Source organism: Hibiscus syriacus, unplaced genomic scaffold (assembly GCF_006381635.1).
Source record: "Hibiscus syriacus cultivar Baekdansim isolate YM2019G1 unplaced genomic scaffold, ASM638163v2 tig00110761_pilon, whole genome shotgun sequence".
Classification (NCBI taxonomy): domain Eukaryota; kingdom Viridiplantae; phylum Streptophyta; class Magnoliopsida; order Malvales; family Malvaceae; genus Hibiscus; species Hibiscus syriacus.
Window position 1 is genome coordinate 174161 of NW_024062849.1, and position 72089 is coordinate 246249.

Consider the following 72089-nt stretch of genomic DNA (forward strand, 5'->3'; position numbering starts at 1 on the left):
AATTCTCTTCAGAACCCCCTAATGCACTCAATTTTTCACTATTGTCGTTTATCTGTCCACCTTCAGTATCCAACTGCTTCTCATCCTTCTTAGACTCGTCCAATTTACTCTCTTCAGTGATCTTGTTTTCTTGTGTATTTAAGTTGCCAGTGCCATCATCTTTAGCTAGACTCACATTTGAGTCCCCTTTCCTGTCTTCCTTGGATAAATTCTCGCCACTGTTGTTTGTCTGTCCACCTTCAGAATCCAATTGCTTCTTATCTTTCTTGGACTCATCCGACTTACTCCCTTCAGTGTTCCCCTTGTTTTCTTGTGTGTTTGAGTTGTCAGTGCCACCATCTTTAGTCACACTCACGTTCGAATCCCCTATCCTTGCATCCTTGAGTAAATTCTCATCACCATTGTTGTTTGTCTGTCCACCTTCAGAATCCAATTGCTTCTTATCTTTCTTGGACTCATCCGACTTACTCTCTTCAGTGTTTCCCTTGTTTTCTTGTGTGAAGTTGCCAGTGCCACCATCTTTAGCCCTATTCACATTTGAGTCCCCTATCCTCTCGGCTAAATTCTCACCATCACTGTTGTTTGTCTGTCCAGCTTCAGAATCCAATTGCTTCTTATCCTTCTTGGACTCAACCAACTGACTGTCTTCAGTATTCCCCCTGTTTTCTTGCGTACTTAAGTTGCCAGTGCCCTTGCCATCATCTTTAGCCCGACTCACATTTGAATCCCCTTTCCTGGCATCCTCAGGTAAATCCCCGGGGTTATCTTCGAATTGAACGTTGTTGCTCTTGTCATTGCTATTATCGATTACCGGTGTAACCTGATCATCGAGTTGGTTTTTCTTTTCGTTGCTCCTGTCATTGCTATTATCAATTACCGGTGTAACCTGATCATCGAGTTGGTTTTTCTTTTCGTGAGCCACATCATACTCGTTCTGATCGGGGATAACCGAGGACGAAGTCATCATCCAAATTCCAACTAAACATAATCCCACGAAAACCACAATGGTGACAGTGGAACCATAACTAGAAGACGATGACCTCCTATTATCTACTCTACCATATCTTCCTAATGCCATGATCACTATTCCCTTCTTTTACTAATCAAATCATCAAAATTTCACACCTGAAATTGAAAAGAAAAAAGAAACTAAATCCGAACTACACTTAAATACGTATAAGCTAATGCATATCAAATGAGATCCAAAATTGCTTTTAAAAATTCTAAAAAATAGTTGAATAAAATGCTTTATTATTCTTTTATTACTACTATTCATATGCACGTGTTTACAGTTGCATTCATCCAATTATTAATGGAGCAATAATAATAAATCAGCCGCATTAAGTTGTATTCTTCATTTGATCCTTCAAATTTTATCTTCTATCATTTCTTATATCAATAAACCATATATTTCTTCCTATATTATATATCATGCAATAGAAACACTAAGAGATATATATATATAAACAGAGTAAAGAAGCATATAATCGAGAATTTCAAAATTGTAGTTCGGAACAACGAGATCTAGTGAAACAGTGCCAATTAAAAAAGAAAGTACAGAAAACGCCGTCGGCATTGCATTAGATAGGTAACAAACAGAGAAATCTGTGAGGAAAACAGGAAAAGAAAAAAAGAATATACCTGAAAACAGAAAAGAAAATGAACCGGTCTGATAAGAGAAGAAAATTCCAGCTTTTAGCAGTTACCGGAAATTTAAAAGGAATTGTTCATGAGTTTTGTTCGTATGTTTGATTAATGCAGGGGTCTTAAAACTTCCTGAAAATGGTAATATAAAAAGGAAATGAGAGGGAAAGGACTCGTATAGAAAACAACAGGGAGCAACTACGGGAAGGGAAAGGCCGCGAAATCAGCGAGAGTAGTTTTATGTTTTATTTAAGTAAATTATACTATTAGTCACTTTACTTTTAATTGTGTATTAATTTTGTCATTACATTTTAAAACATTTTAATTTTAACACTAAATTTTACTTTATATTATAATTAGATCACTGGACTGCTAAATTTAAAACAGAACGATGACACGGATGATCATTTTTGTTATTATGATGATATAGAGGTTGAAATATATTATTTAAATCAATTATAAAGTACACAATTGATCCTCCGATTATAGAGTATTACTTTGTTGAGTCACCTATTATTAAAAGTTACAAGATGGCCCTTCAACTATAGGGTGTTACTTTGTGGGGTCATCAACTATTAAAAGCTACAAGATGGTCCTTCGACTATTAAGTGTTACATTATAACGTCGAGCTAGTGCTTTGAACATTATGTTATCGAGCCAGTACTTGAAATCAATAGTGGTGCCAACGCTTGAAAGCAAAGACGTTACCGACAAACATCATTAAATATATGATTTTATCATTACCCAGTCAATTGAGAAATTTTATCTGAACAATTCAAATCGAATTGAAGGCGATCGAAGACCAATTTAAAGTTGTCCATATGTCAATGAACATTAATAGCACAAGGAAAAATAAATTGTGAAACTTTACAAAGCTGTTGAGAAATTTTGACCGTAAATGATGGATTGGGGTTTTAAGCCACTACTTAATTGGATTCAATGACCATGCAAGTTCATTATGGAATTTAAAGTCGAAATTCAAGTTCAAATTAAAACCTATTTTTTTAAGATTAAAAGCCCAAATTAAATATCAAAGTCCATTTACATACCCAAAAATACCTCAAAATCAACGTCTTTTTTACAAGACCAATCATAATACCCAAACCTTTACCCATTTATATACCCAAGTACACAAATCCAAACCAGGTTGAAGTCCAGCAAAGAAAACCAGCAATAGAGACCCTCGGATAAGCCACCAACAATGACCACGTTAACGAGAGAGGACACGCGGCAGTTCCCTATTCGCGTGACCACGTTATTTGTGTTCACACCAAGAAGCCCACTCTCGAAGCAAAAGGATTGAGGTTGCCTCCAGTCGAAGAAAAGAATCAAAGCTTAGGAAGCAAGGCATCCCCATCAGTCTTTAAGAGGACTTGCAAAAATTAAAACAGAGATGGGGGAGCATTATCATCACACACCAAAAAAAAAAGCAAGCAACATTCGAATAAAAAAGAGAGAGATTTCATGTAAAAGAAAAACAAGGAGAGAGCCCATAAGGAAACCAAGAGGTTTTCTTGGAAGGAAACGAAGAGATTTCGTGAATTGGAATATTAGGTGACCGAAGTACACATTGATAATAATTGAATCAGAGACGAAGAAATTTTTGGAGATTTTTAAATCTGGAAACGAAGAGCAGAAAAACAGATTGCAAAAGAGAAAATTGAAGTATTTCCTCCATCGATGGTAGACGTGCATATGGAAAAACACACTTCTGAGTCAGATCTAAAACAATGAGGAACACAACATACATATTGACGACGACAGAACCATGACAGAACCATATGAGAACCCTAAATCAAAATGGTAAGAAAAAAATATATAGAAATTAATTGAGTCACTTTCGTAGTAAAACAGAATGTTGCCCCCCTATAGGACTCGAATTAAAGTAATTGTGTCTACATGAATTGGATATATTGTCATAGACTAATTTTTTTTAAACAAATATTATATTGTAATCACTTCAAATTATTTAAAAAAATAGAAAAATATTATACATGTAAAGGATTCACAACCGTCAAAATCAAAATGATAAAGAAAAAGAACTTAGTAATGGAGAATGACGAAGAAAACAAGAGTTAGTGAGAGAGAAAGTCTACCAGCTAACATCAAGATCACCAACAAAGAGCCATCATAGCTCTAATATAATGTGAGAATTCCAGTATGATGCAATAACGATGACTGATTATGTGATCAAAAGAAGATGAAAGTGAAAAGAGGGGCTAGAAGCTTTAGAGTTTTGATTTTTGTTGTATTGAAAGAAACTGAATTTAAAGTACATTATCTCAAATAAAATTACAATGGGTCAAAAGATATTCCATAGCTCAAATGTAACAACCCAAACAGACTCTAACTGATTCTAATGGCCCAACTTTTACTATTCTCTAACAAATATGAAGCAATGGTGAATAAGGATTACAAGTAGGGATATCAATGAACCAATGGTGACTAAGGATCACTCAACTTTAACAACGGATAATGAGGGAAGCAACAAAACAGTTAGTCTGAAGCAGTTTAAGAGAGCAACTCTAAGGATGAAGCTTGGATTTCTCGTCCAGGGATGCTCTAACTGCATTCAACACTAATGGCATCAACTTGTGATTCGAAACGATGATTCCAGTATCGAGATCGAGATACTTTCCCCTCGAGAAATCCAATGGGTTCCCCGCAGCATCCGTGACCACTCCCCCAGCTTCTGCAAACGATTAATGGCAAATGGATGTCATCATAAAGCAGTAAACAAGGATTGGCTGCAGGTCAAATATTAACATTTTCATACCAGTTACAACAATGGACCCAGCTGCATGATCCCATATTTTCTCTCGATATCCATTTCGAGGAAAACGTAGATATATGGGCTCCATCTCCCCTGGAAAGTGCCCCATACTTTACTTGGCTATCCATTCTAACTGGTGCTGCTTTCACCCCAAGTTTCTGTTTTGATCTCAATCTTTTCACTACCATGGCCAAATACAAAACCGAATATGCATATCTGAAGAGTGAAACATGGAGAGAGTACCTGGGCAATTAAACTGGATAGATCATGCATGGAATGTGCCGCTTCATACGACTCGAAAAATGATGCTTCTTCAGGATTTTCAACACCACTTACTTGCACCTGAATACCATATAAATATATCGGATCAATAGCGGGTTTAACTATCTGGATCTGCAATTTAAATCCCAGATTATGATAAATCGTTTATGACCTTGACCGTTGAAGAACCGTCAAGTGGCTGCATGTAAGTTCCTCCACCAACTTCAGCAAAGAAAAGGCAACCAGCTTCATTACTCCGACGACATGGATCGTCAACACCGGTGGAAGTTAATGGAAGATTTGGACAAGCCAGCACACCTAAGACGACCTTTCCTCTGTCTAGCAAAGCCAACGCCACTGCATATTGATCTCCTCTTACAAATCTAATGTCAAATACCAGAAAAAATATACTAGTTCATCAACAAATATGTCTAATACGAATTATGTTCGATTTAAAGATGAATATAAGTCGAAGAAACATAAATGTCAGATACTAAGTTATGAAGCTGACTCACCCTTTAGTACCATCTACAGGATCCAAAACCCAGTGTCGACCTTGGGAACCACCTTCAGATTTGCCACTGTCAATGATTCTAAGAACATCGTCTGGAGATAAGGTAACATTGTATGATCCATCTCTGGTTAGAGATTCATTCACAAGTTCCGTAATTCGCTCCACCATTTCCCCTGCACCGTCTTTCCTAAGATCGTTCGAATCCTAAACATAATCAAACATCATTTAGAAGGAAAAAAAAAAATTCTATGGTTTAAGGTGAAAAAAGAGCATGGCTTATGAAGGCTCCTAAACACCTCTAGATGAAAATGAACGAGGCAATCTCTAACTTCGTCTTGTTCCATTACCATCCCTAACTGCAACCATTTTTCAAAAGAGCATAGAATTTTACCTCTTCGGCCACTAATGAGAATTCACCAGGAAATTCCTGCTGCAGCACAAAACTGACTAGTGCTTGTGAGCCTGACGAAAGTTTTAAAATTTATAATCAAGGTTAAAACATAAGGGTTAAAACATGCTGAGGTCAATAATATATAATTGTCAGATATTTATGTTAAAACCCTAGTTTTTCTCTTTTTTCTTAATCGTTGTTAATCTTTTTTTTCTTTATCTTTGTGATCGACGACGACATCAGTCTTGGTGCTGGTCTCCGGTCGCTGGTATTCATTATTTTTCTTTTACTTTATTATATCATATTTTTATTTTTTTAATAATTATATCTTTATGACATGTTTTCTTCTGTTTTTATGCATGTTTTTAGTCATTTGGCTGTAATTTTCATTTATCCTTTTTTCTCATTGTTGAATTTGATATCGCCACGACTGATCAAGATGAAGCTTATTTGTTATTATGATGATCTTCTCTGCTTTGGACCATCGGATTGGATTTGGATACACTATTTGAATTCGTTGATAGTTTTTTCACGTTGATTGACTATGATTTATGATTTATCAGTAGTCTTTCAATAGTTTGATCCTCTTTTGTAGTTCATTAATTTGTCAATGCAATCAGATATATTCAAATTTATTTGATTAAATTTTTTAACATTTTCCTAGTATGGTTCTTATATAATCTTAATCGGCTAGTTTCTTGTATTATCGTAAGTTAAATATTTTCATTTATAATAAAAATAGTAATTTTTATAAAAAGTTAAGAATAAAACGTAACTTTTCTTATGGTTTTAAAAAAATTTAATTGAGTAACCAAACGAAATAGGTAGAGTAATTTACCCTTATTTTTTAAACAATATAAAAAGGAATGTGAGAAGAGGATGCGCAAGAAACGTACCATAATCAGCAACAGTTACGGGACTTCGATGCCTACCATTTTTGGATCGGACATCTGATTGAAGCAAACCTTTTTGCACTTTCTGAACATAAAAAGAAGAAGAAGAAATATCCAAATTCAGGTTCCATATATAGGCAGCTTTACATATCAAAACTTGCACAAGCATCACCGTATATATATATCTTTTGATATAAAGTATGGTAATTCTTAAGAAAACCCCAAAAATTCAACTGAAAAACGAGATACAATTCCGTGAATTCTATACCCATAAGTAAAGCAAAACTATAATGAAAAATTACCCGACAGAGACTAGCAGCGAGAGAAGCAGCTTTAACGGCGGTAGCCAGCTCTTTATCGTAAGCCATTGCAACGAGATGAAAAAGAAGAGAGGGGAACCACTAATAACAACTCTCAACCAATCAAAAGGCGTTTCGAAACAATTACAGTACAATAATTGAAAAGTAGGACACCTTGCTCCATCAGCCGATTGGATGTTAAATACCTGCAAAATTCACGTGTTTGAATTATTGAATACATCCGAACAAAGAAAAATATAGTGAAATATTGCAAATTCTATGGCCTGTGATGCTTGGTGCTTCCTCCATCATAACCTAACTCTTTGTTTAATCATTTGACAAACATTTATTTATCATGTTCCCACAACTTGGATAGTTATTCAATGACTATTTACACTCGTTGCAAACTTACCAAGTATTTTCAGTAACGAAAAAGAATATTACTTTTTAAGAAGTTTAGGTTCGAACAATTGTATCTTCCTAACAGGTCAATTAATTAAGAAAATTCTGGATAATCATCTTATTATTCTCTCTCTATTTATATATATATATATATCTTCACTGCAGAATAGAGATATATTGTTTTTCCTCTCATTCTCAATCTCATTCTCGATCGTAACGGTTTTTAAAAAATTTCGTTAAGTGGCACATTTCAATTATGGTAATTTAGAAAAAAATTTATTTAAAATAAAAAACTTAAAAATATAATTTTTAAAAAATAAACTCAAAATTTTTGAAAATCTTAAAAAAAAATCAAAATTTTAAATTTTTGTATTCTAATCCCTATACCCACGCCTGATTCTCTAGTTTTGGTAGATTTTCCCCAACGTAATCCATAAAATTTCCACGAATCTTCTTGGTGGATAAGCTCAGTGACTTAGCAGCAGTGAGTCAGTTGTTTTTCATCATGATCTTGATCCGATTGGCTTCAACACTACTTACCGGTGATAGTTTCAGCAGCACCTCGTTTGGTTTCAAGGGACTTTCAGTCGCACGTAGGTTCATTTGGTTTCGGCAGCACCAGGGGAGGGAAGGGAATTTGTTTGGGGGAATTTGTTTTTAAAAATTATTTTTTAAATATAATAATTTGTTTTTAAGTTTTTATTAATATAAAATCTTTAAAATTATAAAAATATGACACACGTCATTTAACGAATTTTTTTTACTGTTGTTACAGTCCGGACATTTAAAGTGATAATATTTATAACATTAAATACATATACTGACCAAAAAAATAGTTTAAACACCTAAATAAATATATATAATTTATACTTTTTTTATATATTAAGCTACATATATATAAAAGACTCGTTTTAGTAATGGGTTTAGGGTTTCTTAAGCTTTACATGATTGAAGCCCAATAATGATTTTGGGTTTGTTATACCATTTTTTAAATAATGGTTTATACATAACACATTTTTATGAGTTATTTTATTAACACAATTTATCACATAAATATAAGCCTTTTTTTTAAAATAAAAAGTTGTCAATAAGAATGTGATATGTGCTATATTCTTATTAGACGTCAATAATTTTAAAATAAAATACGGAGAAAAAATATAATTTAGATATCAAAGTCAAATAAAAAAGTTTAGGTACTAGGATAGAAAATTAATTGAATTAAAATTCAAAGGTCTTAAAAAGCAATTAAATAAAAAAAATTGGGGTCAAGATTTAATTCTATTAATTTTAAAACTAATATTATCCTAAAAAATAATTATACCAAAAAGTTTTAGGAGGAATAAATACTTAATTGTAATAGTTTTAAAATTATCAGTGACTTAAAAATAATTAAACCATAGAAGTTTTCTTTGGTGGTTGTGGGGGCGGAGGGATATAACGGGCGATTTTCCCGGTATATCACCGGTGATCGGTATTATTACCGATCTAACACCGGTCAGACTATATTTCTCGATCTAACACCCTTAGCAAGAAAGCGCGCCCCCTGAACCGCGCTATATGCTGATTTGGCTCCACGTGGATATAGCGTGCCCCCTGCCTCGCGATATACGGTGATCTGACGCCACGTGGGTATAGCGCACCCCCTGATCCGCGCTATACCTGGATATCTGACACGTGGGGTATAGCGCGGTGCAGGGCGCGCGCTATACCCCTAAATACCCAACCCTTCATGTCCCCATCTCCCTATAAATACCCTATCCTCAATCACTTTTATCACACCAAATTCTCTCAAATTCTCTAAATTTCTCTCAAATACTCTCTTTTTAAGGTATATTTTATAATATTTTTATTATTATGTTTTTACTTTATTTAATATTTTATTAATATAATTATTGTGCAGATATATAATGGAAGGCAGTCTACTTCGCTCGGATGGAAATCATATATCTCTACACTTTGCTGATACGGTAACATTTTAACGTTTTAATTTAATTTAAATTATTAGTAATATTTAGTTGATTGATTTAATGCATGATTATTAGATTAAGAATTAAATATCTCGACACTTTACTGATACGGTAACATTTTAACGTTTTAATTTAATTTAAATTATTAGTAATAATTAGTTGATTCATTTAATGCATGATTATTAGATTAAGAATTAATTTTTATAATTATTTATTTTTAGGAGAAGGATCGTGTATTAGACCTTTTATTAGGAATCTTAAGTTAGTGATACCCAGCTGTGTCTTGCCGTATTTAGTAGAGGCTGGATTCGGTTACATAGGTAGATATCAGGGTCACTGTAAGATAGAGTCAGACCTAATTTCTGCCTTAGTAGAGCGGTGGAGGCCGGAGACCCACGCATTCCATCTTCCGTGCGGAGAGTGCACGATCACGCTTGAGGATATTTCTATGCACCTGGGGCTTCCGGTGGATGGAGATGTGATATAGGGATAGCTTCTGGTTCTTGGACTACTTTGTGTCGGGATAGTCTAGGACGTGTCTCGGAAAATTTTATCAGAGGTAGGATACCGTTAAATTGGTTAGATGCCAATTTTCAGGAGTTGAGCGCAGACGCCTCTGAGGATGAGGTTAAGATGTATGCACGGGCATGCATACTGCAGTTGATAGGAGGGTTGTTGATGTCAGACAAATCGCGCAACCTAGTTCACTGCATGTGGTTGCGACATCTTAGCGACTTTCATCTCGCCGGATCATTCAGTCGGGGCTCGGCAGTTTTGGCTTTGCTGTATAGGGAGATGTGTGGAGCCACTGACTATAGGCGTAATGCTATCGGCGGATGGCTCCTGCTGCTGCAGTCTTGGGCATGGTATCGATTGCCCTTTTTATGTCCCGTTGTGAATAACCCATTCGTATTTCCACTACTTCTGAGGTAATTATAAACCTGATTTTGTATATTAATAATTTTATACAGCGTATAACAATTGTTTTTCCTTGAATAGGTGGTCTACTGATAGGAAAAATCATCAGGAGCTACCTGATGATTAAGAAAAAATTAGGGTGTTAATCGATCAGAAGGCTGGCACACATGTATGAATTTTAATGTTTAAAAATCGATTTTAGATTATAGTTATATAATTAGATTATTATTTTGATAAAAATATATTATTGTTTTAGTTGAATGAGTGCCATATTCTACTGATGATGTGAGGGCGGTGATCCTACCTGAGTTGAGGGGTCCATAAGATGTTTGGATGGCGATGGTCCCTCTGATCTGTTATGCGACCGTTGAGTGGCACTCCACTGATCGCGTGCTCCGGCAGTTTGGTTGTTTTCAACCAATTCCGGAAGCACCTCGCAATATGGACGGTTGCATAGCTTAGATAGACGCAAGACAGATACAGATTGGCTGGTGAGGCATCATGGGTGGGTCGTGTTGTGGGAGGATCGACATCGGCGCCTTCCCCGTAGAGAGCCCATTTTTTATGACCTCTTAATGTATGCTGAGGATTATTATGAGTGGTTCAACAGTAACGAGAAACCGTTTCTACTTCCCGAGGATGTACGAGGGCAGACCTTTCCACAACGTCGACAGAGACGTTCACCGACACAGCACCATCGTCCCCCGACTCGTGAACGGAGAGCAGGTGCTTCCGGTTCATCCTCAGCTGCACCAGCAGGACCTTCCCAGCAGCCATCGCAGGCATATATGATGCCGCCATCGCCTTTCCATTACCAGATGCCGCCGCCGCCGCCTTCACCTGGTTTTATGACCCCGCCACCGCCACCGTCACAGATGACTCCTCCTGGAGGCTATTATGGGTCTATGTTTGCAGATCTGACTTGGGGTTTATATGCTAGATATTTAGCGGGTTCATCCTCATCACCCATGGCCGCAACACAGACACCTCCTGTATAGTTTTCACACTCAGCGATGTCTGGGTTTTCCAGTTTCGTATGCCGTGGGATAGTCATCATACACCTCCAGGGTCCTTATTCTATGGAGGTGATTCATCGTCATCAGCTCCTCATCAACCTGATGTACCTGCTCAGGATGACGACGATGACGACGATGACGATGGTGACGACGACGATGACGATGATGATGACAGCGAGGAGTCAGAACCAGTGATACGAAGAAATCCTCCTCGAGATCGACAACCACCGCCATGCGGAACACATTCGCGACGTAGGCATCGATAGATTTTTGTTTAATTGAAAATTTTTATTATTCTCATTACTTACTTATTTTGTTAATTTGTTGGATTTTTTTAATATATTTTAGTTAATTTTGTTTATTACCATTTAATCAGTTATTGTAATTTGGTTATCATTTACCATTTTATTCTTATTGTAAGTTTGTTGTATTTAAATATCAAATGTTATTAGTTTGATAAAATTTAATTGTGTTCATTTTTTTAATCTTCATGAGCGATTATCGAATGACATTAACTTGAAGTAAATGCAAATTAAAATACAAGAATTATTATTTGATAAACAAATACATCATTTCCTCATCAACTGTTACTTGATGACAACATAAGTGGACATGTTTTTCTAGTGTGTCCTGGGTTTCTACAATGGCCACATCTTCTGTCTTGTCTAGATCTTTCTCGAATATCCATATCGCAATGAATTCGATTGGATTTTGGACGACCACGCTCCCTCAATAAACTCAGATTTGGTACAATCGGAAGCCAATCTTGAACCTCATCAGGGTCTTTATCATTACCTATGGGGGGAAACTCAAATTCGTATACCTTAAAAACTTCAGATAGTAGGTATATGTGATCCACAAAATGGTTATAGTCTTAACGTGTATGCGAGCAAACTGCTATCACATGAGAGCATGGATACTTCAGAGCTTTAGAAAACCCGCAGTCGCACGCTTTGTCCCATAGATTTACTCTTAGCGACACAACTTCAATCCCTTGAAGAGGTCGGGGCAACTCTGTGACACGAAACATTTCATGCCTTCTAGAGAAGCTTGTTACAGACATTCCATTTGATACAACAATTTTTTTTATGTAGATCTGCAACTAATTTAGGGTGATAGACATGACCGCCTTGCATCCAGGTTTGAGCTTGTCCCCCGAGCTTCGCAAAAAGCTCCCCCAAACGAAAATATGTAGTTTTTACCAAAGCCGCTACAGGTAAGTGACGTGCACCCTTTAAGGTTGAATTGATTGCCTCAGCCAAGTTGGTCGTCATGTGTCCATATCGATATCCACCATCATATGCCTTGAACTGGAAGGCATATCGACATTGAGATCGAAAAAGCTCGCAGTCGAATGCCTCCCCCTAGAGCTTGAAGCCATCGTGTCAAATGGAAACTGCACAGATGGTTGTGTCGATGTCATCTCCATATTAAGGTCAAATGGATTTGCAGATGAATGCCTTCCCCTTAAACTGGACGCGGTGTTGCTATACGTATTGTTCATGGACCTACCTCGGCACATATCGTAAGGAGTTGCGGATGAATGTCTCCCCATTATGGCATTAAAATCATTGCACATTATTGTAGTGGGGCTGCCAACTTGATCAACTTGTTCAGCCAGCCCATAGTGTGAGCTTAAATATTGACCCCGAACAGCACGCACTTGAACAAAATGTGCATACATCTCAATAGCGGCGTCTGAATAATTACTTTGAGCTTCAACCATCATTTGAACATCATCATTGTTCGAAAGTTCGAACGCTGTATAAGTTAATGGCAAATGATGTTGGAAATCTGTACTGCAACGACGACATTCTTCTGTTACTTCCAACATGAATCTTCCTCGAAATCTTCGTTATTAGCTCCTCAAGAGTTATGTTTCTCTTGAATGATATTTTAACACGCTCATTTGATACGAAAACAACGTCGGTTTCATCTTCTCGAATTTCACCATCATAATAAACAATAGCTGAAAGTTGCGTCATTCTTTGAGTTTAAAAGTGCGACAATATTATATCTGCAAAAAAATAACCTAAACAAACCTGATTAAATAAATTATATATGAACGAAAATATAACACAATAAATTTTTTACACATCAACGTAAATAATTTAAATAATATAATTTTATAAAATCACCTATAACGAAAAATCACACGAGCTTGTAAATCAAATTTGAGAATTACGAGAATTATTACTCGTTGACGGAATTGTTGTATTAATTTATAAGAGAGAGAGATGCGAGGAGATGAGCCGGATGAGTGTATGTATAAGCATTATAAAAGATATAGCGCGGATCAGGGACCGCGTTAAATATAATTTTGGTACGGCTTATAGCACGGCCCCTGATTCGCGCTATACCCCTACGTGGCGTATAACGCGTATCAGAGGGCGCTATACCCCACGTGGCATATAGCGCGGTTCAGGGGGCGCGCTTTCCTCCACGTGACGCCAAATCAACATATAGTGCGGTTCAGAGGACGCGCTTTCCTGCTAAGGGTGTTAGATCAAAAAATATAATCTGACCGGTGTTAGATCGATAATAATACCGATCACCGATGATATACCGGGAAAATCACCGATATAACGTGTGTCCGGCCCTGATAACAGTGTCGTTAAAATATCTAAAAGCAAAAGTAGTGGAAAATTGAAGGGTTGGAATGGGAGGCAAGATAGTGTTCAAAGTATATAAGCATAGTTTCGTGGTATTATTATTTCCTTTGTCTCTGTCTCTTGTCTTGCATTATGGGGTTTTCGGTTTTACTTACCTATTTTTAGGGGAACTTTTAATGGTTTCCCCTTGTCTAGTTATTTATATATATTACGAGAAATTGATTTATATAATTTCATAATTTATAAAATTAACTTGAATTATATTTGACTCTTAAGTAGTTAGATCCGGAATGTGACATAACCACGTGTCATATATTAAAGGTTATTGGATTTTATTAAATTTATTAAACGTGTACGAAAATTATTTATATATTTGTTATTATTTACTCATGCGATTTCTATACCAGTGAATTTCTGTGATGTTCCATAATTGCGAATATATCACTAGTACAAACTTTAAGGGACGCAATGTAAGATCATACGAATTTTTAGACTTACATAGAGTATCTTGCAAGCAGTCACGCGTCGATCATTTATTATTTCTACAAACACACCCTTGTTATATCATTTACCACCTTATGTCGTTATTCGTGGTCTCTTAGTCGGAATCCTTAACCTGTCGGGATCAAAGACATGATAACTCCTAACTGATTAATATCCTTGGCAATATAAATACATGCTCCATAAAAAGGAAGAGGTAAGTCGAATCTTTCATCATAAGACCATCTATATCTCTAAGGTTATCAGAACCATCACCGGAGTCACTTTCTTTTATCTCAGATCATCCTCCATGATTGTTGATCATTCCATTCATCAACAATATTAGATGGTAAACTAATGAATTTTAATTAATTAATTTTGAGAAATATATAAAATAAAAGTATTAAAAAGAAAAATGTCTATAATAATAATAAGAGAAAATCGCCTCAGTGACCAAAAATGCCTTATAATATACGATTTTAACCAACTTTTTTTGGATTTGCCAAAATGACCAACAAAATCGCAACGCGAAATAAAAATCGCAACGCGATCCCCAGAATCGCAAACCAGTTTCCAAAATCGCAACGCGATTCTTGACAATCGCAATGCGATAGTACAAATTCGCATTGCGATTTTACAGAATCGCAACGCGATATGAAAATCGCAACGTGAACATAATCGCAACGCGAACACATAATCGCAACGCGTATCCGTAAATCGCAACGTGTATCCGTAAATCGCAACGCGTATCCGTAAATCGCAATGCGTATCCGTATATCGCAACGCGTATCCGTAAATCGCAACGATAATCAGTAAATCGCAACGAGAATCTGTAAATCGCAACGATAATCCGTAAATCGCAACGAGAATCTGTAAATCACAACACTGAAATTTTGGGTATATAACTACGCAACAGCAGCAAATCATAAACTAAATCCCTAAATCGCAACTCATTCCATCTCCATCTATCACTCTCTCCGGCGACATCCGTTCCTATATCCAACGACATCCTTCCCAATCCGGCAACAGGTTTTAGTTTCGCAGCTCGTCTGTTTAGTAAATTAATTTACAACCATGAAATCATCTAATGTTGATCATGTTTGGATAGATTTGTGTTTTGGAGGGTCAGGGATAATGTCATGGTGTTTTCAATATATGCCTTTACCCATGAATCTTTAACTAAAATTGTCTTTACAAAAGTTAACTTATGAAACTCTAATGCTACGTGTTTCAAATAAATTGAATTTAGAGCCCCTAAGTGGATTTAGGCTATAATTTAGAGCCCCTAAGTGGATTTAGGCTATCTTATCAGAGAAATGGTAAAGTTTATTTGTTAACCGACAATGAAGATGTTGAACGATTCATTGCTACTTAGTGTTTCACGATGATGTACATTGTATGTTGTTGAACCTAGAAGTAGTATGTTAGGTCAGTAGCGGGTAGTAATCAACTAAGTTTTTTCAAAACCCACAACCTTTCTCTAATCCAAATCCCAATCAACTTTCAGCACCAAATTCGGTTTTCGTATTGACCAGTTAGACGATTATGAGCCAACAGAAAAAATTGTGAGTACTAGTCAGTATTCAAAATTTGGTCTTGGTCATATCCGGACTTGATATTGGTCAACACGGATTTTGATGATGTTTCAGAAGAAGAAACAGACCCTGCGTGTAATGATTTTGATATTGGTCAATACCCGAATTTTGATGATGAAACAGCCGTTGTCGAAGAATGTATTGTTGATGATAATGAGGAGGAAGTTACGACTGTGATGAACATGTTGAACATCCATTCTGTAATTCATATAATCCTGAAGAAGAAAAAGAAGAAGAAAAAGTCCCCGAAGAAAAGAAAATGCCACAGCGTATAACTGGAATATGCCAGAATTACTTCAGATACCGGAAGAAGATACGAAATGTGTGGAAGATGGCTATCAACTAAAAGTTAACAAATCAAGCAAAGATCGTTTCGAAACAAGGTGTATGATTGACAAAAACTGTACGTGGCGTATGATTGCAAAGAGAATAAAGATTGCGAAGTGTTTCAAGTTAGGACTTTTATTGATAAACATACATGTTCAAGAACCCAAGTTTTCCTCACCATAGACAGGTAAAACAAAAAGGTGTTGGGTGGTTTTCTGGCTGAGTTAATGTTTTTGAATGGCAGGGTATATCGGGGACATGAAATTATGACTGACATGAATGCTCAATTCAAGATTAGTATATCATATTCTCAAGCTTGGAGAGCCAAATGTTATGCCTTGGAATTGTTGAGGGGGTCGCCAGAAGCATCGTTTGCCCACTGCCGGCTTATGTCACAATTTAAAGCTGAAAAATCCTGGTCGGTAACGCCAGAAGCATCGTTTGCCCAACTGCCGGCTTATTGTCACAATTTAAAGCTGAAAAATCCTGGGTCGGTAACTCATATCAAAACAGATAGAGATGGACACTTTGAGTTGCTGTTTATCGCCATTGGTGCTACGGTTAGTAAATAAATATAATTTTGTTGACTCATTTTTGTTAGTTACATGCATTTCACATTTAAATGATTATATTTCTTGTGTATATTATTTTCTAGATTCGTTCGTTTATTACTTGCATGCGCCCAGTTATTATAGTTGACGGAGCACATTTGAAAGGTCGATACCTTGGAGTAAACTTATTAGCAGTAGCCATGGATGCTAACAATGGGATATTGCCAATAGCTTACGGGGTTGGCAAATCTGAAACCTCTGATTCATGGACATGGTTTATGGGGCATCTTAGGGATTGCATAGGTCCTATTAGCAATCTGACAATCATATCCGATAGGGCAAACTCAATTGACAACGCTGTTAGAAGGTGTTTCCCAGATGTTTTTCATGGACTTTGTGGTGTTCATTTGTATAGAAATCTAAAATCAAGGTCTGCTGGATAAAAAAGCACAAATGGACATACTGGAAGGCTGTAAAAGCTTATCGGGAAGTGGATTTCAATAAGCATATAAATTGTTTAAGACGTGTTTTGCCTCAGTGTGCTCAAACACTAGATGATGTCGGGTTTGAAAGATGGTCAAGAGTACATCAACTTGGAGCAAGATATGGTTTCATGACGTCTAATAGTGCAGAATCAATCAACGCTCAAGTCGTCATTCCCGGAAATTACCCATTACTATGTTAATGGAGTTTTTTCGAGCCTCTATTCAACAGTGGTACTACAAGAAAAGAAACCATGCAGGTATTATTCTTTGAATTCGTAACTTATCATATTTATATATTTTACTAAGTATTGTTTATTTAAATTTACAGGAACATTGGAACATCGTGTTATACCATGGACTGAAAAAAAAGATAACGAAACGTGTGTGAAGTCAACGTCATGGAGAGTTGAACCATGTTCAAACACTTTGTTTCAAGTACTGGATAATAACTTAAATGGGCTAGTCGATCTAAATGCAAAGACGTGTAGTTGTATGAAATGGCAAACATCTGGTTATCCGTGTGGCCATGTTATAAAAGTTGCTCTTCATCTAAACCAAGATGATTCAAGCGCATACGCTATGGATTGCTACACTACAGAAGTTTATCGACAGACTTATGCCGAGATTGTCTACCCTATTCCACATCCTTCTGAGTGGGACATACCAGATGACTTACAAACAGTTTGCCACCAGCCATGGACAGAAGGCTACCTGGCCGACCAAAAAGTCACGATCGTATACCGTCTAAGGGTGAAGAAGAAGAGATCGATATGTAGTCGGTGCAAGGAAAGTGGTCATACAAGGTTGACATGTGGATCACCAGTGCCATCAAAATCATCTTTTCCTCTACCAAAATATGGATCCTCATCAAAATCCAAAGTCATATGGTGTCAAGCAAAAGGCAATCATCTTTAAAATCCCAATCACAATTGGCTTCACCTTTTGGGACTGTTAACTTAGGTGATTTTTAAATGCAAACGTTATATTATGTGGATTTTATGTGTGAACTTTAACATTTTCAGTTGAATTAATGACTCAGGCCAACCATTTGACTAAACCAACTCTGTTATTCAGTTGTTATCACTTATTAGGCATGCATTTGACTATCGCAACACGGAAATTACAATCGCAACGAGAGAATCGCAATGCGAAATGAAAATCCCAACAAGAAAATCGCAATGCGGAAATGAAAATCGCAATGCGAAATGAAAATCGCAACGAGAGAATCGCAATGCGGAAATGAAAATCGCAATGCGAAATGAAAATCGCAACGAGAGAATCGCAATGCGAAATGAAAATCGCAATGCGAAATGAAAATCACAACGAGAGAATCGCAATGCGGAAATGAAATCGCAATGCGAAATGAAAATCGCATTGCGATTCTCTCGTTGCGATTTCATTTCCGCATTGCGATTTCATTTCGCATTGCGATTCTCTCGTTGCGATTTTCATTTCGCATTGCGATTTTCATTTCAACATAATGCAGATTGAAATCAACAAAATCAACCATTACATTTCAATCAATTAAACAAGCACAAATAAGAATTATGTTCGCATCAATTACACAAATCAACTTTTACAATCATCTTTACAAATCAATTAAACAATCAAAAAATAAGCAATAATTCTTATTTCCAATCATCTACTATTGAATCAACTTTTACAAATCAATTAAACAATCAAAAAACAATCAATTAAACTATTGAATCAACTTTTGCAGCCATACATCATTTTCACGCAGTTCACTTCTGAGATTAACCTGCAGAAACCAAACATTTGCTAAAACAACACTTTATACACATCTAAAACCTACAAACAGCAAATTATTCTATTCTAGGTACTTAACCAAACATTTTCAAACCAAAAGTCTATAAACTTACCAATTGTTTATGGGCATTTTTATAACGCGGATGCAGGTAGGCAGCGTCTCGTATATATCGATTTAGCCATATAATGCCGAAACCACAAGCCTACTGCAGCTCTATCTCTATCGGTGGGAGGTAGATACTTGATGCTTCCCGTCGTCAAACGCTCTAACGCCAAGCATACGAGAGGACCACAATTGGGGTGTACGGAGACTTAATAGCACGTGCACGGAGACTTCGCACTATTGGGGTGTACGGAGACTTAATAGCACGTGCACGCTGTCTGATGCGTGAACTCCGTCGTGCAAGCATAACCCGACGTAAAGCATCCACTCTATCGGGCCGCTAAATAATTAAATACAAAAATCAGTAAATAAACAGACATGATATTTAAACAGTGAAAACAAAGACAAATATGTTTCAAACTTGCATTGTATTCACCAAGTCATTTCTATCATAGTTCACAAAATGAATCAGATAACAAAGAAAAATATGTTTCAAACTAATACCCTGAAGTTAGTATTTGTCTTTGTTTTGTCTATTGGTTGAAGTAATGCAATCCATTCAAGTTTCAATTTGCAGAAGAAGAAATAGTTTACTTTCGCAACACGAAACTTAAAATCGCAACGAGAGAATCGCAACGCGAAATGAAAATCGCAACGCGAAAACAAAATCGTAACGCGAAATGAAAATCGCAATGCGATTTTGGTTTCGCGTTGCGATTTTGTCGTTGCGATTTTGTTTTCGCGTTGCGATTCTGTCGTTACGATTTTCATTTCGCGTTGCGATTCTCTCGTTGCGATTTTAAGTTTCGTGTTGCGAAAGTAAACTATTTCTTCTTCTGCAAATTGAAACTTGAATGGATTGCATTACTTCAACCAATAGACAAAACAAAGACAAATACTGACTTCAGGGTATTAGTTTAGCAGAATTGGCAGCAACCGAACAAATTTACTTTCAACCAAAAGACAAAACAAAGACAAATACTATTTCACAGTGTTAAAGAATACATAGTTTAGCAGAATTGGCAGCAACCGAACAAATTTACTTTCAACCAAAAGACAAAACAAAGACAAATACTATTTCACAGTGTAAAGAATACACAGTTTAGCAGAATTGGCAGCAACCGAACAAATTTACTTTCAACCAAAAGACAAAACAAAGACAAAGACTATTTCACAGTGTTAAAGAATACACAGTTTAGCAGAATTGGCAGCAACCGAATAAATTTACTAAGCAATCTAAGTGAAATGGCTAATCTAAGTGAAATTACGAGTAAATTTATCATTAAGTTAAATATGGAAAATCTTAAACTTACCTCGTTGCGTAGAGTATGAACCTCATTCTGCAACGATACTATCATCTCACGTAGAGCGGCAACCTCACCACGTAAAGTTGACACCTCCACACGCCATGCACAATCGTTATCGCGTAGAGTACCGATCTCCTCACGCAAGGCATTGACCTCATCACGTAACTCATCCCGTGGAGTGGAGAACAAGGAGATAAATGTCGTGGCCTCTTTACCGGTCGCCTATCATGAGGTGATGGTGGAGAAGAGGCTCGATGATGTGACGGGATAGGTGATGGCTCTCGTTCTAGAGGTGTATAGTCGGGTCGATCGGGGTGATGGCTCTGGGTGAGGTGATGGCTCTCGAATTGGAGGAAGTGGATGATGCTCATCATCCGTGCCATCAAAAAAAACTCTGACTAGCTTGCCACCAATCAGTAGCAAGCTCTTCCTCCGTGGGTGTCAGTCTTTGTAATGGAATGTTGGCCTCCTAACAATATAAAAACTCAAACAAAGTTAAACGTCTACTATTAATAACTTGTTTATATATTATATGAAAGTATTTGTGTTAACTTACATTATTTATTGTCGCATATGGTATTAAGTCTTCCCAATCCAACAGATTTTTCCTCTTCCAGGAAATAGCCCTGGGAATATCATTTGACGTTTTTATTGCATATGTACGCATGCTGGGGAAAGCCTCGAATATCCAAATCTACAAACAATATAATAACAAATTAGTAATTGTTAAATAATTAATTATAATTTTAGAAACATTATATAGAAATTCTTACCTTAAAGGCCCAAACAAAGCCTGACAAAGTGTATTTCGACCCATCGCCACGCAAACTTTTGCGGTCATCAAAGGCAGTAGACAACTTAGTCCAGGTAGCTTTCCATATATACGAACCCCACGGAAACAGATTCCATGCATTCAGGTCCTCTACCAATATTATTAGCTCCCGAGGAATAGGTTGTCTGGCCTCTCTGCCTAAAAAGCCGGCATACACAAGTAGTAGAAGGCATACTCGGACAACATCGACGTCATCCATCCGAGTGAAACCAGCTTCTTATTAAACAATTTCTTCAGGTCGTCGACGTGTAGGTTCGGCTTCTCCATTGACTCATCCGGAAACACCCGGGATAACCATGATGGGCGGGCGATATGACGAGTGTACCGGCCTACATCATCGTGTCCGAATCGTAGACCAGTGATTAAGCAGAACTCCTTCCGCCCAAAACAAGTATACGCTGGTGGAAAATGAAACCATATCTCTTCCTCACCACGTTGTATACTGTCGGGTAGATTTGATGTCATGGTCTGAAGCCACAAATGGGTCAAATAAGCATCTCCACCCGGATGCTGTACTCTCAGCCATGGCCCGAAGCAGGTTTCCTCAAACAATTGTCTTTGTGCAGGTGAAAGCTTCGAAGCAATTGTAGTGGCTAGGCTAACTTTATTCCTTAATGTCAATGAAGCCGAAAAAAATTTCTACAAAAACAATAAATACCAAGTTAGATATACCAAAAACTACACTGTGAAGATATACCAAAAACAATAAACATAAAAAGTAGTAGTTTATTCTTGAAACTAAAATTTGCAACACTGTTTTGTCTTTTGGTTGAAATGAAAATCGCAACGAGAGAATGACTGTCGCAACGAGAGAAATGAAAATCGCAACGAGAGAATCGCAACGAGAGAAATGAAAATCGCAACGAGAGAATCGCAACGCGAAACCAAAATCGCATTGCGATTTTCATTTCGCGTTGCGATTCTCTCGTTGCGATTTTCATTTCTCTCGTTGCGACAGTCATTCTCTCGTTGCGATTTTCATTTATCTCGTTGCGACTCTTCTGCAAATTGAAACTTGAATGGATTGCATTACTTCAACCAAAAGACAGAACAAAGACAAAGACAAATACTAACTTGAAAATCGCAACGAGAGAATAGCAACGCGAAATGAAAATCGCAACGAGAGAATCGTAACGCGAAATGAAATCTAAGTGAAATGGTTAATCTATTATTGAAATGACCAGTAAACATATCATCAGTTTCAATATAAAAAACCTACAATAATGCAAAAATTTCAAAATAAAAATAATTAAAAAAACTAACCCTCGGAGGTTGATTTTCCATTTCTGAATATTGTGAGGGATTTCTGACCGTGAATGGTTGTGAGGGATTTCGCCGGAGATGGGGACGGAAATCTTCGGAGATGGGGACGGATTTCGCCGTAGAGAGTGAGAGATGGAGATGGGACTGAGTTGTGATTTTAGGTTTTAGGTTATGAGTTGCGATTACGGGATTTTGTCTTAATATTCGTTTTTGTAATTTGAAAATAAAATACGCGTAGCGATTATAATGACGCTTTAAAAATCGCGTTGCGATTTACGGATACGCGTTGCGATTTACTGATTATCGTTGCGATTTACGGATACGCGTTGCGATATACGGATACGCATTGCGATTTATGGATACGCGTTGCGATTTACGGATACACGTTGCGATTTACGGATACGCGTTGCGATTTATGTGTTCGCGTTGCGATTTTAATATTCGCGTTGCGATTTTGGAAACTGATTTGCGATTCTGGGGATCGCGTTGCGATTTTTATTTCGCGTTGCGATTTTGTTGGTCATTTTGGCAAATCCAAAAAAAGTTGGTTAAAATCTTATATTATAAGGCATTTTTGGTCACTGAGGCGATTTTCTCTAATAATAATTATCAAACACTTTATTCATTAAAGGTTTAATGGTTTATATCCAATATTTTAAACTTTGTTTTAAAAAAAATTAAATCCTAATCACTTAAATTAAATTAAGGGTAAACTTAGGATTATTGGTTCAATATTTTAAGCCTTAATTCGTTACCTTCTATTTTTTATATCATACATAAATATATATAATTATTAACAAATAAATTAATAAAATATATCTGACTATTTAATTAATATGAAAACACAATTAAGCACGTAAGAAAAATATAGGTTTATAAAAAAAATATCAAATTTACTACAATAATGATTGATGAAGTTTTGATTGCGTTAGATAATACGGAGATTATGATATCTTAAGTATTTAGAGGAATGTCAGTTATAGAGATTGTTACTCTTCTTAAAAATTTCTAATTCAAATAGTTGCGTTTCAAAAGCATATGTTGTCGATATTTAAAAAAATTAAATAAATATTACCTTATACTTATCCAAAAAAAATCAAATCATATGTATTTTCTCGATCCAAATTTATATTATCAATAGCTATAGAGACATATCGTATTTTATTTTATTTTATTATTGAAATCAGTGAAATTTGTAAACCTTTGCTTCTATAATGCTCGTCAAAGACATGGAATTTTTATATGTTTAGTTAAATCAAATTTTGTTTTATTTTTCTGGCTTCTTTAAAAAGGAAAAGGAAAAGAAAGTTTTGTCCTTACTATCGTTTTATATGAATTGGGTTGTTGTTTTTCCTTTTTTTTTTGCTATTTTGATTTCTATAAAAATATTTATTTCATATTCTAAAAGGTATTTAAATTTTGGCACCATTTGGGTGATAGTTCGGTATATGCCAAAAGCCGATAGAGCTTCTAAAAATGCTAGAAATTAAAGGAGTAATTCCTATTTGACCCCTATTTGTTAATATGATACATATTTATTTGAAAATACTTAATTATGAATAATAACGTAATAGTTCGGTATTATGGTTTTAAGCTTAAAAAATAAAAAACTTCATCCAATTTTAACCAAGCCATTTCAAATAATTATTAATAATAACGTATTATTTTAAAATATTACAAAATAAATAATAAAAAATCAAGTCTGTTCAATGATGAGCTAGATTGAGGTTGAATAAACCAAATATATCATTGTTTTCTTTTCTTTTCCGGTCAATATTTTGGAATATTTCAAAACTACATAAACATATAATATAATTGGACGACAGAACCGTAGTCATTAGTGTATCCTAATGTCTAATATAATAGGATGTTGACTGAGTCAACAATTTGATTTTCAGACGTTCAAAGACCTTACACAACTAATCAATTTGTTTTGTTTACTGACGATGGGTCAGTTTGACCGTATATAATATGACATTCAGCAAAGAGGCGTGCGAGTTTGTGGTGGGATCATCTCCCTCAAATAAATTTATGTTTAGGGTAAATTACACATTTAGTACCTAAACTATTATTGTTGTTCCACTTTGATACTTAAACTTTATTTATTTTTAAAACATACCTAATGTTTAGTTTATGTTTCATTTTCATACCCGCAGTTTAAAATTTAACGGTGATGTTGACGTATCACCATAAGCTACTACCACATCATCATTGAAAAATAATAAAAATGTCACGTCAATAATTCTGATAATTTTTTTAATATTGGGGTACTCAATTGGAACCTAAACTAAATGTTAAGTATGCTTTAAAAAAATAAAGTTAAAATATTGAAACGAAACAAAAATAATTGTTTAGATACTAAATGTGTAATTTACCCCTCTCCTCTCATCGTTTCCCTTTCACCCTAAACTTCGGTTTTCCCTCTGTCTACCCAATTCTGTTGTTTTAAATTAGTACTTAAATTTTAAAAGAGATTTTAAATAAGTATTTAAATTCATAAAAAATTAAATTAATACATAATATTAATATGATATTTCAATAATCATTCTGAACGTGATATGACATTTAATAATGTTATTATTTTAGTGATTAATATCACATCGAAAATATAATCTATTATTTAGATATCAAATTAATATAAATATTAATTTAATAAATTATTTTTCAAATTCAAATGTCAATTTATATAATACTAGATCATTTGGTAAACTAGCTATTTGAACATTTATCTATTAATTAGTTTTTGTTTGGTCACTCAATTATTAATTTTCTAAAATCATACTTAACATTATGTTTTAGTTGTATTTTGGTCACCATTCGTTAAAAAATTAATAATGATGTTAACGTGACATTTTTTTTATTATTGTTCATTGCAGATGATGACATTTCAATATCACTGTTATTTTTTTAACAATGAGTGACCAAAACAGAATCAAAATGTAACGTTATGAATGATTTTGAAAAAATAATAGTTGGATTACCGAAACATAAGCTAAATAATAGGCAGGTGACCAATAAGTAGTTTACCCTAAGTCTTTTTCTATTTTGTAAGTTATTTTATTTGGTAAACTATATATCTAGTCATTCAACCATCAATTTGATTATGTTTTTGACACTCAACTATTTATTTTCAAAATCATACCTAAAATTAGTTTTTTTTTCAAAAGGTAAAAGAGTTGATACATCAACATTTCTGTTTAGTTTTTTACGGCAGGTGACCAAAATATATGTTGGGAATGATTTTGGAAGAAAGAAAAGGTTAAGTGACCAAAACAGAACTAAAGTGATAACGGATGACCAAATGGGTTGTGTACCCTATTTTATTTTGATTCAAAGTTCTTTGTGGTATTTGTCTTTTTAATACCATTCCATCTGCAAAAATAAATCCAATGCTCACACATTTGCTTCCAAATTCTTAATTCCCATTTTCCCCAGTAATCAGCTTTCTCAAGATTCTCAATTTAACAAATTTCATCGTTTCATTCTTTCCAAAATTATTGTTCCATTTCTGGTTTTTTTCCCCTTCCATGAAAGAAGCTCAAATGGCAATTCCCGACTTATTTAGATGCCCAATCAGCCTGGATTTGTTCTCCGATCCCGTCACTCTATCAACAGGCCAAACATACGACCGATCCAGCATCCAAAAATGGTTCGCCTACGGTAATCTCACCTGTCCCGTATCAATGCAAAAGCTCCACGATCCATCTCTCGTTCCCAATCATAATCTTCGTCATTTGATTCAACAATGGCTTCAAATGAGTCACCGATTCGACCCGGATTACTCGACCACCATCGACCCTTTACTCGACATGAAACGCTGCCTCGAATCTCCTCAAGCTAGTTTACTAGAGAAGCTCCAAATACTGGAAAATATCAGAGTTTCAATGGATGAAACGCCCTCTAAAATTCCCCTTCTGCTTCAAATAGGTCTCTTGCCTTTAGTTGTACAATTGCTTCTCGGGAATTCAGACCCTGGATTCTCGGAGAAATTGCTTTCTTGTATTCTAAAGTTGATGTCTTTCGGCGAATTCGGGTCTTTGAATATGCTTAAAGAAGAGTCCATGATGGAATCTTTCGTGGTTTTGTTTGAAAACGGGACCGCCATGATCAAGCAAAGTTTGTGTCAATTCGTCGGAGCAATATCGGCATCTTCGGAAACCAGAGAACTTTGCTCGATGATAGGTAAAAACCACCGTTTTTTACATCGACTCGTTGGTCTAATTCTTCATAATTCGGAGATGACGGAGGCCGGAATCGAAGCCGTTTCGGCATTGTGTCGCTTGGAATCAAACAGGGAAGAATTGGTCCAACAAGGCCTAATCAACGGCCTCGTAACATATATTTTGAACTCGGAAACGAAGGAAAGAAGCTCGGCGGCGAGGGCGATGGCGACGATGGAACAAGTATTGGGGATGGAGAGGGGGAAAGAGGAACTGATAAAGGATCCCGGAGGTGTTAAAGCGGCGGTAAAGATGGTATTCAGGGTGTCGGATCATGAAGGGAGTGAGAGTGCATTGAACTCGTTGATAATGGTGTTATGAATCGTTGGAGGCGAGGGAAAAGGCCATAGCTGCTGGGGTTTTGACACAGTTGCTGTTGCTGCTACAAAGCCAGTGTAGCTGTGGTGTAAAAACCAAGGCGACCACATTGCTGAAACTGTTGAGGTCCAAGTGGGACGATGAGCAATAACATTATCCCTTTTTTAGGATTAATGGATTCACTTCCCTCTTTCACTTAGTTTATGTACAAAAAAATATAGTATCAATTTTAAACCAAATTTAGCTAAATTAATATATTCACGTTGCATCAATCAATCAATTTCAGTAATTAAAAGAGTAGTTGTTATCTTTAAAAGTTTCAGGTTCGAACATGACATTTGCAGAGGTTGTTGAACGTTCATTATTAAATGATTGAGAATTTTTTTAATATATATTATCTTTTAATCATCACAGACTAATAAAAAAAATTAGTATAGTCACACTCGAGTTGAGATGTATTATTTTCTCAATCAAAACAACAAAATATTCGAACGAATCAATTGATCATACATGTTAAAGGAATGCTTATTATCTCAAGAGATTTTAGGTTCACACAACATCTTTAGGAATTTTTTAATGTTCATTATTAAATGGTTAAGAAATTTATGGACAAATACTATATTATAATTACCTTAGACTAATTTAAAAAAATGTCTTTGAGGGTTACGACTCACCCTTTAAAATTTTAAATTCTCATGTAATTCAAATATTTTTTATTGATCGTCTAATTTCGCGCCTTCTGAAATTTTATAATTTCAGATCTCTTAAAATTTTAATATAATTTTCTAAGTTTACATCCTGATATATGTTTATGTATTCCTTTTTTATAGGGCAAACTACACGTTTAGTATGTAAACTATCTATAAGTTTTGTTTTATTTCAGTACGTAAACTTTCATTTGTTTTAAAATCATACCTAAAGTTTATTTTTTGTTTCGTTTTGATACCTCACTCTTAAAAATTTAGTAGAACTGTTACAACATGACACTTTTTAGGGGTAAATTACATCATTCATCACTCAAATATCTTCTCACTCCTATTTTGGTCATTGAAGTTTAATTTTTTTAATTTAATTACTTAACTTTCAAATTACTCCTAATTTAATCACTCTAACTTTCAAATATAATTTTTTTAATTTTAATTATATATTAATAAAATAATAATAAACAGTAATTAGAGTGATTAAAACATTATCAATTTGAAAGTTGAATAGTTAAATTGAAAAATTTTAAACTCTAGTCACCAAATAGGAGTGAGGAGATAATTAAGTGATGAATAATGTAATTTACCCATAAAAAATGCCATGTGCACCGGTTCCCTTAAGTTTTTAATTGCGGAGTACTAAAATAAAAAATAAACATTAGATATGATTTTGAAACAAATGAAAGTTTAGGTATTAAACGAAATAAAACCGATACTTTAGGTACTAAATGTGTAGTTTACCCTTCTTACCGATATTTTAGGTACTAAATGTTAGTCTACCCTTCTTATATTTAAATTGAATATCATAATCTAAAATCCATCCATAAATTTATAACATTTAGAAGCACTATAAAATTAGCCTGAAACCGGTAAAGATGTTACTAAGAATTTTTAAGTCAAATTCGAGTTATAAAATAAAATTTGCTAACTTAAATTCTTTAATTTGATTTAATTTGACTCGATCAAACACTCACCTTTGTCAGCAATTAAAAAAAGTAATGAACTATGTCCTTCCAATCTATAAATTTAATTTTCATCATGTTAATCCAAAGGAGCATTGTTTGCTTTGACCCCATAAAAATTCTGAGAAGCATTTTGGTGGGAATTTCATCCCACTCACCCAACCACTTTTAAAATTCTTTTACTTTTTAATATAAATATACATTCTAACAATTTTTTTATTATCGAATAATTTTAACATTTTTAATAATCAATACATATATAGTTTAAATAAATTTTCAGCAATTTAGTTTTTGGTGTAAACACATTTTTAATAGCTTTTATGTACCAAAAATATAATTTTATTTTTATTTTTTATATACTTATAATTTTAATATTTTTTGTTTATATACTAAAATTTGTCAAATTTATAACATTTTTGAAAAAAATATTATGTAAAAAAATATTTTATAAAATATTATCAATAATAATTATTGATGGAGTGATAAAAAGATTATGTATAATTTATTAAACATGAAATTTGATTTTTCATTATTTATTCAAATATTATATAGAAATAAAAAAATATTGGTAGAAAAAAATCATTTTAAGTTTTGATTCATCCCCAAAAGGAAAGAATCCAAAAAAAAGTGCACCTTTTTGGGAGGTCAATGGTGGGGTGGGGGTTATCATTTGAACTTCAACTGAGAATGGTCCATCTTTTCTGCTCTCAAATTGAATTGAACATGTTTCCTTTTCGCCCAAATTCAAGGAGAAACATCAACGGAATTGCCTTCTCATACACCACCTAGGGTAGGGTGAGTGATCGACCGAGTCGAGTTATTCAAGTTGATGAATCTTATTTTATTTGAAATTTTTTTGAGTTAAGTTGAATTATTCGAGTTTCTATTTAAATTTAATTACAAATATTTATAATATTATGATATTATTTGATTTCAGTTTAAATTAAACTGTTTTGGATAACTATATACAATACATATGTATATTTCTTTTATATTTTTTATGTGATATACATATATCATATGAAGTTGAGGACTTGACTCAAACTTAAAAACTGATATACTTATTTTTAAAAATCAATCATATAAAATGAATCAATTCGAGTCGAAGTTTACTCGCGCTAACACCACCTAATCTATGGACTTTTTGTTAACTTCAGAACTTGGGTGCCTGTAATTTCATGCTCTAATTAATCTCGCACGAATTAAGATTCAATCATAAAATTGGAAAATTTTATTTTACAGGAAATCAAGAATAAAAGATTACAAGGTAAAATATTTTAGTTATTTTTCACTCACTATTTTTCTGATTTTATTCAATTAGAATCAGTAAATCTAATCCGGTTTTTCATTCATAAAGGCAACGTTTATAACGCTAAACATGGCCAAACCCAGAAATCCATTAGTACCTAGACGATCAATTTAAAAAAAAAAAAAAAAACTGAATATTTAGAGTTAATTGCATCATATATCCCCAAATTATAATTTAAATCCTAAATTAATCTTTAAACTTTTTGAATATTTTAATTTTATCCCCAACCTATGACTCATTTTAAATTAATCCTTAAATTTTTTAACATTCTAATTTCATCCCTAAACTATGACCCTCTTTCTAAACTAATTCTCAAACTTTTAAATATTTCAATTTCATCCCAAATTAATCCAAATATATAATTATTTTCACCCATATGTTAATCTAATATTTTTTCAAACATATAATAATATAACTTAACCTAACGATTTTATTAACAAGGGATGTGATTAATATATACATATAATTTGGGATGAAATTAAAATGTTCAAAAGTTTGAAGAATAATTTAGAATAGTAGGCATAGTTTAAGGATGAAATTAGATCATTTAAAAGTTTGAGGACCAATTTGAAATGAGTGTCATACATTAAGGACATGTTATGCAATTAACTCGAATATTTACAAAGGAAACGATGATGGAATTGAGTGACCAAACTGAAAAAATAAACAATAATTAACCATGTAATCCTAAATTCAATACCTCCAACACAAATGATCATACAATCAACAATTTCAACATACGACTCTGACAAATAAACTGGTTGTCGCTAATACTACAGGAGATTCGAGTTTCATATGGGAATGCAAAATCATACAGTAAATGATTGTCAGAACCACCAGGCTTGGGTTTGAGATTTGATTATCAGCAACAACCGCTCACAGCCGCATAAGGTTGTGGCGGCTTCTGTCACACCTTTGGAGCCCTCGGCCAAAAGGCTCGGAGTTTCTAGAATCTGCATCATTAGAACATCGTATCGTTAAAGATGTAAGTTCCATGCCATAATCATCAGTCCTTGGCTGAGGAAACCGTTACGTTCACAATTACAATAAATACAATCGGTTGAGAACACATTCGTAGCCGCAATTTAAATCCCGGTTTAAAATATCTTTGTCATAGTTTCGCTAATAGCCTGTGGCTCACTAAAATTTATTTCTAGAACCAAGGGATTGTGGAGAAAGGCATAAATATCAGAACAAAAAAGCAGTTAATTTCAATACCTTCATAACAAGCTCGTCGAAGCACTGCTGTACGTTAACGCGTGTTTTAGCACTGCATTCAATGAAAAGGCAACCGCATTCTCTAGCAAAGTTTATTCCCTCTTTCTTTGTTACAACCCTCTCGCTTTCCTGGAAAACATTTGATGATAAACCAATTTCAAAGGCTCAAATTTGTGATACCAATTAAATAAAAGGATAAAATCTGAATAAATAAAGTTATCTCGTTATCCAACAACACAGTGTCGGATAACGGTATGCATCTGGACCAGTATAGTAAGTTTTTTTTCCAAGTTTTTCACGTGTTTGGAGGAATCCTTGGGGGTCCTTGTATCCATGTGTTGGACATGGGTACTTGAAGGAAATGAAGAGTCCGAGCAACATATGTATGCATAACAGTATCAATATTTCATATAGTTTCTATGCCCAAACACAGCCTCTAAAAAAGAATGCCCTTTCGTTTATCCTTGTAATCACATGGTGTGGATTGGATTGCTTTGAATTTATGAAACTATAGTAATGAAATTTGGAACTCGAAACCAAGCAAAAACAGCCACATGCAAATCAAAGAAGTTTCAACACAGACAATCTTCGACTGTGTTAACCGTGAAGTATTTTCTTGCCCCAAAACGAAATAGAATACAAAACAATCAAGCCATGCCCTTTTCAACTTAATTGCAGCATAAACCCACCAAGCATATTAAACTAGTCTGACTATAACTTCAAAAATGTTCCACAAGTTTATCTATGGTAGGAATAATAGGGGAAAAGATGGGTTTCGCATAAAGATGCAAATTTCCAAAGATGTTCAACGCCCAGCTTTACCAACAATGTTCTATAATTTCTAATCCTGGCCTCTACGTCCTAATGCCTAACCACTCTCCAGGTTTTATACTCGTTTGCTAAACAAAAAGACAAAGTCCTATTTTCATTCAACCCTTCAAACCCCATAAAGCTCAGCACTAGTTTTTTTGATAAAGGAATGCTCTTGAATAAGCTGAAATCAACCAAACCAGCAGGCTACCTAAATCCAGATCGCATTCTTCATGTATTTGCAGTAATTGGTATATTGATTCTTGTTTGAAGATCTCAAATCCCAGTGAACAACCCACGTCATTATGCAAAGAATCAAGCAAGAAAAAGATTAACGAGAGAAGTATAAAAGACCTAACATCATAAACCTAACTAACAACCGAATTAAAATCAAGAAAAGGCCCCTACCAACAAAAGCAAGAACAGCACCCTAGGACCCAAACTAAAGCCAACCTAATTGTGCCAAATTCAAAAACCTGACTAAATCAAACTGACAAAAGAAACAAGCTGCAACCATCATACCAAAAAACGGAAATCCATAACCCCAAAAAAGCCACAAATGTAATTCCAATATCTGACATCCAAAACCCAAAATTGACCATAAAAACACAAATTACATAGCATATGACATTGTCTTATATTGGTGAGCAACATTACGATGAAATGCTAAAGTGTAGAAAAGAAATGGGAACGGAAAAGAAGGGAGGCACTAAGGGAGTGTAGGAAGAAATACCCTGAAGCCTCAGCAACGGGTGCATTGACAATGATGGGGCTCAAGGATTTGCAAACTTGAGGTAGGAAAGAGGAGCAGTTAGGGTTTGACTAGTAAGGATGAAATTGTAACCGAATTAGGTTTTGGGTTGGGTTTGATTACACTGGCATGGGTTTGCATCATTAAAGAGAAGAATGGACAAACAGTCCCGAATGCCATTATAGGTAATGAAACATAACCTAAGGGTGATGAGGGTATGAGATTCCCCCAATGGGAGTGAATAGTGTTACTATAGGTAATGGAATATTCCCGAATTTAAAAGATGTTTTTGAAGTATGCACTCTTATCTCAAAAAAAAAAAAAAAAAAAAACTCAAATTCCAAGCAGTAATACTAGATTATCAGACCAAATTTCCCTCAATGTATGCCAGTTGATAAAGTGCTATAGAACAAACAATTCCCATTCCTCACCAAGCCTCAAATATGTAACAAAATTGCTTAATTTGATTTTCCATAGGTGTCACATGGAAAAGCAACTGTATCTAACAAGAGACAATGATCAGCACTATTAAGGACTAAGGGGGAAAACAAAGCAAAATGTTAAATGGAAATCTCTTTTGGAACCAAGACCAAAGTGTCATAAAGTCAAAAGGGGAGATTAGAATTCAAAGATCTCAGTAAAGTTACCTTATCAACTTTGTTTCCAACAAATATCTTGATGCAGTCTGGATTTGTTGAGTAGAGTTCGACTTCCTTGGCCCAGACTTCAGAAAGATTAGTAAATGTCTCGCTCCGTGTTACATCATAAACTGTAAAGATCATACTGTGAGTTTCCAAACAAGTTAAGAGCAGAAATACATACTAAGTCATAAATTGACCAGAAATGATAAAACCTGAATATCACATTACTGCACACTTAAAGAGCTTAGAATTAAAGAGCATCTAATCTTTAATCAAGGCCAAGGCAATATGTAAACATTGTAGCTACAGAAAATAAAAAAAAGCAAACAAGACCATAAGATGGGGAAAAACTGCCTTTTAAGCTGACATAAACATGATTTTACCCATGTCATAGGTGCTACTAGTATTATGCTATTTTCTTATTTCAGTTTTTTTATTTTATTTATTAGGCATATGGAGTTAATGGCTATGATTACAAGTTTTCTTACTGAAATGTAGTCTTACTGATGAATCTGATCATGGAAAGGAGGAAAACCACTTTCATGATACAAGGCACACAAACTGTGCAATAGGAGATGGATTGGAGCAATCAGTGCATGCCCTTAAATTTAACACGGTGGAATTAGAAATGATGTTGTATATTTTCGTGGTAAGATGCATGTGAAAGAGCACAAGGATAATATGCCAGACCCTATTTATGATGAGTATGCAGAAAAAAGTGAAGAATTTGATGTGTATCTAGTTCAGGGTGAGTCTTTGTTTGTTCATAGAGGGATGACAGCCACAGCCTCATATGAAGGGGAGGATTGGAGGAAAGCTAGAAATACTTAGGTTATCTTGAGGGACGCAAGGTTGGGTGATGGTTCCAAAGAGGCACCAAATTGTGGAGCCATTAAATAGATCAGAAACACATTTTTTAATTTACTTCCAAAACTAGAGGTTCATGTAACTTACATATTTCAAGAGGTCCAAGTTCCATCTTACTCGTTTTCAACCTTAGTTCTATTTTTTGCTTCCACTTTAAACAACACCGACCAACCTTAGAGGCAAAACAATGTTTATTTCACTTCCACAAATTAAAAAAAAATCTACTCAAATAAGAAATTAAAGTAGTAATTTCCCAAGAGAACAAGGATAATAATTACCCATAATGACCACTTGTGCACCTCTTTAGTGAGAGCTTGTCAATGTTCTGAATCTTTCCTGACCAGCTGCATGCATATTCAGCAATAAAAATAACAACTTTCTATCATGCAAAACTGATTTACATCATAAAATATAATCAATAAGGATTCTTATAGCAATAAGACCAATCATTAAAGGCCAAGTTGAGTAATCTAAATAGCAAGTCTAGCCAAACTAAATGATGTAGAGAATGACACAACAATTAACACATAATTTGCATCATTCTCAAATATTTGCACAAAGTACATGCTTGCATCTCAATTCAATGATTTTAGAGGAAAACAAATGTCCAGACCATTGAAACATCATTTTTAAAGTAACCATAAAGCTCGTTCCATATATGCAGTTTTCTATCCCAGAGCACGACGAGATTAAGTTGATTCTTAAAACTTCATCATGCCATGCCAAATGTGAGAGCATACAGCGCCTTTCTGCTTTTTCATTCACTTAGAAACAGCTACAAAAAGCATACCAATTGTTCGTCCAAAATTAAAAAAGAGTGCCACCAATTGAAAAGCTTTATTTGACAGCAATGCAAATTATATCAAGTTAATATATCGATGTGGGTAGCATAACCAATTGCCCTAGTCTCCGGTTCTTTTATTCTTTTTGCTTCTTTTTTTATTTTTATTTTAATGACTAGAAAAAAAATTAAAGAAAGAATAGCAAACAGCTACCTCCACTTCAAGCGGCATTACCCTAACCAGAAGTCATCTATGATTTTTTAATGTCAGTACAAAAGGAAGTAGCAAAAGCATAGTTAAAACAGTGCTCAAGTATACTCAAAACTCTTGAGGCTACATTCAGGTTAATATTTTATTTGAATAAGCTGCTTGTCAGAACCAAATGACCATTTAGCAACACCTCTTCTCACCCCCCCCAAACAAAACTCTTCTAATAAAGCCTTTGCACTCATCAAACATAGGTGAGACAGAACTGTGGTTAGAGAAATAAAAATGGATCCCTTCTAGAGATACTCAACAAAAAATTGATAATGTTGCAGATGATAAATTAACAGGGAGACAAAGCAAAGTAGACGAAACATCATCCTATATGATGCCACCATAACACGACAACTGTCTACCAGGATTTAATTTATGAAAGACAAGAAAAACCAATAATATATGCAAATTCAACTTATATAACACAAAAGTAGAGAATGCAGCAATCATTTAAAACCCATTTCCATCAAACATGAATATTAAAATCCAAGAGAAAACAGAAATAATACATTCGCAAACTGTAGGTATTACCTGTATCCCAAATTGCAAGCTTTAGCCTTTTATCCCCAGCATTTACATATTTCACTTTAAAATCAACACCTACACAAGAAAATAAGTGGATTCTAAATCGGAAAATAAAGATAGGTAAGCAGATTAATGATTCTCGTGATCAGTTTATTGTGAACGCATTGAAGGCTTACAGAAATTGAATAGTTCAACCAAGACACCTTTTAAGATCACTGAGATATACTTGATTTCGGATAAAATAAATTTGTTTTCCTATTCTATTGTCTTACTTTTCAATCATCAATATTTCCTTTTCCTTTTATCAGATGACAAAATAAAATTATCCAAAGAACAAAAAACCCAGAAAATGTAAACCATATTTCTCATAACCATATAGTCAAATAATTCATTTCACACATCCAACATTTGAGATCCAATGTGATTAAATTCTAGCATTTGGAAGCTCTAGTCTTACTCTTAACCGTTTACATGATTTTGATTGATAAAACTAGAAAAAATGCCAGTGACAAAAGCATCCAAACAAAAGTAAAATCATACATTTTCACTTATCCAAAAGGAAGTTATGTTTTCAAATTTCTTCAATTTTTTTTGTTGCTAATCCACCTTTTAATCTGGAAAAAAAAACCCAAAAGGGATCCTATATATCTTCATGTTCCACGATCAAGACACTGCCACTGTAAATTATGAGACGAAAAAGGAAGGATAGTTGACGAGTACAGTTAAAAATGAATACTGACCAATAGTGGGAGAGAGTTGCTCAAAGGAATCGGAAGTGAAACTTAAAAGAAGACTGCTCTTTCCAACTCCTGAATCTCCTATCATCAGCAACTTGAACAAGTGATCGAACTCCGGTTGATTCGATGACGACTCCATTTTCTAATTAATTTACCAATTAAACTATCTCAAATGAGTTCTTTCAAATAATACCAAATTTCTACGATCGGATCTCCCAAATCCGGCCCTCTCTCCCTCTTTTTCACCTCATCAACGAATATAAACCTGAAAAACATGGCACCGAGTCATAAATATAGATTTGGATTTCGACTAGAGAAAAGATTGAATCTAACAAGATCATATATTTTTATCACAAAAAAACTCCTTACAGATTTAGATACTTGTTGTTCCTACACAGTTATAGATTTTATTTTATAAATCAAAATTGAAGATAATGAGAGATTACCTTTCAAGAAAAAACAATGTGAATAGAAGATAAAATTATGGACGAGACAGACTCTGAAGGATAAGAAAAGAAAGACTCTTAAATTAAAGCGGAAATTATATAATTAATGACTGAATTTTATTCTCACTTTTATTTTAGTCATTGTAATTTATTTTTTTTAATCTAATAATTAAATTTTATACATTGATATTCACTCTACCCTTTTCCTTTTTAACTGTGTGAAAAATGATATTTTTTATCAGTTTTTGAATTATTAGGTAAATATTAATTAATATTTTATTAATGTTATTTTTATAGTTTTTTTCACTCATATTTTCTTTTTAATTATTCCTATAAAACAGAGGAATGAAATTTTAGTGAGAATTAGGGGTGAGTGTTCAGCTGAATCAAATTGAGTTATCTTTTTTGAATTATTCGAGTTTACTAGTTTATTTTATAATTCAAATTTGATTTAATTTTTTTTAAGTTAAGTTGAGTTTATAAAATTTGATTCAAGTCGAGTCGAATTATTCGAGTTTATATTTAAATTTAATCGTAGATATTTATAATATTATAATATTATATTCCATTTAAACGGTTTTCTATATTTAAACATATGGTTTTCTATTTATATAAATACATATGTTTTTTATATATTTGTGATATATATATATATATATATATATATATCATATAGAGTCGAGATACTCATCTCAAACTTGAAAATCAATTCACTAATTACTAAAAATTTCGAGTTATATTTTATAACTCGACTTAAATTTAATTTTTTTTCGAGTCGAGTCTAGTCAAATTTAACTCTTCTTAATGAAAATAGGTGATCGGTATCCGGCAGAATGAAGATGAGAATTTGAATCAAGACCCTTAAACAATGGATATATGAACATGTCAACCATTATAATTTAAAATCTAGTTTTATAAAGTTAGATGAAGAGCTCCAGGTATGGTAAAAAGAGATTCCAACAGTCGATAACTTTGACAAGAAAGACTATCATATTATAATTAATATATTTAATATAAATTTTATGTTGTAAATATAAATGTAATCCCTTAGACCCATCTTATGTGTTACGATCAGATTTAGCGAATTACAGTAAAATTTTATAAAATATTCTTCGATAATTTAAATTCATATTATAAATAACATCTTTAAAAACATAGTTAATAACGATAAAATCCAAACGAGTAAATATAAAATCATAAGTGATCGAGTAAAATAAAATATGTTATAATTAGTATCACAGTAAATCTAACATCAATAGCAAATAAGTCGTAAAACAAGTATTTTAAAATATAGGCATGTGTCACCGAAAATGAAGCCAGTTTGAAAGAAAAAAATATTACAACAAAATGTATTATACGAAACGTGTCGATCCTCCAATTGTCATGTCCGGGGTGACTATCCAAAAAATATCTGGAAGGGAAAAAGTTTGGGAAGTGAGCTAGGGAGTTCAATGTTCCAATAGTGCAAGTAAAACGTAATAGGTAAAATAATCAGGAAGTAGTTCAGTAAAATATCATAAAATTCATAGTGAAGTTAAATTTTAAAAATCATAATTACCCTCCACTCGTACATCAAAATGCATTTCTCCATAACAACATCCATAAGGACTTATCCTATACTCATTGGGTATAAGAGTTAACCTAAAAGAGCATCTTGGGGGTCTCGGAGCCTACCCAAGGGTCACCTTAGGTCCGTAAGAAATTATCAGCTTGATCAGAGTTGAATCTTCATACACCAGTATCCTACCCAATACAATATCTCAATAAAACATTTCACATAGTAAGCAGTAAGTTCCATGATCCATAAATCGACATAATCTTATTTTCCAGTGAAAACAAGTAACTGTACAACATATATTAAACAACCATAGTTCATAAACAGTCAACCAATAAATTAATAACTTCGGTAAATCATAATCCAAAACAGATAAAACAATCATATGACGCATAGGGAACACACCTAGCAAAAAGGGATAAGTCAACAAGTTTACTGAGCACCTGCCGCCCCACGCTTTGTAGTAATGGTCGAACCTAATTCATAATGCAACAGAGTTATTATCGGAATAATATTTTAATTCGAACATTCTTAAGGTTTATAGATCATACGAGAAATCACTAGCTCACGAGGTCGAACGGATCGAGAGGAATTTAGTCAAGTTGTCGAACGGTAGGGAGAGTCTCGTGTACCTTCAAATAACAATATCTTAGATCAGTTGTTAACCTTAATTTCATTATTCTTAAATAAAATACTTAAGTATATATGCATGTTCGGGTTTGACGGTCAATTCAGAGGCTTTCAGGTTCGAATTTGACAAAACAAACTTCAGATTCGGACTCAGAACTAGAAATACATAAAATATGACTTTTTAAAGAATTTGACTTTTTGGTCAAAATCAACACTGGAAAAATCAATAGGCTCAATCGAGTTGACTCAGTTCGAGTAAGTTTGGACCAGTTTGGTCTGACCATACCAGATTTATAGCTTCTTAGGTCATCCAGAAGCCCCACGCACATCGACGACGCATACAGTGGCGTCGGGGGTCGTTCAGGTGGCCCGATTACTCCAAAGACATCCATACAACCAAACAACAAGAATTAAATCCAATCCAAGCCACAATCATGATTAAAATGACCCAAAAGTGACCGACGACTTACCCACGGTGACCGAATGGATCAGCGACAATCTTTACCAAGTTTTGATCTGACTCACCTATGGAGAGCATCGGTGAGACGACCATCGAATATGCCAGAAAACAACAAAAATCACGGTGACTATTTGGGTTTTTCCTTTGAGTCTAGCGATAAAAATCACATTGAACGACGTAGATTTTCGGAGCGAAGAGGCTCAGATTTTGGTTGTCGATCGATGGCGAGTTGGAGAGGGTGGTGGTGCGCTCAACGACAGTTGGACTGCGATGGATTTGGTGGAGGCGAGTTGAAGATAGGTTTTGGGAAATTGGAGGATTTTGGGGTTTAAATTCTGAAATGGGGAGATGGGTTTTTGGGTGTTATAACCCGAATCTGATAACTTTAAGAGATATTTTAATTAAGTTTATCGTAAATAGTGATATAACTTAGATGGTAGGAGTATGGCTGATCATGCATTCAATTATGGTTCAAAATCCTTCGGTTACAAATTTTTCATAAATTAAATAAATCAAATATATTTTAAATTAGAATTTGGGGGCGTGTCAATAAAATAATTTATTTATATCATAATTAATATATTTTTATAAATATATACAATTAATTATAATTACAATATATTTAGAATAAATATATTTATCGATCAAAATATAATAAGTAACTAAGTTGATTTGATAGTTAGGTGTTAAGCCTTTTATGTCCTAGGCCTAGGATCGATTTTTCGTTGGCAGTTTCTTTTCGAGTTATATGTCATATTTTTTTTGACATAACATTAAATATGGATATGTCATATAAAATATTGATCATTAATCAATTAATGATTTTCATCCAATCAAAATCATTTTATTTTATAATAAAACGTTGGAGTTCAAAGTACAAGAAATTGGATTTATTTGTTCCTTTAAATTGTTGCTTGAACTTGTGTTGGATTTTCCATAGCATGAAATTAAGGGGATACTGACATTTTCTATTATGTTTTAGTATCTATATGTAGGACACCCCCTATTTCAAAGGCTTGGACTACATATATTGTTGAAAATTCAATATTAGCCTAAATAAGTTCACACCTAAATTAATTTGATGTCATTGCTTACATCAATTTAGTTAGGTGAAAATTAAGTATTTTTCTCATGTTTTAATTTCAACGGTTTAGATTATTTAGTGCTTATTTTAATGAGCGGTTTAGATTGTTTCTTGTAACTTATAAATACCCTACATGTATTTGAGTTTTATCATCCAACAATCAAAGCTTAATTATAAGCATTTGAAAGCTTTTTTAAGAGTTCTTCCCTTTTACAATTTTGTGAGATTATTCTAAAGAGTTTTTATTTTTCTCAATCAATTAGAGTTTTTACTCTATTTTGATTCTACAATTGTTATCAGAGCCACGTTTTTAAGGTCTATTGAAATTCTGAGTATGCTCTGTGGCTGTAGTTTTTAACTGATCTTCCACATCAGAAAATATTTCTTGAGTTATTGTCGGGGTTATTGTTGAAATATGTTTTGATATAACAAATTTAAAGGCAAAATGTTTTTGGACTTGAATTGAATTTATTCAAAGTTTTCAAAAGGTTTCAAAAATAATTCAAGTTCATTAAAATTGGATTTGAGCAAGAAAAACTAGATTGCCCAGAGGGAACAGATTCCCCCAAGGGGGTATCGATTCCCCGGGTACAGATTCCCCATGCATGGTTTGGCTCCGAGAAATAACATATTACTCGGAGGGAACCGATTCCCCCATTGAGGGCACCGATTCACTCACTATTCATCAGTCCAACGGTCATAATATTTGAATATTATGAAGGGGTATCGATTCCCTATGAAGGGGTACTGATTCCCCCCATTCTGGACAACCTATTTTTGCAGAAAAATCATTCCCAAACAGCTCCAAAACTTCCCCAACGGCTAGATATGACTTCAAACACATTCCAAGCTATAAATACAAGCTAAGGACACTTGAAGAAACAAGAGAACAACTATCCAAGCAATCAAACACAAGAGAAGAGTTTTTCATTCTTATTTCATCTTTCTCTTGTATATATTTTGTTCTTGTGAGCTCAATCTTGTAAACACCTACCTTAGAGAGGTTTTCTTGTTTACATTTCTTATCCTTTTGTAAAGGGAAAAGCTTCTAGCTAATCCCGTGTAAAAGCTAGGGAAAGGTTCTAGTTTAACCCGGAAAAACTAGGGAGTTTGTAAGGTTACTCTTTATCCTCAAAAGAAAGAACAAATTAGTGAATTTGTTGGAAAATCCTTGGTGAGGAGCTAAGGTAGTGGATGTAGACTTTGGTTGAGAAAGTCGAACCACTATAAATCGTTGTGCAATTCTCTATCTTTTAATCTCCTTACTCCCTAAACACAAAACCATTTCGACCCCTCTTTACAAACCGTTCCGGTTGTCAATTTGAGCTTCTAAAAATCCTAACAATTGGTATCAGAGCCTAACTCGTTAAGAAGATTTAACCACCTTGAGATGATCCTAGAAGAAGCTCTACCAATTCCCGACGCAACCGACAAAGAAATGACTTTTTCCTCCGGTGCTTATTATCTTGAAGAATATCCTATTATGGATTCACAACCGGTCAACAAGCCACCCTTCTTCAATGGAGCAAATTATTCACATTGGAAGAATAAGATGATGTACTTCATTCAATCATACAATCTAGGAGCTTGGTACTCAATCATGGACGGTTACTCTTCTTCACCCGGCAAGTACAACGATTGGAGTAGAGAAGAGCAGAAAAATTTTCAGCTTAATTCTAAGGCTATACATATTTTATTTTGTACTTTAGGGCCAAATGAATATGGAAGAGTATCATCTTGTTCCAGTGCCAAAGAGATTTGGGATAAGCTCCAAGTCACTCATGAAGGAACCGACGAAGTGAGGGAATCAAAGAAAAGTCTTCTCAACCATAGCTACGAGAACTTCAAGATGAAACCCGATGAAGACATCAAAGCTATGACGGATAGATTTTCTATGATTGTCAACGGTCTCAAGGGATATGGAGAAGTAATACCTAATGAGAAGCTTGTGAGGAAGATGATCTACTCTCTTCCGAAGGAGTGGCAATCGAAGAAGACATCCATTATTGAAGCAAGAAACTTAAAGTCTCTCACTCTCGACGAGCTAATTGGTTCCCTTCTCACTCATGAGAAGATGGTGAAGGAAGATGAAGAAAGGGAAGATAATAAAAATAAGAAAAAAGAAGGAGGAGGAGGTAGGCATTGCCTTCAAATCCACCATTGAAAGCTATCAAGATTCAAGTGAGGAGGTGGATGAAGATGATGATGAACAAGAAGAAGAGATGGTCAAGCTCTTGAAGGAACTCAAGAGATTCATGATTTCCAAGGAAGTGAAACATGAATCAACTAAAAAGAAGAGTCCCCCAATATGTTTCAATTGTCAAAGAAAGGGGCATGTCAAGTATGAATGTCCTATTCTAAAGAAAAAGGGGAAAAAGGCATTTGTTGCATCTTAGAGTGATGAAGATGATTCCAATGATGAAGATGAAGTAGTCAACCTATGCCTCATGGCCACTCAAGAAGAATTCGAGGTATCTTCTAACTCAAATGAATTTAATTCATTTACTTTTGATGAGTTACAAGATGCTTATAATAAGTTGTATTTGGGATTTGAGACCATGAATTCCAAATATACGAAATTAATTTCAAAACTCAAAAATAAATATAATTTGATTTTGAAAGCAAAAGTTGATTTTGAAAATCAAAATGAAATTTTGAAAAATGATTTAGAGCTTTCAAAAATCAAAGTAAATGATTTAGAAAAGAAAAATTTTGAGTTAGAAGTTAAGCTTGAAGGCTTAACAAAAGAAAAAGAATTAATTTTTAAAAATAACCTATTATGTTTAAAAATGGCAAAATGCTCACATTGTCATTTTTATTGTCATTTGGAACATACTTGTCCTTTAAAGAAAGGAAAACATTTTAAAATTAGACAAGTATGGGTTCCTAAGGGAACAAGGGGCATTGAAACTAACGTCCAAGGATCCAAAGCAATTTGGATACCAAAATCGAAATGAATGTCTCTTGTAGGTGTGTGGGAGCAATGGTGATGAAGATGATGATATTCAAGATGCTATAGCCACACATGAAAAAGGAATGGGTAACCTCTAAGCTTAATGCTTTTAATTTTGGTTATTTGGTTGCTCATTTAATTTTAAGCATGCATGAGTTTTGATTTTAAATAATTATGTATTATTTTTAATCTCATGTATGTTAAAAGGACTAGATATGACTTCAAACACATTCCTAGCTATAAATACAAGCTAAGGACACTTGAAGAAACAAGAGAACAACTATCCAAGCAATCAAACACAAGAGAAGAGTTTTTCATTCTTATTTCATCTTTCTCTTGTATATATTTTGTTCTTGTGAGCTCAATCTTGTAAACACCTACCTTAGAGAGGTTTTCTTGTTTATATTTCTTATCATTTTGTAAAGGGGAAATGTTCTAGCTAATCCCGTGTAAAAGCTAGGGAAAGGTTATAGTTTAGCCCGGAAAAACTAAGGAGTTTGTAAGGTTACTCTTTATCCTCAAAAGAAATAACAAATTAGTGAATTTGTTGGAAAATCCTTGGTGAGGAGCTAAGGTAGTGGATGTAGACTTTGGTTGAGAATGTCGAACCACTATAAATCACTGTGCAATTCTCTATCTTTCAATCTCCTTACTCCCTAAACACAAAACCATTCCGACCCCTCTTTACAAACTGTTCCGGTTGTAAATTTGAGCTTCCAAAAATCCTAACAGTTATTACAAACTTTGTGGAGCTTCTTTGTGTTTAGAGTAATTTAGTACTCTGCACGTTTGTTACTCAATCTTGTTCGGTATAGTCAAAGCCTTGCCGTTAAGATGGGTGATCTTCAAGTAGTTGGAGGAATCAAGAAGCTCAACAACAAAAACTACAACACGTGGGCAACATGTATGGAGTCATACTTATAAGGTCAAGACCTTTGGGAGGTTGTCGGTGGTGGTGAAGTTATATAACCGGCGACAGAAGATGCCAATGGAATCTTGCAAAAGTGGAAAATTAAAGCAGGCAAAACAATGTTTGCTTTAAAGACCACAATTGAAGAAGAAATGTTAGAGCACATTCGGGATGCTAAAACACTAAAGGAAGCATGTGACACTTTTGTTACATTCTTTTCGAAGAGGAACGATACAAAATTGCAACTTCTCGAGAATGAACTTCTATCAATGGTGCAACGCAACATGGCGGTTGCCCAATACTTTCACAAGGTGAAGTCGATATGTCGCGAAATTTCAGAATTAGACCCGACAACTGCTATTGGGGAAGCCATGATAAAAAGAATAATTATCCATGGTTTGAGACCCGAATATCGAGGGTTTGTTGCCGCTGTACAGGGATGGCCGACACAGCCATCGTTTGTTGAGTTCGAAAATTTGCTTGCAGGTCAAGAAGCCATGGCCAAGCAAATGGGAGGAGTCTCCCTGAAGGGTGAAGAGGAAGCGCTCTACACCAGCAAAAGAAGAGGCACTTTTCAGCGGTATACTGGCAGTGGATCTAAAAAGGATGGTGACAAGGTGAAAAATTACCAAGGAAATGGAGACCCTCATTCAGGGAGAGCATCCAAGAATCGCTGTAATAGTAGAAAGTTTGATGACAAGTGTTATAACTGCGGAAAGATGGGTCACATGGCAAAAGACTGTTGGACCAAGAAAAAGCCTGTTGAAAGTAATACTGCTACTTCTTGTTTAAAGGAGAATAGTGAATATGGTTGGGATGCTGAAGCGTTATTTGCTATGGAGGAAGAAGAATTAGCTCTCACGTAACAACACCAGAACAGATTGACTATAAGAATGATTGGATTATAGATTCTGGCTGCTCAAATCATATGACGGGTGACAAACAGAAGTTGTAAAACCCGTCTGAGTACAATGGAGGTCGTGTGGTGGTGACAGCTGACAACTCAAGGTTACCGATAACTCACATCGGTAAGACAATAGTTACGCCTCGATATAATATTAACCAGGTGCAACTCCAAGATGTTTACCATGTCACAGGAATGAAGAAAAATTTGCTATCTGTGGCTCAACTAACATCATCAGGCCATTATGTCTTATTTGGTCCCCAAGACGTGAAGGTTTATCGTGACGTCAAAATCTCAGAAACACCAACAATGGAGGGACGACATTTGGAATCATTTTATGTGATGTCAGCAGAGTCTGCATATGTAGATAGGACAAGGAAAAATGAGACATCAGATCTATGGCACATGCGGTTAGGTCACGTTAGCTATTCCAAGCTAAGTGTGATGGTGAAAAAGTCGATGCTTAAGGGGCTTCCTCAACTAGACGTGAGAACATACACGGTCTGTGCGAGACGCCATTATGGTAAAGCACACCAATTACCATATGACGAGTCGAAGTTTAAAGCAAAAGAACCGTTGGAGTTGGTTCACTCTGATGTGTTCGGACCGGTTAAGCAACAATCAATTAGCGGTATGCGGTACATGGTAACATTCATTGATGACTTCTCCAGGTATGTGTGGGTTTTCTTTATGAAAGAAAAATATGATATTTTCTCAAAGTTTAAAGAGTTCAGAGACTCAGCTGAAGGAGAAGTGGGAAAGAATATATATTGCTTGCGTACAGACAACAGAGGAGAATATAGATCAAACGAGTTCTCTCAATACCTAAGGGAATGTCGAATACATCAGTACACTTGTGCCAACACGCCACAACAGAATGGTGTAGCGGAAAGAAAAAATCGGCATCTTGCAAAAATTTGTCGAAGTATGCTATATGCAAAGAATGTACCTGGAAGGTTTTGGGCTGAAGCAATGAGGACTGCAACCTTTGTGATCAACAGACTTCCTCAACCAAGGTTAGGATTTGTTTTACCCTTTAAGAAACTATGGAACATAAAACCTACAGTTAGTTACTTTCAAGTATTTGGTTTGTGTATGTTATGTGTTTGTTCCTGATCGTTTACGGAGCAAATTTGACAAGAAAGTTGTTAGATGTATCTTTGTGGGATATGACAGATAGAGAAAGGGGTGGAAATGTTGTGATCCAATTAGTGGAAGATGCTACTCGTCACGAAATGTGGTATTTGATGAAGCATATTCTTGGTGGTCCTCAGAGAAAGAGGTGTTGCCAGATTCGAGAGAATTTAGAGACAAGCTACAACAAAAGATGGGGGAGCATATTGTTCAACTCCAAACAAGTTCAGATGAATCAGAAGATCCAAATGGCAATGATGTCGAACAAAGAGTGACGAATCCTTGGAAAACTGGCGTGTATTAACAACCAAACAAAGAAGGTGGCCTAGTGAAACAGAAGAATCAATTCCACAATCTCAACTCCGAAGGTTAACAAAAATACGAAGGCCAAATCCCAAATATGCCAATGCAACCATAATTGAAGAAGCAACGGAGCCTGAGACGTTCGAAGAAGCATCAAAGAGTTCTGAGTTGATGACAACTATGAAAGAAGAGATCGATGCACTTCAGCAAAATCAAACTTGGGATATTGTACCAAAGATAAAAGATGTGAAACCCTTATCTTGCAAATGGGTTTACAAGATAAAGCGTCGTCCAGATGGGTCAATCGAGAGGTACAAAGCACGATTGGTAGCTCGTGGTTTCTCTCAACAGTATGGACTAGACTATGATGAAACGTTTAGTCCAGTGGCGAAACTTACAACCGTACGAGTCTTACTTGCACTTACAGCCAACAAAGACTGGAACTTGTGGCAGATGGATGTGAAAAATGCTTTTCTTCATGGAGAACTAGATCGAGAGATCTACATGACCCAACCAATGGGTTTTCAGAGTCAAGGTCATCCTGAATATGTATGTAAGCTGCGAAAAGCACTCTACGAATTGAAACAAGCACCTAGGGCGTGGTATGGTAAGATTGCTGAATTTCTAACGAAAAGTGGTTATTCAGTAACACCTGCAGATTCTAGCTTGTTTGTCAAAGTCAATGAAGGTAAGCTAGCTATCGTGCTAGTGTACGTGGTGACTTAATCATAACCGGGGATGATGAGGCAGAAATTCTTCAGACGAAGGAGAATTTATCAGTTCGTTTCCAGATGAAGGAACTTGGACAACTTAAGCACTTCCTTGGTCTAGAGGTTGATCGCACACACGAAGGAATATTTCTATGTCAACAGAAATATGCTAAAGATTTGTTGAAGAGGTTTGGAATGCTCGAATGCAAGTCAACTTCAATGCCAATGGAACCAAATATCAAAATGTGTGCACATGAAGGAAAAGATTTGGAAGATGCAACAATGTATCGACAATTGGTAGGTAGTCTGATCTACTTAACCTTGACCCGACCTGACATTTCTTATGCAGTTGGTGTGATGAGTCGGTATATGCAAAATCCAAAGAAGCCTCATTTGGAAGCAGTTCGACGAATACTGAGATATATGAAGAATACAATTGACTATGGTCTTTTGTACAAGAAAGGTGAAGACTGCAAGTTAGTTGGTTATTGTGATGCTGATTATGCAGAAGATCATGACACCAGGAGATCAACAACTGGATATGTGTTTAAGCTTGGCTCTTGAACAATTTCTTGGTGTAGCAAAAGACAACCAACGGTATCATTGTCAACCACTGAAGCTGAGTATCGAGCAACAACAATGGCAGCTCAAGAGAGTACATGGTTGATACAGTTGATGAATAATCTACATCAACCAGTAGATTATGCAATTTCGTTGTATTGTGACAACCAATCGACAATTCGGCTGGCGGAGAATCCTGTCTTTCATGCAAGAACTAAACATGTGGAAGTACATTACCACTTTGTTAGGGAAAAAGTTTTGCAAGAAGAGATTGAGATGAGGCAAATAAAGACAGATGAGCAAATTGCTGACTTGTTTACAAAAAACTTGAGTGTTGAAAAGTTTGAACATTTCCGTCGTTAGCATGGCGTGATTCAAAGAATGGAGGCTAACATTGAGGGGGAGTGTTGAAAATTCAATATTAGCCTAAATAAGTTCACACCTAAATTAATTTGATGTCATTGCTTACATCAATTTAGTTTTGATGTCATTGCTTACATCAATTTAGTTAGGTGAAAATTAAGTATTTTTCTCATGCTTTAATTTCAATGGTTTAGATTATTTAGTACTTATTTTAATGAGTGATTTAGATTGTTTCTTGTAACCTATAAATACCCTACTTGTATTTGAGTTTTATAATCCAACAATCAAAGCTTAATTATAAGCATTTGAAAGCTTTCTTAAGAATTCTTCCCTTTTGCAATTTTGTGAGATTATTCTAAAGAGTTTTTCTTTTTCTCAATCAATTAGAATTTTTACTCTATTTTGATTCTACATATATGAAGACCGTGGTGAGGTGATACTTTATAGCCATTGTATACCAAAACTTGCACCCTTTCTTTGTTTTGTTTAGGACACCTTGGCCATTAAATCTTGTGCAATCTGCTTGATGATGTTGGGTCCTGGATCTGCGTATAGAATACGCACTTGGAAGAAATTTTCTCTACCAGAAATCATGCTAATTCAGTTACCTTCTTGTCCATGAAATTTCCATTCTCAAGCTTAAGTTAATGTGGCATAATGATGATGAACTGTTTTTATACACATTAACATTTTGAGAACTTTAATGTTAATATGTTATATGTACTGTGTTCAATATCATTTTTCAGTATATTGCACTATTTGTTCCTATTTTTTGATAAATCAAATTAGTATAAAAAACGAGAAGATATTCATAAAAAAAAATAAGGAGTCGTATAACGATCCTAGTATATATATATTCATATTGGAAGCATTTACATTATAGTAACTTTGGTGCCTGGTTCCAGTTATTGTTTGCAGTCTGAGAAAGTGTTTTTGCTCCAAAATAAACATAACTGGTCAAAATACTAAAAAAATAGAATAAAAATTAAAATCACTATATAATCAAACAATTACATTTGTTTTATCAATATTTATATAATAAAATATCGAGTAAATTACACATTTAATATCTAAATTATTATACTTGTTCTGTTTTGGTACTCAAATTTTATTTTATTTTAAAATCATACCTAATGTTTAGTTTAAGTTTCATTTTGGTACTCACCATTAAAAATTTAATAATATTGACGTGTCACCATAAGGTAATGTCACATCATCATTGATTTTTTAAAAATATCACATCATCGATTCTGTTAATTTTTTAACGACAAAATACTAAATTGAAACCTAAACTAAACGTTTAGGTATGATTTTGAAAAAAAATTGGTACCAAAACGAAATAAAAGTAATAGTTTAAGTTCTAAACATGTAGTTTACCCAATATTAAATTATAAAGTGATGGTTTTGGTACGTTAGCCAACAATAACGAGAAACAAAACAAACACTGATGAATGGAAGCTCCAAGCCAATGATCAGTCGATTTAGCTGATGAAGAATCGCTCCTGCAAGAAGGCAACCCACGAATGCCGTTGTAATAACCTTCCATTATATGCCACGTGTTATGGCTAGCACCGTACTCGGCTGCTCCAGCTCTTCTCCTACTCTCTCCATTGTCTCCTCTCTTACCGCTAACTAACCCTACTGTTTTTCCGTTGTATAAATTTCACTCCTCGGGCCAAAGGCATTCCTGTGGGACAACTCTCCCGTCTCTCTTCTTCCTGCCTTTTGTATTAAACGTAAGAGTTCCATGTCATCTTCCTTTCTTGCCTTTGTTAAAGAGTGGAACGTGAACCAAGAGTTTTTCTTTCGTTTTCTCATCTTCCAAACAGAGTTTTAAGCCTATATCTTTTGTTTTTGTTAAAATGTGTCGCCTATTAATTTATAAATGTTTTGTTTTTCTGTTTCTTGAAGCAGTAGAGAGCTGAGAAAGCTTTATTTTATGTGATGACGAATACCGAAACAAGTACAGGCCCGCAAGGGCTGTCGCGAAGACCATCGAGGAGCGCCGCGACCACGACGTTCTCGACCGAGGTGTTCGACAACGAGGTCGTACCTTCCTCGCTTAGTTCGATCGCACCCATCCTCCGCATTGCCAAAGAGATCGAACCCGAACGCCCTCGTGTTGCCTATCTCTGTACGTCTATATATTTCCTTCATTATTTTTCCATTTTCAAATGCTTTAAGTATTCCTATATTAAAATTAACATTCTTTTTGTTGTTGCAAAAATAAACAGGTCGATTCTATGCCTTTGAGAAAGCACACAGATTGGATCCCAACTCCTCCGGACGTGGTGTTAGGCAGTTCAAGACTGGTCTACTGCAAAGGCTTGAGAGGGTAAATTTACATGCAATAAACCATGATGTGACGATGACCGGAGGCCTTGTCATGTGTCAAAAATGATGAATTTCGAGCATTATTGCTTTATAGATGTTGATTTGAATAAATGTTCGGACAATAATGGGATACATTTTGGACACAGGACAATGCATCCAGTCTTGCCTCTCGGGTTAAAAAGACCGATGCGGCAGAAATCGGGAGCTATTATAAACGATACTATGAACACTATGTTAGAGCTCTGGACCAGGGAGATCAGGCAGACAGGTAAATTTATATCACACTAGTTTTCTCAAATGTATGATACCAAAATGAGTTTCCAAGAACTTCACCTTGTATGTCAACTAATTTCTTGCAGAGCTCAGCTGGGGAAAGCTTACCAAACGGCTGGAGTGCTTTTCGAAGTCCTTTGTGCAGTTAATAAAACCGAGAAAGTCGAGGAAGTTGCTCCCGAGGTTAGTCCTGTGTTTCAGTAAATTCCTTAAATGTTACCAATGGATGGCATAAAAATGTATTTTAATGATATTTGGTTGTGCAGATTATGGCAGCAGCTAAAGATGTCCAAGAAAAGAAGGATATCTACACTCCCTACAACATTCTTCCTTTGGATGCTGCCGGGGCTTCTCAGTCCATCATGCAGCTTGAGGAGGTAATTTTTCTTAATAATATCATGTATCATTCGTTGATTATGTATAATTCCATTCATTAAAGATAATGTACGTATTATTATACAGGTTAAGGCTTCTGTGGCTGCACTTGGGAATGTTCGTGGCTTGAACTGGCCTTCCGGATTCGAGCCACATAGGCAGAAAACCGGAGACTTGGACCTTCTGGATTGGTTAAGGGCTATGTTTGGATTCCAGGCATGTTTTGAACACAGGCTGAATCTAATAAATGTTCTTTTTTTCTTCTTAAAATAATGATGCATTTGGCTTACATTGGTCATTGCAGAGGGACAATGTCAGGAACCAGAGGGAGCACTTGATTTTGCTGCTTGCCAATAATCATATTAGACTCCACCCCAAACCTGAACCTCTTAATAAGGTATACATTAGTGTTTAATCTATTTTTTTCAATTGCCTGCCAGTGGTTACTGAAATTTCGAATGGAAGCGGTATATTGATTAAATTCAGTTATTTTATGCAGCTCGATGAACGAGCAGTCGACACTGTTATGAGCAAGCTTTTCAAGAATTACAAAACATGGTGTAAATTCTTGGGACGTAAACATAGTTTAAGGCTACCTCAAGGCTCTCAAGAAATACAACAGAGGAAGATACTATATATGGGATTATATCTTCTCATCTGGGGTGAAGCAGCTAATGTTCGATACATGCCGGAATGTCTATGCTACATCTTTCATAACGTGAGTATTCTTCGAATATATGTAAATATATATAGTTTTCTTGTACTTTAACTTACATCCCATGATATTCTCAGATGGCATATGAGCTCCATGGCCTGTTGGCTGGAAATGTTAGCATAGTGACTGGGGAAAACATCAAGCCCTCGTATGGTGGCGACGACGAGGCATTCTTGCGGAAGGTTATAACACCCATTTACTGTGTGGTTGCAAAGGTATGCTTGATCATCAAGATACCGATTGTTCTTGGAGTTTAAACATTGCGTTCTAGGTACAAATAACATAGTTCAAAATTCAAATATTGCAGGAAGCTGAAAAGAACAAAAACGGAACGGCTTCACATGCAGACTGGTGTAATTACGATGATCTGAATGAGTATTTCTGGTTAGTATGGTTTTAATATCAAATTTTAATTGGTCTGGGGTCTTTTTTCTCAGTTGTAATTTAATTTTGCTGTATCCTTTTCAGGTCTTCCGATTGCTTCTCTCTCGGATGGCCTATGCGCGACGATGGTGACTTTTTCAAATCAACCCGTGACATGGTATTACCGTGTGTTGTAAGCACTATTTCTTGAATAAACAAGTGATTGTGTACTTAACTACAACTACTGTACCAGGGAAAGAAGAGTTGTGGAAGAAGTGGAAGCACTGGCAAATCAAACTTTGTAGAGATTAGATCATTTTGGCACCTCTTTCGAAGTTGGGATCGACTCTGGACATTTTATATTCTCGGTTTACAGGTATTAAACGTGAATTTGGATCTACATTTTTTATGCCTGTACATGTTAATATTCCATTATCTTGTGTGCAGGTAATGATCATCATTGCGTGGAGTGGGGCTCCGGTAGAAAAAATCTTCGAAAAGGAATTACTGTATGATATATCCAGCATTTTTATCACTGCGGCCATTCTGCGTTTACTTCAGAGTATGATGACTTTGTGCCTTTGTAGAATCTATTGGCGTTGCAGGAAGAATCCATAAAAAAATTCTCTAAAATTTGTAGGTGGTACTTTGTTTCAGGTATTTTGGATCTTGCACTCAACTTCCCAGGATATCATAGGTGGAAATTCACTGACGTGTTGAGAAACGTTCTCAAGATAATTGTGAGCATTGCATGGGTGATCATTCTTCCTCTGTTCTATGTGCAAGAATTCGCTTTCGTCCCGAAGAACGTTAAGAACATGCTATCACTTATCAAACAAGTAGAGGGAATCAATCCTCTATACGTTATGGCTTGTGGACTGTACTTGGTCCCAAATGTACTGGCTGCTGTTCTTTTCATCTTTCCAATGCTCCGGCGTTGGATTGAAAACTCAGATTGGCACATTATTAGGTTACTGATGTGGTGGGCACAGGTACCGAGCATGTTCCATCTCCATATACTTCATTGTTACCTTCTTAAATCCGATTTACTCGTATCGATTTACCGAGTTTCCATGTGTGCAGCCAAGAGTTTATGTTGGGAGGGGAATGCATGAAAGTCAGTTTGCACTTATAAAGTAAGTATGAAAGTATATATATATATATGCAACTTATGCATCCATTTTTAAGTTGGTTGAATTCTTTCATGTTTAAATATATTCCCTCTTTCAGGTATACTCTTTTCTGGTCTTTCCTATTGTGTTCCAAGTTTGCGTTCAGCTTTTTTGTCCAGGTGATCATGGTTGCAGCTTCTACTAGACACTTCAGTCATCCGGTTTCTGTTTTAACCCGTTCACTCATTTTTTTTCCTGTAGATCAAACCATTGGTGCTGCCGACGAAAGACATAATGAGCATTCGTCGTGTTAAATATAAATGGCATGAACTCTTCCCTAATGGTACTTGTTCCCTTCTCTTTGCCTCAGTTTTATTACCCTTTGTACCTGCAATGTTTTGTTAATGGATATCTTGTCATTATAGTTCAAAACCACATAGGAGCTGTTGCATCACTTTGGGCACCAGTACTATTGGTGTGTTACATTTTAACTTCATTTTCTATTCTTTTGATCAACTTATTGTACTGGGAACATGCCATTTAGTTTCTGAATTCTTGCAGGTTTATTTTATGGACACTCAAATTTGGTATTCTATTTTCTCAACCATATCTGGTGGTGTTAGTGGAGCTTTTGATCGCCTTGGAGAGGTAACCTTTTCGAATTCCTTTTTGTTTACGTATGTAATTCTTACACTCTTGTTTTGGTCAGATAAGAACCTTGGGGATGCTAAGATCACGGTTCCAGTCCTTGCCTGGTGCCTTTAATGCATACTTGGTACCTACCGAAAAATCGCAGAAGAGAGGATTCTCTTTATCGAAGCGATTTGCTGAGGTAACTGCAAACAAAAGAAGTGAAGCTGCAAAGTTTGCTCAGCTATGGAATGAAGTGATTTGTAGCTTTCGTGAAGAAGACTTAATTAGTGACGGGGAGATGGACCTTTTACTCGTTCCTTATACTTCAGATCCTAGCCTGAAACTGATTCAGTGGCCACCGTTTTTGCTGGCAAGCAAGGTCCGTAAGCTCCCTCGGTCTACCATTCGGTTTAGTTACTCAAGTTCTTTTTGTTGACTCCATGTCTTCTTCTACAGATACCAATTGCATTGGACATGGCAGTTCAGTTCCGATCTAAAGACTCCGACCTCTGGAAACGCATATGTGCCGATGAATACCTGAAGTGTGCTGTGATTGAATGCTACGAGTCGTTCAAAATTGTCCTGAACACTCTGGTGGTTGGAGAGAATGAGAAAAGGTTTGTAATTCTGCATTGATCTTAGTTTAATGTTTTATTAGCTTCCATGCTGGTAGTTCTGATTGTACCTACTTATAATTCAACAGGACCATTCGAATCATCGTCAAAGAAATCGAGAGTAACATTTCAAAGAACACTCTCCTCTCGAATTTCAGAATGGCTCCTTTATCTGTTCTTGTCAAGAAATTTGTGGAGCTTGTCACAATCTTGGTTAGTTTGACATGAAAAACAACTGATATAATGATATCTTTGCTTTTATACATTTGTAGTTAATGCTTCTTTATTGTTCTTGTATTGCAGAAAGATGGTGATCCATCCAAAAAGGATTCTGTTGTTTTCTTGCTGCAAGATATGCTTGAAGTAGTTACCAGTGATATGATGGTGAATGAGATACGGTCAGTAAATTCTGTCTTGCTCTCTATACATCGGTTCGGTTGTTGTTTTACCACAGTATCTTATGTCCTTTCTTCTTCCTTACAGTGAACTAGTAGAGCTCGGACAAAGTAACAAGGAATCGGGAAGGCAACTCTTTGCCGGTACCGACGAAAAACCGGCTATAGCGTTCCCTCCTGTGCTAACTGCACATTGGGAAGAACAGATACGACGTCTTCATATCCTCCTGACAGTCAAAGAATCCGGCACCGATATACCAACAAACCTTGAGGCACGTAGAAGGATTGCCTTCTTTGCGAATTCATTGTTTATGGATATGCCACGAGCTCCTCGAGTTCGTAACATGCTCTCGTTCAGGTATCTTCGTGTCTCCTAAATGTAGACATGGAACATATATGTTCTGGTTGCATGCCACATGAATTGATGTCACCTTCTTGCCATTGTCAGTGTCCTGACCCCATACTATAGTGAAGAAACTGTTTATTCGAAAAGTGATCTCGAGATGGAAAACGAGGATGGTGTATCGATTATATTCTACCTGCAGAAAATCTATCCAGGTTTGTGAAATGTTAACTTGCATATCTCTTTGAACTTTCCTTTCTCTTTTAGATGACTTCAACTCCGTTGTTGTCATTGGCTTTGTTTAGATGAGTGGAACAACTTCGTCGAGCGTCTCAATTGTAAGGAGAACGAGATATGGGAAAATGATGAAAAGATCTTGCAGCTACGCCACTGGGTATCCTTAAGAGGACAAACTCTGTGTAGGACAGGTATTTGGTTACTGTTGTTGTGTCAGACAATACTTAAGTCAGTTATGTCGATCCGTTGGACAATTTTTATGCTGGAACAGTTAGATTCTTAATTCACTATCATTGGAACTGCAGTTAGAGGGATGATGTATTACAGACGAGCTCTGAAAGTTCAGGCTTTCCTCGACATGGCTACCGAAAACGGTATGTGCCTAACACTAACTCTGCAAAGCATTTGTCCATCATCTATGCAAGTGTTTGATGGCATGTGTACTTCTTGTGTGAGCAGAAATATTAGAAGGATACAAAGCGATCTTAACTCCATCCGACGAAGATAAGAAAAGCCAGAGATCCCTGTATGCTCAGTTGGAGGCAGTGGCTGACTTGAAATTCACTTATGTTGCTACCTGTCAAAACTATGGAAATCAGAAACGAAATGGAGACCGTCGTGCAACCGACATCCTGAACTTGATGATCAAGTAAGTACCTTCAGGTGTTTTTCTATGACATCTTGAACTATCCATTGCTAACTCCCTTTTGTTATGCAGTAATACCTCTCTTCGTGTGGCTTATATCGACGATGTTGAAGAAAGGGATGGCACTGGAAGATCTCAGAAAGTTTACTATTCTGTACTGGTTAAAGGTGTTGATAATCTTGACCAGGAAATCTATCGGATAAAGTTGCCCGGAAATGCAAAGTTAGGCGAAGGAAAACCTGAAAATCAGAATCATGCTTTAGTTTTTACTCGCGGAGAAGCTCTTCAAACCATTGATATGAATCAGGTAAGGCCATAAAATTCTACAATCATCCTGGTGGTAACAATTTTTTTAAGTAGTTCATCGAGGTGATTCGTTTCCAGGACAATTACTTGGAAGAAGCATTCAAAATGCGTAATCTTTTGGAAGAATTCAACGAGGATCATGGAGTACGACCTCCTACAATTTTAGGAGTTCGTGAGCATATCTTTACGGGAAGGTCCGAATGAACATTACTATTTGCTTATCTGTGTTGATATCTGTCTGTCACTTATGTGAACACCTATCTTATGGTTTGAAATCTCTACGTTGCAGTGTCTCATCCCTGGCTTGGTTCATGTCAAATCAAGAAACGAGCTTCGTTACCATCGGTCAAAGAGTTCTTGCAAGACCACTCAAGCATGTTTTAATCTCTTATAAGTTTATCAGCTATATTTTCTTACACATTATATAATGCAAGTGATCTCCATGTTGGTTAACATGTTAATTGGTGGGTTTCAGGGTCCGTTTCCATTACGGTCACCCGGATGTGTTCGATAGGATCTTCCACATAACCCGTGGAGGCATCAGCAAGGGTTCTCGTGGCATCAACTTGAGCGAGGACATCTTTGCAGGTAATGATCTTACATTACTGCAACCACTTAGTCTTCTTTTTCCCTTTGATATTTACTCTACTTTTAAAAGGCTTTAACTCGACCCTGAGACGAGGTAACATTACTCATCATGAGTATATTCAAGTCGGGAAAGGTAGGGATGTCGGGTTAAACCAAATCTCTCTTTTCGAAGCCAAAGTGGCTTGTGGTAACGGGGAACAGACACTCAGCAGAGATATCTACCGACTAGGCCATCGCTTCGACTTCTTCCGCATGTTGTCATGCTACTTCACAACGATTGGATTTTATTTCAGCTCTATGGTAATGTGCTTAACATGAACTAGTAAGTAATTAGTGATTTTTGTTTCTTTTCAAAGCTAATGTGAGTTCCTCTCCTTGTTATTGCGCAGTTGATTGTGTTTACAGTGTACCTTTTCTTGTACGGAAGGCTTTATTTGGCATTAAGCGGTTTAGAGGAGGCGATATATAAGTTTGCTTCGGCTAGGGGTAATAATTCTCTGAAGGCTGCATTGGCTTCACAGTCTATAGTTCAATTAGGCGTGTTAACGGTACTGCCCATGGTGATGGAGATCGGATTGGAAAGAGGATTTCGAACAGCATTAGGCGACATCATAATCATGCAGCTTCAGTTGGCATCTGTGTTCTTCACTTTCTCCCTCGGAACGAGAGCACATTACTTCGGGCGCACTATCCTGCACGGTGGGGCTAAATACAGAGCGACAGGCCGTGGCTTTGTGGTCCGGCACGAGAAATTCGCAGAGAACTACCGCTTGTACTCAAGGAGCCACTTTGTAAAAGGGATGGAGCTAATGGTGTTGCTTATATGTTATAGGATCTATGGTTCCTCAGCAACTGATGCAGTCTCTTATGGACTCCTATCATTCTCCATGTGGTTCTTGGTTTTATCCTGGCTGTTTGCTCCTTTCCTTTTGAACCCGTCGGGATTCGAATGGCAGAAAATAGTAGAAGATTGGGAAGATTGGTCAAAGTGGATTAGCTGCAGAGGTGGCATCGGAGTTTCATCGGTTAAGAGCTGGGAATCTTGGTGGGATGAAGAACAGGAGCACCTGCGACACACCGGGCTCATGGGACGTCTCATAGAGATCATTCTTTCGCTTCGCTTCTTCATTTACCAGTATGGAATTGTGTATCATCTAAACATGACCACCAGCAGCAGGAAAGGTATTCGGTTGAGCATCGCGGTGAGTATCGCCCTCTAATCTTAATATCTCACCTTTCTTTTTGAAGCAAGCAAGCCGTTTTCCAATGTGCTTGGTTTCAGGTTTATGGTCTTTCCTGGCTGGTCATTGTAGCCGTGTTGGTTATTCTAAAGGTGATACTCAAACTCAATTTCGAAAACCATAATCCTCCCTTCCGTAATTAGTCCTCTAACAAACCGGTGCACACTTGCAGATCGTATCGATGGGGCGAATGAAGTTCAGCGCGGATTTCCAGCTGATGTTCAGACTCCTTAAACTACTAATGTTCATCGGGTGCATAGCGACCATCACAATGCTGTTCTATTTCCTCGATCTCACCGTGTCGGACATCTTCCAGAGCTTACTAGCGTTTATACCGACGGGGTGGGCGCTTCTGCAGATATCGCAAGCCTGCCGGACATTGGTGAAGGGAATCGGAATGTGGGGATCGGTGAAGGCACTGGCGAGAGGGTACGAATACATGATGGGAGTGTTGCTGTTCGCACCGATAGCCATATTGGCATGGTTCCCGTTTGTATCGGAATTCCAGACCAGGCTGCTGTTCAACCAAGCCTTCAGCAGAGGCCTTCAAATTCAACGTATTCTGGCTGGTAGCAAGAAGCATGCCTAAAATAAAACCAAATCACGTACCTGATCAAGTGAAGGTGCATTGAAGAAGATGCCACTAGGATGAACCGTCAACTCACAAATTTATTCAGTGGTTTCTATTTTGTAGAGCAATAAAGCAAGTGAATCGTGTTTATTTTTTTCCCAATCGCCCTTGTTGTAGTATTCATGCAGCAGCTCTGCTTCGTTAATAAACTACAATGCTTTTTTGTTTTAACTTTTAAATATATTTTTTATATCATTGAGGGTAAATGGAGGATATTTTTATGAAAAAAAAGAAATAAATAATTTTAAGGGTAAAGTACACGAATGATATCTCGACTATAAGATTTGCTTTGTTGAGTCATCGACTATTAAAAGTTATAAAATGGTCCTTCGACTATGTGGTATTGTTTTACTGAGTCCTCAACTATTAAAAGTTACAAAATAATCATCCAACTATTCATATGTTCCAAACTCGTCATTTTTCGGTTAAAAAAATGATAATTGTCTGAGTTGGACGTTAACATGATGCCTGGGATATGATAGTCGTTTGAGATTCTAGGATTAGATTTTAGCATATCTTAGTTAGCATGTTAACGTCCAGCCAGAGGCGGGGCTACAGGGAGCACAAGTTGAGCGACGGAATAGGGCCCGGAATAGCAAGGGCCCCAAAAAAAAGTAGATTTATTATAATAAAAATCTTATTTTTTTTGTCTAACTCCACTTTACGAGAAATGAGCTCATCTTCATGATTTCCCTATCCCATACCGTTAGGATTTGAGTTAGTAATATCACCAATCTCCCTATATATACTGCATTCAAGTTTTGTAATTTTTACTAAGGAATTTTGCAAGGGCTCCGGAATAACAAGGGCCTCCTTTTAAGAATTTGCATAGGGCCTCCAACGTCCTAGCCTGGCCATGTGTCCAGCTCAGACTATTGTCAACTTCTTAACGGAAAAGGATGAGCTTGAAACATATAAATAGTTGGGTTACCATTGTGTAAAATTTAATAGTCGGGTGACTCAATAAAGCAATGTCCTATAGTCGAAGAATCATTTTGTAACTTTTAATAGTTGAAAAACTCAATAAAATTATGTCCTATAGTCAGGTGATCATTTGTGTACTTTGCACAAATTTTAATTATTAATTTATATTAATTTAATGGTTTTATAAAAAAATTTACTTTTATATTGTGTGAAAAAAATTCAAAAGTGTTAAAAATTAAGTTTAATGTAAAAAATGAAGTTAAACAAGGTTGTTACTTATATTATTTTATTTAAAAATAAAAACTAAATTACTAAACAAATTTTAAATAATTTAATACAATATTTATATCACGACCTATTCCTAATTATATATCGGAGAAAATTGAATATTTAAAAATAATCAATACATTATAATATATTGTACCAATAATAATGTTAACCAAATTAAATTTAATTGAAAAATTAATAAATATTTTAAAAATAAATTTCAATGATATTAAATTATATTTTAATTAATAATTTTCATAATTTGGATATAAAATTTTTACTCTAAATTAAACTAGTTCAATTAAAAAACAGTTACTGTAAACCAAAACAATAATACATTAATTCATTTAAAAATAATAATATTAATAAAAATAATGATGTATAACTAATGTAAATTATCTTTTTTTAATATATGAGGTGGTTACAAAATAATATTTTTTTCCCAGAATATTTATTAATCATTAACAACGAACATATATACACCTTAGACGTAACTGCTCGAACCTCAAAACTTTTAAGAAGAACAAAATTCTCCTCGACCACTGAAATGGAAGAAAATTGTACTAATAAATTGATAATCATATCATTCAACAAGTTATTATTTAAAAATAAAATTTACAAATATCCTTATCTTTCTGACATTAAACTATGTTTACTAGTTTAAAATGCAAATTAAGAAATAAAATTTCAAAGTTATTTAAAGATAATTGTATTGTGATATAGTAGTAGTACATGAGAATTAATCGGTAAATTTTCACAGCGATACAGTTGAATTGAGCAAGAAATCTTGAGATTTCTTCTCATAGTAATAGCCATTAGAGGAAGAAGCATCAGCAGAGAAGATCATAACTCCATTAACACTAAATCCATTGCTTTCCAAAAGCCTCAAAGCAGCAAAGAAGTTCACCTATGCAATAAGCGAACGTCGAGTTACGTCTTGGGAAGTTTTCGTAGTCGATATCGATGCCGTCGAGATGATATTGTCGAGATATCGATGACAAAGACGAGAAGGCGTTGGATATCCATCGTTGGAAGTCGACTGGGTTGTACCAACGGAGGACTTTGTTGCCTATGCTCCACCCAGAAAGACTGGCTAAGGCTTTCACATTGGGGTGACTTTGCTTGATGGCTGCAATGGATTCCGGGGTTAATGCGCTTGCCCAATATGGGGAGAATTTTCCGTTCTGGGAATTGCCGGAGGGATCGGAGTCGATGGCAAAACTAAGTAGGAAGTGGAAATCGATGCCATCTTCGATCGGAACAGCGTCGAGTCTTACGGGTGCGCCTGTGGCTCCAATGTACTCCATCATCACTTTGCCATCTGAATCATAGCAGAAGATGAATTTAGAACATGCAAATTGTCTATACATATGATGAAATTAGATACTTACAACAAAATTGGTGCGAGAAGAAGAGAATTGCAGAAACTTGGAAAAGGAAGAGGTGAAACTTGAACATGTTGGGTTGATTAGCAGAGGGAAGTTTAGTATTAATTAGCACATAAGTAGTTTTAAGAGCTAAATTTTCCTGCATAATTTGTCAACTAGAAAACTATAATTGGAAAAAACGAGGTTCATCACTTGTGGCTTGTGACAGCTAAGATGCTCGGGCCGGCGCTACATATTTTTTTGGGGAAATTGCACCATATTTCTATTCGCCCTCTTTTATTTTATTACTATTTAACCTGTTATATGCTATGTTGTCCTTTTTTTTAAGTGTTTGTATTCTATAGATAAATATAAATTATACACTTATGCCATATTTAACACAATTTTTTTTGAAAGTTGGGCTTCGTTAAAGCCCCTTATAAACCTATAAGGGGAAAATACTACCCAAAACAAATATATTACGAAATTAAGATATTATTTGATATATCAAAAGCTATTATCTCGGTATAAATAGAGTCAAAAAAACAACAACTGCCCAAAACAAAGTGCCCAAGAAGCTAACCTATGAGCAACCATATTACAATGTCTAGGAATATAGTAAACACCAAAACCCTCATTGCTAGCTGCACTTTGTTAATCACCATCGTGATAAGATGGGAACAAAGAAATAATGCAGTATATATTCATCATTCTTGAAAAGCTATAGAAAAACTATCAATTTACAGTGTATATTTGGAAGGATGGACATCATCTACGAATGATGTCAATATGGCAGAAAACTCCTCATCGTTATCATTGAGATTCTCGAACGTTGGAACAGAAGACAAATTATCAGAGACATTTGTTACCAGCAGCTTCTAGGATAGACACGATGGGAGGAGAGTCGTCGTCACTCCAATCGTCGTCTTTGAATGGTGCTCCATATTGAGCATCATTTTTTGGGCCCTTACCATCCTTGTTGAAAAGGACACAGAGGACATAAGTGTCGTCTTTCTCCTTGAGTTTATACTCGTGGATTAACCAATCTGTTCTCTCACCTCGTGGTGCTTTCCCGCGATGGAAAATCAAAGTCTTAATTGAACCCACAACCTCTTTATTATGGTTCACAGGCCTATCCCTTCCAGTAGTTTTCCAATAACCATCTGTAGTTGCACGATTGGACCTAGTCCCTTTCTTCTCAACAGGGCAATAGAAGAACCACTTCAAATCCCCAGTCTTCAAATACGAGAGGTTGGGTAAGTCCCAAGGAGCATATTTATATATATATCAACTTTAGCAATGACATTGACATATAGCTTCTTCCTCTTTACTTCTCTTCAAATAGTACATCACTAACTCAACATCCGTAGGATGAAATCGGAACCCCGGCGGCAACGAGTTCTTCCCCATCACCCAATTGAATCCAAATCAAATAATACAGATGGGCAAAGTCCAATACCCAAAAGCGCTGTTTTGAGAATAATTCCAGAGCCTGCTTCGGTTCATAAAACACAAAAGAAATGAAAGCGTTTATTCCCAGGCGAGGCGAAGTGTCATTTGACGTCGATACAAACCGCTGTTTACAAAAGCTCACATGTCATTACAAATTACAGAAATCAATTAATTCAAGTATATATAAACCCTAAAATGAAAAACCACAGCAAAGACAAGTGAATCTGGTTTATGTTGGAAAACAAGTAAATACAACCCAGAATCTACTATAGTTAGTCAAATACTTATAAACCCCAAATAAAGTAAAATCAAAACAAGAAAGGGGTAGAAGGAGACGATCCAGATCTTCCAAATCATTGGCAAAAGCTCGGTGCTTTAGCTCTCTAGGGGATTAAAATGGGCTGGAAAGCAGCTGAGAAGCTTATAAGGCACTGGAAAATTCTTAGGGGTGACAATGTGATGATAATCAGGGGCAAAGATAAAGGTGAAACTGGCATTATCTAACGCGTTATTCGCTCTCAGAATCGTGTAATTGTTGAAGGGAAAAATCAGGTGAAAAAGTGTTCGGAAATAAGTTGAGTACGAGTAATTTCTCAATAGTTAGATTAGTGAGAATGTAAAATAAAAGTGAAAAAAATAATATCCGAAATTGATAACGGAATTCAATCAATTTTGCCTACGTCTCTGGACTGTTGTAAATTTTTTACTAAGAGATAAAATTTACAGGTGTTTACAAAACATTCACTACTCACAAGAAACTCTTTAGTATTGGGAGAAAGAAATGATTTGGGATTTTGGGATGATTTTGAAGCTAAATGGGCTAAGTTATTTATAGTTGAAGCTTAAAGACTAATCTTATAAATATCCTAAAGTTCAATGACTCAATTTTATAATTATTTCTTTGTTAATTTCAACAAAATTAGGCAGTCCACCTTTGAATTCTTACAATTAATGGCTGCCATCTAGAATACCATGCAATTGTCAACAATTCATCTAGAATCCCATGCAATACCATGCGTAATTGTCAACAATTCATGTGCAATTGTCAACAATCTCCCACTTGAAAATTGATTTTAATCTGTCTTCACACCTTGATCAATGCAGCAGTATTTCTGGTCTTGTTACTCTAGCATGCAAACTGAAGTTGAACACAACTTCAATTTGTCCGTAGTCACCGTCTTTGTAAACATGTCTGCTGGATTTTAAGCTCCACTAATCTTTTCAAGTTTCAAAATCCTTCGAGAAGAGACCTGATAAAATGATATCTCAATTGTATGTGCTTCGCCCTGGAATGAAAATACGACTTCTTTGCTAGATGGACAACACTTTGATTGTCGCAATACAAGATATTGTTTTCTTGTTTCTTGCCTAACTCTTACAAGAAACTTTGGAGCCAAACCATCTCTTTGTTGGCTTCCGTAACAGCGCATATTCTACTTCAGTTGTGGATAGAGCAACTATCTTCTGTAGTTGAGAAACCCAACTCACTGCAGTACCTCATAGAGTATAGACATACACTGTAGTGCTCCTTCTGATGTCAATATTTCCGGCTAAGTCAGCATCTACATGGCCTGTCAGTATCGTATCTCAACTTTTGAAACAAAGTGATTTGTTTGTAGTACCTCGCAGATATCTAAAGATCCATTTGACAGCTTCCCAGTGTGCCTTGCCTGGATTATTCATGTACCTGCTAACAACTCCCATTGCATGAACAATATCTAGTCTGGTACAAACCATGACATACATCAGACTTCCAATTGCTGAGGCATATTACACCTTCACCATGTGTGCACGTTCTTCCTCTGTCTTCGGTGACTGTTCTTTAGAGAGTCTGAAATGAACACCTAAAGGTGTACTTACTGGTTTAGCATTTTGCATGTTGAACTTGGAGAGTACTTTGTTGATGTACTCAGCCTGTGATAACATCAAAGTCCCCAACTTTGTGTCTCTCTTTATCCTCATCCCAAGAATCTGCTCTGCAGCGCCCAGATCCTTCATAGAAAACTGCTTCGACAATTTTTGCTTCAAGTTTATAATCTCTTGCATGTTTGAGCCTGCAACGAGCATGTCATCAACGTACAACAATAAAATAATGAAGCTATTGTCGAACCTCTTGATATAACAACAATGATAAGCTTGGCATCTGGTAAAACCACTGCTACTCATGAAGCTATCGAACTTCTTGTACCACTGTCTAGGAGTTTGTTTTAAACCATACAAGCTCTTCTTCAACCTGCATACCAGGTTTTTGTTTCCTGCCTCTATGAAGCCTTCTGGCTGCCTCATATAGATTTCTTCCTCCAAATCACCATGAAGGAAAGCTGTCTTTACATCTAATTGCTCAAGATGTAAATTCTCTGCAGCTACAATTTTCAACACCAGTCTGATTGTAGACAGTTTTACAACTGGAGAGAAAATTTTATTGTATTCAATACCTTCTTTTTGCTGAAATCCTTTGACAAACAATCTTGCTTTGTAGCGTTTGCTCCCATCGTGCTCTTCTTTGATCATGTAAATCCACTTGTTATGAAGCGCTTTCTTGCCTGATGGTAATTCAGCTAATTCACATGTCTGATTTGACATAAGCGAGTACATCTCATCTTTCATGAAATACTCCCACTTGACTGAATCCTCCACTTGCATTGCTTCATCATAGCACTCTGGTTCACCATTGTTAGTCAGCAACAAGTAGTGCAAAGAAGGAGAATACCGCTGAGTTGGTTTAGGAATTATGGAGGAGATTCTTAGTTCCGGTGTGCCTGGTTCTTCTTGAGTTGCTTCAAGACTAATCTGAACATCATTTCCAGAAATCTCCTCAAACTCAGCAAATTCCTTTGTTTCAGCTTTGGTGTTTGAGCTACTTGATTCTATGGTTGATCTTCTTTGTATATCATATTCTCATTGAAAATGGCATCTCTGCTTCTGATGATCTTCCGATTTTCATAGTCCCAAAATCGGTAACCGAACTCATCACCACCATAACCAACAAAGACACATTTGTTGGACTTGGCATCAAGTTTACTTCTTTCACCAGAGTTTATGTGTACATAAGAAATACAACCGAACACTCTTAAGTGTGAAAGGTTTATTTCTTTCTTGCTTCAAGCTTCCTCTGGTATTACACCATCCAAGGGAACTGAGGTCCCACGGTTGATCAGGTAAGCTGCAATGTTGATAGCTTCAACCCATAGCATTTTGGGCAAGCCGGCATGTATCCTCATGTTTCTGGCACGTTTATTCAGAGTTCTGTTCATGCGCTATGTTACGTCATTCTGCTGTGGTGTCATGGGAACTGTTGTCTCCATCTTGATCCCATTGTTTGCACAGAATTCTATGAATCTACGATTTCTGTACTCTCATGCATTGTCAGACCTCAACCGCTTGACTTTCAGACCAGTCTCATTCTCCTCCATGACCTTCCATTTTCTGAAGGTATCAAAGACTTCTGATTTTTTATTCAGAAAATAAACCCACACCTTCCTTGTAGAATCATCGATGAAGGTGACATAATATAATGAGCCTGCAAGAGATGGAACTGGAGATGATCCCCATACATCAGTATGAACCAACTCTAACTTTTCTGCCTTGGGTGTCTTGCCAATTTTGCAAAACTGACTTTCTTTTATTTACCAAAGATGCAATCCTCGCATAGTCCGACATCTACATTCTTTAGATCCGGTAGATTCCCTTTTGACAAAAGTGTCTTCATCCCTTTTTCGCTCATATGGCTAAGCCTTTGGTGCCATAGGTTTGATTTTCCATCAGTATCTGCTGCAGCAATGATATTCTCTAAATTTGAGGTTATATAGAGAGTATCAGTCTTCTTACCACGAGCAATGACGAGTGCTCCTTTGGTAATCTTCCATTCACAGCCTAAAAAGGTTGTGCTATATCCTTCTCCATCAAGTTGTCCTACAGAAATCAAATTTCTTTTGAGGCTAGGAATATGTCTTACTCCTTTCAGCATCCAGGTGGTCTGGTTTGACAACTTTAATCGAATGTCTCCTTTTTCGACGATCTTCAAGGTTTCATCATCAGTTAGATGAACCTTCCCAAAATCACCACTGACATAGTTCTCTATGATTTCTCGGCATATGGTGGAGTGGAAAGATGCCCTTGAATCCAAGATCCATGATTCAATCGGACTGTTGACGCTTAGAATCATAGCATCACCTGTCTCCTCTGTCATGTTGGTAGATTCCTATACACCAGTATCTTTCTTCAGTGCTCGACAATCTCTTTTAAAGTGACCCTTCTTGCCACAATTATAACAGGTAAAATCTTTCTTTCCTATTATTGATTTACCTCTTCTAGATTTCGATCTGTCACGATTTGAATTTCTTTCTGAAGTTCTCCCTCTAGACTCGGTGTGCAAGGCTGATGAGGTTGATACTTCACCCGATTCTCTCCGTCGAATTTCTTCACTCAATACCAGATCCCAAACATCGTCGAATTTTAATTTGTTGTTTCCCGACGACCTGCTGACTGCTGTAACAGTAACATTCCAACTGTCTGGTAGAGATGATAAGAGAATTAAAGCTCGAACTTCATCATCGAACTCAATTTCCACGAAACTCAACTGGGTTGTGATTGTGTTGAGTTCATTTAGGTGTTGAGCCACTGATGCCCCTTCCGCCATCCGCAAATTGAATAATTGCCTCATCAAATGAACTTTGTTTGAGGTCGATGGCTTCTCCTACATACTGGAGAGAGCCGCCATAAGACCCGCCGTGGTCTTTTCTTTTGCTATGTTGAAAGCAACATTGCGGGATAACGTCAGTCGAATAACTCCGAGGGCTTGTCTGTCGAGAAGGGCCCAGTCTTCATTCTTCATGCCCTCTGGTTGCTTTCCTGAGAGAGGTTGATATAGATTTTTCTGGTACAAAAAATCTTCAATCTGCATCTTCCAAAAGCCAAAGTCCGCACCATCGAACTTTTCAATTTTCACATTCCCTTCGTCTGCAGCCATCGCTCCCACTCGAATCTGGCTTTTTTTAGATCAATTCTGACAATTCTTGTGAACCACCGTGTATTAGAACATCTCCGTCGACAAATTAATATCGCCGACAAATTTTTTTTACTATTCACAAAATTTACTATTCACGTGAATAGTAACCTCACAAAAAATTGACAAAATTCACAACCAAAAGCTCTGATTACCAGTTGTTGGGAAATAAACCGAGTACGAGTAATTTTTCTATAACCAGATTAGTGATAATGCGAAATAAAAGCAGAAAAAATACCCGAATTGATAACGGTGTATTAGAACATCTCCGTCGACAAATTAATATCGCCGACAAATTTTTTTTACTATTCACAAAATTTACTATTCACGTGAATAGTAACCTCACAAAAAATTGACAAAATTCACAACCAAAAGCTCTGATTACCAGTTGTTGGGAAATAAACCGAGTACGAGTAATTTTTCTATAACCAGATTAGTGATAATGCGAAATAAAAGCAGAAAAAAATACCCGAAATTGATAACGGAGTTAAGCCAATTTTGCCTACATCTTTGGACTGCTGCAGATCTTTTACTAAGAGAGAAAATTTACAGGTGTTTACAAAACACTCATTACTCACAAGAAACTCTCTAGTATTGGGAGAAAGAAATGATTTGGAATTTTGGGATGATTTGGAAGCTAAATGGGCTAGGGTATTTATAGTTGAAGCTTAAGTACTAATCTTATAAATACCCTAAAGTTCAATGACTCAATTTTATAATTATTCATTTGCTAATTTCAACAAAATTAGGCAGCCCACCTTTGAATTCTTACAATTGATGGCTGCCATCTAGAATACCACGCAACTGTCAACAATTCATCTAGAATCCCATGCAATACCATGCGTAATTGTCAACAATCCATGCGCAATTGTCAACAAAAAACACATTAAGCAAGGCCCAGGTCATGAAGGTGGTATATTTACAGTCGATGCTCCAGTTCATGCCTCAAATGTTCAAGTTCTTGATCCTATTACTGGCCTTGCAAGGCTGGATTTAAATATCTCGAAGACGGAACTAAGGTGGGAGTATCTAAAGGTATAGGAGTTTCGGGGTCAATAATTCCTCGCCTTGAGATCTTGAAGATAAGGACAACACCAAAACCTACAGTTGCTGGTCCCAAGGATACTCTGCTGGTCTTGTGTTGGAGAAGACATGTGATCCTAAGATTGGGAAGGGTATGCCTGACCTTTAAAGAATCTTCTTGTTCTCTCTCATCGGATCATCAAACATACGAAGCAAAAAGGTTATAGAATTATATGGTCTATGGATCTTGCCTATCATCTATAATGTTTTTATCAGGGTTTGCATCTAAACGTTTAATGTGTTTGGTAGATGTTGCAATGAAATCTCTTTGGATTGTATTTTAACGTCCAAAGCTTAAACTCTTTACCAATTGAGCATGGCTATCTATGGTGCCTTGTTTTCCTTCATCAAAACAAGATAGGGGAAATATATGAAAGCAGAGACCGACATTCGTAGCAAACAACCAGGTATGATTTGAATGAAAAAAAAGAACCTTAGAAATTACCTGGAAAAATAGAGCCGCCGAAGAAACAACCGAGCAAGACCCAGAGAGAGAGCAAGCGGCGAAAAAACAAGAGAGTCGTTGTGGGCAAAAAAGAGTCACCGGGGAAAAGGAGAAAGCACCCACACCGAGAGAGCGCCGTTGGAGATAAGAAAAAAACGAGGGAGAGAAAGAGAGCCGTTAGGGCATTGTGGAATTTGAACTCATATAAGTCTTCTTATATAGGTTGCTCCCAGGGGCGCTGAAAACTGGAGGGGCCGTGGCCCACCCCCAAATATTAAATTATAGGGTAAACTACTCTAGGTACCACTGAAATTTATACCCGACTCATTTATACTACTAAACTTTTAATTTTTAATTATAACACTAAATTTTAATTTTCGTTTCAATTGTATCACTGAGCCATTACATGGTTATGATTTTTTTGTCATCCCATTAAAAATATAATGGGAAAAGTTTGGCTTAGTCCCTAGATTATTTAGGATTTATAATTAACCTTAATTACAGTTTAAAATATATATTATTTGTATTAAAAATATTTTAAAAATCTAAGTTGGTTAGTGGTTTGAGTTTTGGCATTCATCGGGCTTAGGTTCGATTAACATGAAAAGCATTTAAATTTTATTTTTTGTCCATTAAAATGACGTTGTTTTGATACATTTTGAGCATTAAAATAGCCGCATCAAAAAGACGTTGTTTTGATGTAGTCTCCACGTCGTCAGTCGTCTGTCACGTCACTGTGTCGTTGACGATTTAATAGTTCAGTGGTACAATTGAAATGAAAATTAAAATTCAGTGCTATAATTGGTAAAACTGAAAGTTTAGTGGTATAAATGAGTCAGAAGATAAAGTTCAGTGGTATTTGGAGTAGTTTACCCTAATATATATATATTAAATTTGTCTATTATAATAAATTATTAAATTTGATTGTCCCATAGATTTATTAATTAGTCAAATAGTCAATGATACTTATATTATCTCACCTTGGGTTTGAATCTAGATATTTACATTATAAATATAATTCAAAAATATACGTATGTTACTTTAGAATTTGGAAACCAATTAAATATTATTTATTAAAAACAATTAATATTTTTTGTTATTTTTTTCAAAATAAATATATGTATTTTCCCCTATTTTCTTATTCATTTTTTTGATTTGACGACTTCAATAAAATTATAAAATATTTCATCTCAGTTGTAGATAAATTTTTTAAAAACATTTTTTATTTCAATAAATATTTATGATTTTATTATATATATATATCATGTGGGTTCATGAATTTTAATTTTTAAAAAATTTACACATACAAGCGCGCATATAATCCTCTTATTTCTCCGATTGTTGAGGTTGAAAACGTTAATCTTTCGTTTAATGTGATCCTATGTTACGTAAGTAAATATATGAATTGTTGTTATTCCTTAAGGCTCGGGGTTTGAGCACCCGAAATGTCAGGGGTATGAGCTTTTAATATCAAATGGTTGAGAGTTATTTTTGAACATATATTATATTGTACTTATCTCAGTTTAATAAAAAAATGTAAGAATATTCAGTTAATAAACAAGATTAAATTTGACTTGAGTGCAATTTCATATAAAATATATTCCTCGAATTATCTATTGGGTAAATTACGTGTTTAGTACCTGAACTATTAGTTTTGGTCCGCTTTAGTGCCTAAACTTCTAATTTTTTCAAAATCATACCTAACGTTTAGTTTTTGTTTCATTATAGTACCCCGTCGTTAAAAACTTAACGGTAGAACTGACGTGATATTTTTAATTTTTAATTTTTAAATTATTATTTAATTAATTTTATTCAACTAATAAGGAGGTCACTACCTTATTAGAAACAAAACTATAAAAATATTCCTTAAGGAGAGCATGCTAAGAATCAAACCTGACTCTCTTAGAGAGCTAAAACGCTCAACCATTTGAGCTAGGCAAACCATATGATCTGGTTTATTTCTAATAACTGATATTCCAGCGAGGTTGAAGGAGTGACAATTTTATCTCTGTAGTTGTAGTATTGTCTGAATCTCAACGTCATTAAAGAAATTTTTTTACTGTTACTTGGAGGTCTTGGAGATTGCCTTTGACTTCACGAATTGAAGATTGTTCGTGGTTTGCTATAATGAGGTGTGGTAAGATGGAAATGTATGTCTAGAAAAATTATGATTAAAAAAGATTTATTATTTGAATGACTCTTGTGATCCACGTATCTTTCCTAAGAAC

General features: G+C 35.6%; 5 protein-coding genes and 3 pseudogenes across 5 annotated transcripts in view; 3 read left to right on the forward strand and 5 right to left on the reverse strand.

Moving 5' to 3' along the window:
• The window catches only part of LOC120139530 (probable methyltransferase PMT26), a 4733-nt gene extending 3590 nt beyond the window's left edge, over window positions 1-1143 (reverse strand). Inside the window, exons 1-2 of the mRNA XM_039154713.1 lie at window positions 559-1143; window positions 1-27 (exon numbers count right to left, since the gene is read on the reverse strand). The exon at window positions 1-27 is cut by the window's left edge and continues 824 nt beyond it. Coding sequence (XP_039010644.1) covers window positions 1-27; window positions 559-1078 — 547 coding nt within the window. The 5' untranslated portion in view covers window positions 1079-1143. The remainder of the gene's footprint in view (window positions 28-558) is intronic.
• Window positions 1144-3988: 2845 nt separating this feature from the next.
• LOC120139529 lies at window positions 3989-6887 on the reverse strand (annotated as a pseudogene).
• An 18928-nt stretch (window positions 6888-25815) lies between these two features.
• LOC120139521 lies at window positions 25816-27090 on the forward strand (annotated as a pseudogene).
• Window positions 27091-30662: 3572 nt separating this feature from the next.
• Window positions 30663-36993, reverse strand: LOC120139507 (ras-related protein RABC1-like). Its single transcript, XM_039154699.1, has 6 exons — window positions 36946-36993; window positions 36503-36764; window positions 35769-35837; window positions 33337-33458; window positions 31129-31257; window positions 30663-30863 (listed from the first exon to the last, which is right to left on the reverse strand). The coding sequence occupies exons 2-6, from the start codon at window positions 36636-36638 to the stop codon at window positions 30738-30740; spliced, it is 582 nt and encodes a 193-aa protein (XP_039010630.1). The 5' UTR covers window positions 36639-36764; window positions 36946-36993; the 3' UTR covers window positions 30663-30737.
• Window positions 36994-50422: 13429 nt separating this feature from the next.
• LOC120139545 (callose synthase 5-like) lies at window positions 50423-59340 on the forward strand. Its single transcript, XM_039154725.1, has 36 exons — window positions 50423-50646; window positions 50747-50847; window positions 50993-51114; window positions 51206-51302; window positions 51386-51496; window positions 51582-51710; window positions 51799-51891; window positions 51994-52212; window positions 52287-52424; window positions 52517-52593; window positions 52678-52750; window positions 52826-52948; window positions 53020-53134; window positions 53230-53564; window positions 53656-53708; window positions 53803-53863; window positions 53946-54027; window positions 54110-54159; window positions 54246-54332; window positions 54394-54696; window positions 54774-54934; window positions 55021-55144; window positions 55235-55329; window positions 55415-55684; window positions 55775-55884; window positions 55975-56097; window positions 56212-56280; window positions 56366-56555; window positions 56625-56859; window positions 56937-57052; window positions 57148-57231; window positions 57334-57446; window positions 57517-57746; window positions 57836-58648; window positions 58729-58779; window positions 58860-59340. The coding sequence occupies exons 1-36, from the start codon at window positions 50457-50459 to the stop codon at window positions 59274-59276; spliced, it is 5760 nt and encodes a 1919-aa protein (XP_039010656.1). The 5' UTR covers window positions 50423-50456; the 3' UTR covers window positions 59277-59340.
• Window positions 59341-61369: 2029 nt separating this feature from the next.
• On the reverse strand, window positions 61370-61926 carry LOC120139489 (chitinase 2-like). Its single transcript, XM_039154687.1, has 2 exons — window positions 61901-61926; window positions 61370-61830 (listed from the first exon to the last, which is right to left on the reverse strand). The coding sequence occupies exon 2, from the start codon at window positions 61817-61819 to the stop codon at window positions 61370-61372; it is 450 nt and encodes a 149-aa protein (XP_039010618.1). The 5' UTR covers window positions 61820-61830; window positions 61901-61926.
• An 802-nt stretch (window positions 61927-62728) lies between these two features.
• LOC120139490 (NAC domain-containing protein 82-like) lies at window positions 62729-63286 on the reverse strand. The gene is made up of 2 exons (XM_039154688.1): window positions 63230-63286; window positions 62729-63112 (listed from the first exon to the last, which is right to left on the reverse strand). The coding sequence occupies exons 1-2, from the start codon at window positions 63284-63286 to the stop codon at window positions 62729-62731; spliced, it is 441 nt and encodes a 146-aa protein (XP_039010619.1).
• A 357-nt stretch (window positions 63287-63643) lies between these two features.
• Window positions 63644-69540, forward strand: LOC120139546 (annotated as a pseudogene).
• The last annotated feature ends 2549 nt before the right edge of the window (window positions 69541-72089 follow it).

Coding starts and splice junctions, on each gene's coding strand:
- LOC120139489 (XM_039154687.1), bottom strand. CDS start 61,819: ATGATGGAGTACATTGGAGCCACAGGCGCACCCGTAAGACTCGACGCT.
- LOC120139507 (XM_039154699.1), bottom strand. CDS start 36,638: ATGGAGTCGTCATCGAATCAACCGGAGTTCGATCACTTGTTCAAGTTG. Junction 35,838..36,502: donor GCAACTCTCTCCCACTATTG/GTCAGTATTCAT, acceptor TTTCTTGTGTAG/GTGTTGATTTTAAAGTGAAA. Junction 33,459..35,768: donor GCTTGCAATTTGGGATACAG/GTAATACCTACA, acceptor TGATCTTTACAG/TTTATGATGTAACACGGAGC.
- LOC120139490 (XM_039154688.1), bottom strand. CDS start 63,286: ATGGGGAAGAACTCGTTGCCGCCGGGGTTCCGATTTCATCCTACGGAT. Junction 63,113..63,229: donor ATCCTACGGATGTTGAGTTA/GTGATGTACTAT, acceptor TCGTATTTGAAG/ACTGGGGATTTGAAGTGGTT.
- LOC120139545 (XM_039154725.1), top strand. CDS start 50,457: ATGACGAATACCGAAACAAGTACAGGCCCGCAAGGGCTGTCGCGAAGA. Junction 50,848..50,992: donor TACTGCAAAGGCTTGAGAGG/GTAAATTTACAT, acceptor TTTTGGACACAG/GACAATGCATCCAGTCTTGC. Junction 53,864..53,945: donor CGTTCAGCTTTTTTGTCCAG/GTGATCATGGTT, acceptor TTTTTCCTGTAG/ATCAAACCATTGGTGCTGCC.